The sequence below is a fragment of the Mesocricetus auratus genome, unplaced genomic scaffold (genome assembly GCF_017639785.1).
Source record: "Mesocricetus auratus isolate SY011 unplaced genomic scaffold, BCM_Maur_2.0 Super-Scaffold_15014, whole genome shotgun sequence".
Classification (NCBI taxonomy): domain Eukaryota; kingdom Metazoa; phylum Chordata; class Mammalia; order Rodentia; family Cricetidae; genus Mesocricetus; species Mesocricetus auratus.
This window is the reverse complement of record NW_024429186.1, coordinates 76,530,536-76,602,624: the sequence shown is the minus strand read 5'-3', so window position 1 is coordinate 76,602,624 and position 72,089 is coordinate 76,530,536.

The window sequence follows — 72,089 nt, the reverse complement described above, 5'->3', positions numbered from 1 at the left end:
GGGCTGGAAGTTTGCACAGTCCTTTTGGAGCCAGAAGTCAGTGTAGCCGGTAAATTTTGGCCATGGTGACTGTGTCCGGTTTTTATATTGGTCCTCAAGATTTGTAATTAATTAACCATTAACCCTACAGATTTGGAAAAGATATTCACTAACCCTACGTCTGATAGAGGGCTGGTCTCCAAAATTTATAAAGAACTCCAGAAGCAAGTCTCCAAAACACCAAAGGATCCAATTAAAAAGTGAGGGACTAAACTAAATAGACTGTTCCTAATAGAGGAGGATAAACTGGCTGCTGAGAGACACCTAAGAAAGTGCTCAACATCCTTAGCCATTAGGGAAATGCAAATCAAAACAACTCTGAGATATCATCTTACTCCTGTCAGAATGTCTAAAATCAAAAACACCAAGGACAGTTTATGCTGGAGAGGATGTGGAGAAAGGGGAACACTCCTCCACTGCTGGTGGGAGTGCCAATTTGTACAGCCACTTTGGAAATCAGTATGGAGATTCCTCAGGAAAATGGTAATCAGCCTACCACAAGATCCAGCAATTCCATGCTTAGGCATATACCCAAATGATGCCCAATCACACAACAAGGTGTCTGTTCTGCTATGCTAATAGCTAGATCCTGGAAACAACCTAGATGCCCCACAGCTGAAGAGTGGATAGAGAAAATGTGGTACATTTACACAATGGAGTATTACTCAGCAGAAAAAAACAATGGAATCCTGAGATTCACAGGCAAATGGATGGCACTAGAAGAAACCATCCTGAGTGAGGTGACTCAGTCACAAAAAGACAAACATGGAATGTATTCACTCATATATGGATTTTAGATGTGGATCAGGGGAGTGCCAGCATGCAATCCCAGTGCCAGTGAGTCTGGGAAACAGGGAGGTTCCCAAGAGATATGCATGATACCCCCAGAGAAGTGGAATGAGCCAAGATATCCTAAGCAGAATGGGAACATTGGTGGAGGGGAGAGGGAACCAGGAAAAAGAGAGTGGGATAAAAGGAGAGGAAAAGAAGGCGAGGGGGAACAGGAAGGTTGAGTGGAGGTAAGAATAGAGGACAGCAGGGTGAGAGATACCATAATAGATGGAGTCTTTACAGGCTCAAGGAGAGAGCTGACACTAGTGAGATCTCCAGAGATCTACGAGGATGACACCAACTGGCAAACTAAGCAATAGTAGAGAGACTACATTAAATGACTCTCCTTGATGATAAGGTTGATGACTACCTTATCTGCCATTCTAGAACCGTCATCCAGTGACTAATGGAAGCAGAGACAGATACCCACAGCTAAACACTGAACTGAACTCCTGGAACCCAGTGACAGAGATGGAGGAGTGATGAGCAAAGGGGTCAAGACCGTGCTGGTGAAATCCACAAAGACAGCTGACTGGATAAGGGAGAGCTCTTGAACCCCAGACTGATGGCTGAGAGACCAACAGGAGACTGATCCAGACTCCAAGAATGTAGTGTTAGTGAGGAAGCCACAGAAATCACTGGGGCCTTGAGTAGTAGATCAGTGTTTACTATGGCATATGAATGAACTTTGGGAGCCCATTCCACATAGAGGTATGCTAACTCAGCCTGGACACATGGGGAAGGGCCTAGGTCCTGCCCTGCATGAAATGACAGACTCTGGAGATCCCTGCAAGGAGGGCCTCACCCTCCCTGAGGATTTATTTGGGGATTGGGTGGGGGGATGGGAGGCTGGTGAAGTGACAAGGGAGGAGGGGTGAGAGAGGGAGCTGGGACTGACATTTGAAGCATTCATGTTTCTAATTTAAATAAAATCATATATTGAGGGAAAAAATTTCCTTCAGAGGGCTTCTTCAGCGTCATGAGCTATTTATTCTTCTAAAACATGTAACCTAGTTAAAAAATCAATAAAATCTGCTTCCACTAAGCTGGTGGCATTCCTGTTAATCAACCTTTCATCACTATGACAAAATAACTTGAAGGAAATAACTTAAAAGAAGAAACTGTTTCTTTCAGCTTGTGGCAGGGCCAATTTTGGAGAGATCATGGTGAAATGAAAAACCATGGTAGAAGGAACATGTGGCAGAGAAAGACATTAATTTCCAAGTAGATAAGAAGCATAAAAAGAAGGAAGGAAAGGAAGGAAGGAAATAAAGAAGGAAGGAAGGAAGGAAGGAAGGAAGGAAGGAAGGAAGGAAAGAAGAAAGGAATAGAAGCTTGAGACAAACCACACCCTTCAGGGAATTCCCCATACCAACTCCCAATGGCCTATCTCCTCAAACTAGAATGTATTTCATAGTATTTCCTCCATCTCCCAAGTTGTGAACCCATAAATAAGTAAGTTGAGAAGTCACAGGATTCAATCATGCACCAAGACCTCATCTCTGAGCATAGCTAAATGAAGTGTCAAATCTTCAACACAGTTTTGTGCAAAATGCTTCACATTCAAACTTAATTGTGCAGTAAGAAAGAAGCATAAAATCAAGATTAATACTATGAACACCAGAAAAACAACGCATGTATTTTAACTTGACCTATGTATGATTTATGGAATTACTTAGACATTTTTGTGCCTTCAATCCTCTGTATGTAAATAGGCATTAAAACAGCATCTCTCACATATGGTAGGTTATGGACTAAAAAATTGGAGTCTGCTAAGAACATAGAGTTTGCCATCAATATGTTCTATCTAAATATTAGCTAGAATAATTTTCCTCCTATTTTTAAAAAGGCAAATTCAATTGCTCTTAAAAATTGGTGATTAATTTGTTGGACAAAACTCAACCATCATCTGCTACAGATCTCCTGGCAAAAAATCTTCCAGAGACTACAACTAGAGTGTGGGATGTGGGACATTTATTAAGCATGCAGTTTTAAATGCCTTTTATGTAACAGGTGTTACAGTTTATGATTAAAAACAGCCAGGCTTTCCTCAAGGGCATCTCCATGATATTTGCAAACATGTGACAGGATAAATTGCATTGTAAAGTGATGATCAATAGAAATCATGTGTGTTAGTATGCCTAGGAGCTGGGAATGGGGTGAGATGTCAATCACATCTGCTCACTGGGTAAAAAGGGATTCTTACGGACTCGGCTATAAGTAAATTCTAGAAGCCTGGCTGGATGATCCAGCCTGTTTCAGAATGAATGCATCTTTGGTATCAACAGGCGTGAAGAAATGAACTTTGCCCTTTGAAAGCAGGCTGATTAAGGAGCTTTACTTTGCCAACAGTCTTAAGGCTTTAAGTGGACAACATCCAGAAAGCAGAGGTCAAAAGACCTCTGTGATTTTGTGGCCAGCAATAAATCTAGAGTCTCAGCTCTTTGTTGCTTCCCTGGAGCATAAGTGACTTACACTGCCTTACCTAACTTGTCTTTCACATTTCACCTGTCTTGACAGATAAAAGCAAATGACAGAAACACTATTCCCAAGATGTAAGATTGGAGAAGGCTCTTACAGAAATCTGTGAATGCCAAAATGCACTGAGATGGCAGAATCCCATCAATGAACACTTATCTAAAGAATAAATGGAACCGTAGGCAGTCATAATAGCACCTAGCTTTTTTTTTTCTGTATTTTTGGCTAATGTACAAATTCGTTTTCATTTGGTTGGCAGGTGCATCCCACTCAATCTCAAGGCGTGTGGCACAGAGAAAAGAAGCCAGTTAGCTCACAGAAGAGAGGAGGGATATCATCTCACAGTGCAAAACTTTTACTGAGGGAGAGCTAGAGAGGCTAGCCCTCATCTTTGGAACACTGATGTGTGTCAGAGTAGCAGAGAACACATAACACCTTAAAAAGAATGCTTCTCGACTTACTACTAAACTCTATGTAAAAACCAGGGTTTTAACTCATGAAAGAGCAAATAGGCCACCTCCAAATCCCTTATGTAATGGGGAGCAAGATGATTTAGCATGACCACATCCAAGATTCTTCTTGCTGGCTGTAAGTGAAATATAGTGTACCTTTCAACTTCTGGCAGAAGGATGTTTGATGCTTTCCCAAATTCACAAACTCTGAATCCATTCCTTCAAATGCAAGGAACCATTGAAAATGTCAATGATTCCTTCAGACTTTCTGCATGTCTAGATAATATGGGCCCACAGTTTATTTACACAGCTATTAAAATAAATCTCCTCTAAGCATGTTTCCTTCTAACATTACACTTCACATTACAAGTTAATTGCCTTTTCAGATTTTACTGAAGTTTTCTCTCTCACAATAAGAGCAAATTCTGGGCTATTTAGAACATTTGCTGAATCAGCTTCACAAATCACATTTTCTTGTTTCCACTACAGCTTACGTTGGAATTGACTACTGCAAATTTCTAAGCTAGCACACAATGTCATAACCCATACTTTATTTATGGAGAATGTGAGTTTCTAGGTAGGGCCACTACTAGTTTGAAGGGCTCTCCATGTGACTAACTAGATTTCTGCACAGTGATTTTTCTCCATAGAGAAACACAGTTGCGCAAGGCTCAACTGGAACTTCATAAACTGTAAATGCAAAAGAACACAAGGCCAGCAACACATGAGAATGCTGAGAGACCCCTTCACCCAGCAGCCCAATGATCCCATCTATCTTCGAATCATGTAATGCTCACACTCTCAGATAACGTAATAAGAGAGACCTATGCATCAATCTACCTTGTCCAGAGCATGCTTTGACTTATTGTATCCACCTCTGGTCTATTTGTTCAAATACAGAGCTTATCTGACTTTAATTAGTATGAGATTTGGCTCTATAGGATGAACATTTCCATACCTGAAAAGGTCTCCCAAGCCAACATACCACATTACATAACAAAATCTTTTTCTTTTTCCCTCTTTCAACTAGCAAACTTTAAACTGCAGATTTGAGTCCCCTCTGAAGAAGGCCTTTAGTGATGTATTTAAAGCATTTTTATGGTCCTCAAAATTTCAGAAAGCTCATTCCCGGAGGAGAAGCTCATTTCTCTGATCTCCTCCTGCAGCTCACTCTTTGCAGTTTTTCCTTCTACTGCCAGGACTTTGATCCTATCTCCAAACACAATTTTTTGTGGCTAGGTCAGAAGTCATCTCTTCAACTGCTTCTACAATTGTCCAGGTTCATGATGATCTTTGCGATTGTGTCTTCTGCTTCTCATGCTTGGCAACAATCTCTCTGTACTGATAATGTCTCCTTTCTATAGGTTAGCATCCTATTCTCTCCTAATACAGTTTAATCCATAATTCTACTTATCCTTTTGAGCTTTGGCAACTTAACTTGCTTGTGTATGACTTACATCATATAAACTAGTGTATTTTACAACTGACACAATCTATTTAGTTAGACCTCAAAGTAAAGTTTATAAGAACTAAGAGCCTATGGATTAATTATTGTTTAAAAAGTAGTTTGTATAACTTATAGTCTATGTTTTTTCTACAATTCCATGTACAATCATGATTGAGCTTCCAAATACACATGATACAATAGGTAACATTTTGCATTTTCAACTTACCCTCTTATTCATGCCCTACAAAAGAAGGCAAAGGCTTCCCTGCAGTATCAAAATATAGCAAAGAGAGAATGTAAATATTTTACTTACATGGGGAAAAATGATAACAATTTAAAATAGAAACATTTACTTTGAAAAATCTTTGAGAAAAAGTATTGACTTTATGTGATCCAAGATTTTGTAAGACATTTACCTTGCTGTTTGAAATAAAAGAGGGGATCTGGTTTCTTAAAAAAAATGCTTTATTTTATTTCATTGAAATGTGTTGTTATTAGCATATATTTACTTGATAATTCTTTTTAAATGGACTTAGGACCTGTGATGTAGACTAAATTACTGAGGTCATTCTCTGAAATATTTGATTTTGGAAGCAAACACAGGGTCTGGAGTTTGTGATGCAGCATGATGCTTGCCCAAGACTGTCAAAGAACATCTCTTCTTAGAAACTACAATCTGAAACGAAAAGGAATTTATAAGAAACTAAGACAGGAAATGAACACAAGAAGTCTTATTTCAGCTTGTCTGAATACTTGTGGCATTAACTGCTCAAGCAAAATAAACAAGTGATTAAGGTTTACCTGTCATTGGGGGAAAAAATCAACAACAGGAAATAGAAGGACCTAGAAAAATAAATAAAACAATTAAGTCCATAAAAGGGGAACTGGGTTTGGAGTGCTATGGGTACGATAGACACAGGCCTCTGGGAGATGACTACAATGGATCAGCTAAGTTTTATACCAGAATATAGGAAATGTATATGACTGGGGAGCCTCGGGACAACCCATAATTTGCATTAAGTGATATGCTCCTATTATAGGGCTTAAATTGTGGCAGCAGGGTCCTATAGCAAAGCTCCTAGTACAACTCTTAGTTACCATATTGAAGCAGGGGGAAGGGCTTCCAGCAGGAAACTGTGCCAACGGTCACCCTAGAGATGAATCAGGCATCCAGGCTTAGAGAAAACTTTCAGATAAGGTCAGTCCTCCAGGCCCAGGGACATTCTCCAGATAAGGGCAGGTAGAGAGCAGGAAGTCTCACTGGGGAGGGAGCCCCCATGTCTTTGATCTTTAGAAAATGGTGCCAGGCCATGATAGACTGCAATCGCTAACCAGCAAGGCCACCCAACGCACTAAAATGCATAAACATAGAATAAGTCATTATATCCTGCAAGCAAAGTGTGTGACATTTGGCACTATGGTATCACCATCAATTTATAGTGGAAAAGTAAAACAAAGAATTTTCTAAACTTAGAGCAAGAACGAAAAACAGATTTCCATTGTGTCGGGGCATAAAAGGTGTATTTGGGGACTGGAGAAGTTGTCAGGTGGTTATAGGACTTGATGCTCTGGCAGAGGTTGTGGGTTTGAGTCTAAGCACCCCCATGATATCACCTGATTGTGTAACACCAGCTCCAAGGGACTTGGTGCCCCATTCTGGCCTCTGCTTTTGTTATTTATTTTTTTATTTTTAAATTTAAATTAGAAACAAGGCTGCTTCACATGTCAATCCCAGGTCCCTCTCCCATTCCCTCCCCTCCTCCCATGCTCTCCCACCAACCCCTCGAATATCCCCTCATTTCCCCAGGGAGGGTGAGGCCCTACGTGGGGTGTCCATAGTCTGTCATTTCATCCAGGGTAGGTCCTAGACCCTCCCCCAAGAGTTCAGGATGAGAGTGCATCTCTCATTATTGGATGGGAGTCCTAAGTCCATTTGTTTCCCCAGGATAAATACTGATCTACTACCCAAGGCCCAATAGATTGCCTCGGCCTCCTCACTGATGCCCACATTCAGGGGATCTTGATCAGTCCCATGCTGGATTCCCAGCCATCAGTCAGGGATTCCAGAGGTAACCCTTGTCAGGTCAGCTCTTTCTGGGTGTTAAACCAGCCCAGTCTTAACCCCTTCGCTCATCAATCCTCCCTCTCTATCACTGGGTTCCTTGAGTTCAGCTCAGCGTTTAGCTGTGGGTGTCTGCCTCTGCTTCCATCAGGCATTGAATGAAGGTTTTGTTTCCCAGACTCTCTGGCAGTAAGAGTGTAGACTGGCACTCCCCAGATCTATGTCTAAAATACATAAATGAGAGAGTACATATCATGTTTCTCTTTTTGTGACTGGGTTACCTCACTCAGGATGGTTTATTCTATTGCCTTCCATTTGCCTGCAAATTTCAGGATTCCTTTTTTTCTGCTGAATAGTACTCCATGTGTAAATGTACCACATTTTCTCTACCCATTCTTCATTTGAAGGGCATCTAGGTTGCTTCCAAGTTCTGGCTATTACAAATAATGCTGCTATGAACATAGTGGAACAGATGTCCTTGTTGTATGAATGTGCATCTTGTGGATATATGCCTAAGAGTGGAATTGCTGGATCTTGTGGTAGGATTATTCCCATTTTCCTGAGGAATCTCCATACTGATTTCCAAAGTGGCTGGACAAGTTGGCACTTCCACCAACAGTGTAGGAGTGTTCCCCTTTCTCCACAACCTCTCCAGCATAAACTGTCATTGGTGTTTTTTTTTTTAATTTTAGCCATTCTGACAGGAGTAAGATGGTATCTCAGAGTTGCATTTCCCTGATGGCTAGGGATGTTGAGCGCTTTCTCAAGTGCCTCTCAGCCATTTTAGATTCCTCTATTGAGAATTCTCTATGTAGTTCTACAGCCCACTTTTTAATTGGATCTTTTGGTGTTTTAGAGACTTGCTTCTTGAGTTCTTTGTAAATTTTGGAGATCAGTCCTCTATCAGATATGGGGTTACTGAATATCTTTTCCCATTCTGTGTGCTGCCTTTTTGTCTTGCTGACTGTGTCCTTTGCCTTACAGAAGCTTCTCAGTTTCAGGAGGTCCCATGTATTGATTGTTGACATCACTGTCTGTGCTACTGGTGTTATGTTCAGGAAGTTGTCTCCTGTACCAATTTGTTCAAGGATACCACCCACTTTCTCTTCTAAGAGGTTTAGTGTACCTGGATTTATGTTGAGGTCTTTGATCCATTTGGACTTAAGTTTTGTGCATGGTGATAGACATGGATGGATCTGCATTCTTCCACATGCCAGCATCCAGTTATGCCAGCACCATTTGTTGAAGATGTTTCTTTTTTCCATTGCATATTTTTAGCTTCTTTGTCGAAGATCAGATGTTCATACATGTGTGAGTTAATATCAGGGTGTTCAGTTCGATTCCATTGGTCTACCTGTCTGTTTTTGTGCCAATACCAAGCTGTTTTCAGGACTACAGCTCTATAATAGAGCTTGAAGTCAGGGATGGTGATGCCTCCAGATGTTACTTTGTTGAATAAGATTGTTTTGGCTATCCTGGGTCTTTTGTTTTTCCGTACAAAATTGATTATTGTTCTTTCAACGTTTGTGAAGAATTTTGCTGGTATTTTAATGGGGAGTATGTTGAATCTGTAGATTGCTTTTGGTAGGATTGCCATTTTTACTACATTGATCCTACCTATCCAAGAGCATGAGAGATCTTTCCATTTTCTGGTGTCTTCTATAATTTCCTTGTTTAAAGACTCAAAGTTCTTGAAATACAGGTCTTTCACTTGTTTAGTTAGCATTACCCCAAGGTATTTTATGTTGTTTGTGGCAATTATAAAGGGTGATGTTTCTCTGATTTCTTTCTCAGCCCTTTTATTGTCTGTATATAGTAGGGCTACTGATTTTCTTGAGTTTATCTTGTATCCTGCCACTTTGCTGAAAGTATGTATCAGCTGTAAGAGTTTCCTGGTAAAGTTTTTTGGATAACTTATGTAAACTATCATATCATCTGCAAATAGTGAAAGTTTGACCTTTTCCTTTCCAATTTGTATCCCCTTGATCTCCTTTTGTTGTCGTATGGCTCTAGCTAGAACTTCAAGTACAATATTGAAAAGGTATGGAGAGAGTGGACAGCCTTGTCTTGTTCCTGATTTTAGCGGAATCGCATTGAGTTTCTGTCCATTTATTTTGATGCTGGCTGTTGGTTTGATGTATATAATTTTTATTATGTTTAGGTATATTCCTGTTATCCTAGATCTCTCCAAGACCTTTATCATGAAGGGGTGTTGGATTTTGTCAAAAGCTTTGTCTGAATCTAGTGAGACTAGGCTCTGCTTTTTATAGATACTGGGCATGCATATGTTCAGACAGGCATATATGCAGACAAAATACAAATACACAAAACTTTTTTTTTCAAAGGGTGTTTTCATCAACGTGGTATCTAATCCTTAGAACAGTGTCTCTCAACCTGTGGGTCACAAGCCCTTTGGCAAGTCTCTATATCCAAAAATACTTTCAGTATGATACATCACAGAAGCAAAATTACAGTTATGAAATAGAAGTGAAAATAATTTACCACTGGGTGGGTGTCACTACAATATGAGGACTTGTATTAAGGGCTGCAGCATTATGAGGTTTGAGAACCACTACCTTAGAATGTAAAAGTAACAGCAAAAATAACTTGATGGGTTTTTTTTAATGAGGAAATAAAGTTGGGCAAGTAAAGAAACAAAGTTAAGTGGATCCCCAAGTCTTCAGATCTATGTGTAGTCTTCACTCTTTTTCAAGGAAACTTCTTCTTAAAACACATACCAATTCAGAAAACTACAGCCAATAAAAATGCAGGATTCTGGAGCCCAGTCCCAACAGACAAGTTCCCAGGACACTCTGGCACCTGATGCTCAGGCAGCATTACAGAAGCGGGAAGAGAAAAATTGTAGGAGCCAGAAGTTTGGGACTTTACTGTGAGACTGTGTCTCCTAGTAATATCACATGCCAAACCCAGAAAGTCTCACCAACATGACCACCTAAATATGAGCTGAGCAAAGATGACACCAATGAACATGTCAACACTGACAGCAAAAAGCCCACAAGGCTTCACCCCCTACACAAAGGATTATAGGTAACTGAGTAAAGTCGGAAACAGGAGAGGTGATCCCCCCCAAGGATGAAAACATCAATGGTTGGGCAGCACCAAATGGTCAGTCCTGAAAACATACATACAAATAACATTATAATGACTCAACACATTATATTTAAAAGTACAAAAATGTATATATGTATACATAGTCATAAAATAATTGCTCAACAAAAAGGGTATGAATTTGAAGAGGTCTGGGTGAGAAGAATATATTTGAAGGGAGGGGAAAATATTGTGGTTCAGTTATAATCTCAAAAATAAACAAAAAAATTATGATGGATTCTTTTGAAAAGAAAGAAACCAAGTTGGGTTGGTCTAAAGGAGGAGGTTGAATATGCTCAAAATACAATATATAAAATTCTCAAAGAAATCATAAAATTAATTTTAAATGAAGAAGAAGAGAGGAAAATAAGGCCAATACAGAGGGAAATGGAATACAAAAAGATAAAATAAAATATGAAGTTGACATCTTTTCAGTGATAAATGTTGAATCTAGAGTTTCAAGTCTCATGATATTACATATGCTAGATAGAAAATCCTAGGTTAAAGATATAAGCATAACAGGAAGAAGATAAGTATAACAAAAACTTCAAAAATATTCCAAGAATAACATCTAATTTACTTTTTAAAGCTAAATTGGCATTAGATTTGTCATCTGAAAACAACAAAAAATGCATAGTTTGTTATTAAAATGCTTTAAACCTTGTATAGACAGAATAGAATTTAAATAGGCAATGAAAAATACAGATCTTTTCGGAGGTGCATGATGTACATGTAAGTATTCCCTTTAAAAACATGTTTCTAGAACTAGTTAATGAAACATTTGAGAAAGGCAATTGATGTTTTGGTCTAGGTTCCCTAAGAAGACCTTGGGGCAAATATGGAAACATGGACTTTTAGAGGTGCTCTTTTCTCAGGTGCACAATAAAAGGGGAGCAAAGTGGAGAAACAGGGAAGGCAAAAGGGGGAAAGACAAGACAGAGAAACAACCACCAGAAGATGCCTTTCAAAATTCATCCTTGCTTGGGATGAAGGCCAACTGACTGTTGTCTCACGTAAATGACTGTACAGAAAGTCAAGTCCTGGGTCTGGAGAGATGACACAGTGATTAAGAGCACTACAGCTCCTGAAGAAAATCCAGGTTTGGTTTTCAGCACCCATTGGCAGATTCACAACTGCCTCTAACTCCAGTCGCAAAGCTTCTGCTGGTTCTTGTGCGCGCACAGCATACAGGAAGTCATGTGCACACACAAGCACAAAGATAAAAAACAGTGTGAGAGAAAGTGAAGCAAGCGTTTATCCACAGACTCCAGATTTCCACTGGGCTTGGGAGTTACCACCCTTAAACTCCCTGACTTTCAAGCTTGAAAAGAGTCGTTATGTCTCTACATTACTAAGAAAGAGGCAATGAAATTTGAGATGAGACATTAAGAAAGTCAGAAGCTGCCTATAGAATGCTCACAAGTTTCCAACTAAAATCAAGCCTTTCCATGGTTTTTACTAATATATGTAGACAGAGATAGACTGACTTTTATTAGAGTTATATTGCTGTAGACATTCATAGTAGTCTTTTATTCAAAAAAATAAAAAGAACAGTTTGATCATTTAGCAAAACAAGCAGTAGGTTTTATGGTCTCCCAGTCGTGGGGTTTTGGTTAGGTTTATAGTACAAGGCATGAAATCCCTCCTGTGGAACAAGATTTATATCCAATTGCAAAGCTCTTGGTTACCCCCACAACCATCATGCCACTGTGGTACCAGTGTGCACATCTTGATCTCAGGAATGTGAAGTACAAGAAGATTTGAAGGGAGGTAGTGGTGGCTGGATATCATCAAAGCATACATAAACGTAAGGAGTTTCCAAAGACTTTTATAAAAAGTGTTATTTTCTAAAGGATATGGCAATATTCTGCATCAGTGGAATATATTTGAAAGATGGCACTGTAGAAGAACATTTAGCAAACAATTCTGTACCTTTATCAGAAACCATGGCACTTACTTAAGAAACCACTAAGTTAAGCCTCTCTTCTTGACTTCTTAAATCCCACATTAGTAACGGAGGGATAGCATATATGCTCTTACCTGAGTTAAATAATCATGGTGGGCTTCACATTCACAGATAAGGCTAAATCAGAGGTTCTGTTAATGCAGCTTCCACACACAGCCCCACATGTTCCCATCACTACATTTTTTTTGAATAGCCTCTTATTTACGACATCTTCATATTTCTCAAACCCCGAAAAGGCTCGTTTGTGATCTTTGTTCTGAGCGTTTTCCATGTTGTCTGAGAGCTCTCAGCTATCTAAACATCTGGAAATAAAACATTGCAATCAACAGTCACATTTTCATGACTGGGAGTCTGCTAGCTAGCTCCTGAACATATTTGCTGTTGCCTTTCTCCTAGGTATGTGGAGAAACTGTACCATCTGGACCTAAGGAAACAGAACTGAAAGCAGCATCTGAACACCCTCAGCAGAGTTCCTTAAGGCATCCCGATGTCCTACTTCATCCAGGCATCTCTTTTACCTTTCTAGATGCTGAATGCTTTTTGTTGTTGCTGTTGTTTTGATTGCGTATTTTGGAATTGCTATTGACACAAACCTGGTACAAATGTCCTTTCAAGATATTCAACTTTAAATAAACTACAGTTGTAAACATAAACCTGCATTTTTAAAGAATGCTTCTTTTTTATATCTAGTTCTGCTTTTGTTTGAATTTACAGAATTTAGGAATTGCATCCTTTCTTCTTCAGTGTCACCAGAAAATAATCTAATTTATATAGGTTTATGCCTGTGCATCTCTAATTTGGGCTTCTATCCTACAAAAATACATAGCAGCAAACTTGCTTTTTTTACTTGTTTTGTATGTGTGTGACCATAAGTGCATGTGTGTGTGTGTCTCTGCCAGAGGTCAACATGAGGTGTCTTCTTCAATGGTTTTCCTAGCTATTGAAAGACGCTTTTTCATTAAACCCAGAGCCAGACATCAAGCCGTAGACATCCAGTTGTGTTTGTTCCTAGTTCTGGGCTGTAGTGCTTGACTCTTCACTGTATGGTCTGGCCTGATATGTGGGTGCTGAGATCAAGCTCAGGTCCTCTTAATTGCATGGGAAGCATTTTGCCAGTTATGCCATCTCCCCATCCTTAATTCCTTTATTTTTAAAGTCACTGTGCCCTGAAGGTTTGCCAGGACAACACACAGAAGACATTTTATTTAATTCCTTTAAGTAATTAATTAGAAAAATCTCTAGAGTGTTGACTAGGCTTTTATGGGAATTGTTTAAGTGTAAACCAAGCTTTCTGCTTAGAAATTTGGGTCAGTAAATGAAATTGGAAATTGTTGATTCCAGTTTTTCAAATTGAGCTAAATGAATCTCTAGCAATGTGAAAAGCATTTTTATGGATGGATTTGGTTGAAATGAGAGTGGAGACCATAAATAACTGAGTTAAGAGGGTGCCTATGCATTGGATCCTTAGCAGAGAAGTTTGACTCTTGTCTCTCTTTTATATTAAAATTCTTCTTAATGACTTGATTTGAGTAAACTTTTCAAGACTAAAAAGTTACTTAAGTCTCAGGCCTATGCCAGGCCTTGTGACACACACCTTTTTTGTCAGCACTAGGGAGACGGAGCCTTTAGAGTTCAAGACCAGTCATTAGAGCAAACCCATGACAGACAGGGAGGGCACAGTGCTCAATGACAACTTTAAGACACAGATCTATTGTAAGTAGTCTGGATCGTGAAGAGTAGGCTTGGTTTAAGGTTAATGGGACAGCACTTCCCTAGATGCTGGCAGAGAGAATTCGAGGCACACTTGTTCTCTGTGTCTGAGATCTATGGCTCAACAACTTTAGACATGCCATAATTTTGTCCTTGGGCACCTGTGGGTGTCTCAGTTGAGATCTCTTTGCACAATAGCACTGACCAACTGTCTGCTCTCACAGAGATCCAGCTACCTCTGCCTCCCAAGTGCTGGGATTAATTGAGTGTGCCACCAACGTCCTGCTCTAAGATGTTTTTATATTGCTCTACATATTAAAATTCTATTTATCTCTTCCCCCATAATTTTACTTTCTATTACTGTGCCTTGATTACTCTAGATATGTCATAAGTGGAGTAATGAATTGCTTGTCCCTTCATTCAGCATGATAACTTCTAGACTACAGATATCCTTCTATCTAGGTTGAATAATATTTCACTTTAGTTTTATATCCTTCTATTTCCCCCACTTATTTGTGTTCTGCTTCCATTTCTTGGATATGATAAATAATGCTACAATAACCATTGCTGTGCAAACATTCCTCTAATACGCTATTCCCCACAGTATGAGTGCAGGATCTTAACAGAATTTTACCTTTGGAATTACTAGAAACTTGACTCTGTTTTCAATAGATACTGCACTGGTTTGCATTCCCACTATCATTTAGTTCTGTTTTCTTTACATCCTTGTTTCACTTTCTACTTTAGTACTAACAATAAAACCCATTGTTTTACTCGTGATCACAGTAATACACAGTGAATACAGACTTGCAATATTTCGTGATCTGCAACTTCTAAAACATGTGTTTTCACTTCCCATATCGATTTTCGTTATCCCCTGTATTATTTAGGGTGATGACTCCACTGAGAGTGACATTTCTCTTTCTTCTGATATTGCTGCAAGTAAGTGTTTTGTTCTGATGAAATTCAATTAGGAGGATCAAACAGATTCAATATATTTTATCCAAGACAACTGACAGCATTAGTAGCATTAGATACAGCTAGGAAGTATGGGAATTCAAACCAAGAATATGTATCTAACCTTGTCAATACGCATTTAAGTATCTTTTTTACCCAGAAAAAGGTAAAAAGCTTTCAGCAAGAGTGAACACTATTCTTTATCTTTTCATTTGGCACATGGGGTCATTTTTATGAACAGTTTGGACTTCAGGAGAAGCCACTACTGTATGCTGTCATTTGACATATCATTGTATGATTTGAATTCTCTTATGTTCATTCATGTCACATACCAAAGCCACAACACTTTGAGCTCCAACTAGTTTCTTAAATCCTATCACCTCAGATACTGGCCTGAGCTTGCCTTGCTGAGCACCACCAAGCCTTTGATTTTCTCTCAGAATTCCCATAGTGATTTTCAAAGAGATGTACACCCACATAGGGTCACCTTATGGTCCATTTAGCTCCTTTCTAAAATAAATGGAAAGTTCAAGAGACAGTACATATTCAAATAGTGGGTCATTTGCTTCTAGTTCTATTGTTGCAGGGACCACAGTCTGTAATCTGTCTCTTCCATGAATATTTTACTATAAGCTGGATGTAGACTAACTGATTTTTGTTCCAAATTTTGACGCTTGCTTCTGGACCTGCTCTGTGATCCAGGCCAGTGAAGAGGCACCCTTAGGCAACTATTCAAAACCAATGCTTATTTAGCCATAGTATTATGAAATGCCTGAGGAAGCTCTATAATTAGTTCCAAATGTCCTTTGGAGGGATGCTGATATATGTATATCTACACACATGTACACATACATATGCACCTGTATACATATGACATATTATTTCATCTTGTGACAGAGCATTTGGGGTCATTTCTCAAATGTTTGAAATATTTTTCTGAAATTACCAATGATGATGGGTACTTCAGGTGTTGATACAGTAAGAATTAAGGCACTTCCTTATTTAGATTGTTCTTTCAGATGACCACTTCAGAGCTCATTACCATCTATCAGAGAGCAGCATCTGATAATGTTATAGTCCAAGATGATGACAAGGTCACCACTAAGTAGCACAGTCTTAGACGTTGTGAAGATTCTCTCCCCGTACTTTTAATGCTGTTATTAGACAATAGAACCGTGTACCCCCAAAGGTGTTTGTGTGTGTGTGTGTGTGTGTGTGTGTGTGTGTGTGTGTATTCTGTTTGTAATATAAAACTTTTCTCTGTCTGAGCATGTTCTCCCAAACTCTCATGTTGAAACCAATGCAGTAAGATCTTTGTCAGGTAATGGCACCATTGCCAGCCTGATGAAAGGAAGATCCCTTGTGGCTTGCAATATTTGGGGACAGAGCACTTACTCCTCCTGCTAATAAAGAGATTCAGCAGTCAAAGGCTATCTTCAGAACAGAGAACAAACTCTTAAGAGAAGACAGACCTACAGAACTTTCCAATATAAATGTTCAGTCTCAAGAACCACAAGAAGTACATTTCTTTTGCTTTGTAAGTCTCCCAACATAAAATTGTTTTGTTATAGTAGCAGGAATAGGCTAAAACAGATGGCATCACCTCATCAAATAGCAAATATGAACCTGTGTGTGCATGATGAAAGGACAACCTGATCCATGTACTCTTATATTCATTCTCTCTCTTCTTCTGTGTTCAATCCTAACATCCCAAGGTTTTATGAAATCACTGCTTTTCTATTTGAATGACTATAAGACAATATCTAAAGTTTTCTTTTATCTGAGAATGTTTTGTTTCCCTTTAATTTCTGAAGGTTAATTTTTCTGAATATGTAGTTCAGAGTGATAGCTTTCTTTCACATGAAATATAATGTACCACTAGCTCTGGCCTTCATGGTAACAGGTGGAAAGAAAGTCCTTGAAATACTGTGCCCCTAGGGCTAATGTGCTATCTCCCTCTGGCTGTTTTCAAAAGCTAATTATGAGTGTCTTTACATGTATTGGTTCCAGTCTGTGCTTGCTGGGACACTTGACTCTTTGGATCTGAAGGTTTACGTTTCTTCCCCTGATAAGGAAATTTCTATTCATTATTTCTTTGAGAACTCACTCAGTCTCACTGTCTTTCTCTTGTTCTGGGGTTTAGGCGACATGAATATTATATTCTTATCCATGCATATGTTTATCTGATATTATGTTCATTTTTCCACAGTCTCTTCCCTTCTTCTTGTTCAAAGTAGGCAAACTTTTCTGATTACTTCACTGACTGTAGCCTCTCATTTCTAATCTGATATTGAGATAACTCAGTACATTTTAAATTCTGTCATTAAATTTTTTAGGTTTCCATCCCAATTTCTCTCACCGGTTCTTTTGTACACATTCCATTCCCTTCAAACTTTTATTCCTTCTTGAAAAGCAGAATTAGTTTCACAAAATCCAGAATGAGTATGTATTCCACACTTCTCAGAGAAGAGGACTTGTCCTAAAGTGATTACTATAGCAAAAACATAAAAATTACTCTGATGAATTGGAACCCCCAGGGTCCCACATTGAAAGTGAGAAAATATCACTGTAAGGAAACCATTTCACCAATGTCACAGAGGTTGGTAAGAAGAGAAAAGTGATGCTTATCAAGGTCTTTATAAATAAATAAATTAAGCCATGGAAAAGATACTCTCACATAAGAGTGCATGCTATAAAAAATAGTTGGCAAGCAATGTAGCAGGGCTGATTTCAAGTGGGATGGTCAAAGTAGCATTTAAAGAAGGTGATGCTGGAGCTGAGATATGAATGGTGAGATAGAGTTGGTCATTTGCAAAGCTTAGAGAAGAACCTTCCAGGCAGATAACCGTGCCTTAGCTTATCTCAATGTATTTCTTCCATGTAAAGTCAACATCAGGAACCATGTCTACTGACTGATGTGACTAATTTGGGACTGTAATAAATATTTCTAATTAAAGAATCACGAGGTGGGAATTTTGAGTGTAAAAATGTCTTGAAGAACATTTTAAGGTGCAACCTGGTATAAACAGTGAATGAAGCCAAATAGGTAAGAAGACTGAAGGAACCCAGAAGACTGAAGGCCTCGTCATCAAAGAGCAATCATAAGTTTTGAGCAGTTAATAAAACTATAGAAATGGTTAAAAGATGACTACTCCGGTAAGTGAAAGTAACCCAAAAAGCTACAATAATAACCATCCTCAATGGTGGCCACCATACCTCTATGAAAATGAATATTGTTGAATGGTCACTAAATCGACAAAACTCCAACTAGTATGATAAGTCAAGTACTTTCTACATGCTGACTTGATCCTCACATAATCCTCTGAAATAAATATTGCTCCTTCCTTTACAACTGATAACTGATATGCAGAAAGCTAAGAGAATCCTCCAAAAAGTCACTGCTGTCAATGAGACATAGAGCACAGTAGAAGCATATATGGAGACATAGATTCCTGAGTCTTAAAAAGCATAAGTGGAAGCCGGGTAGTGGTGGTGCAAGCCTTTAATTCCAGCACTTGGGAGGCAGAGGCAGACAGATCTCTGTGAGTTCGAGGCCAGCCTGGTCTACAAGAGTTAGTTCCATGACAGCCTCCAAAGCCACAGAGAAAGCCTTTCTCAAAAAAAAAGTGGAAGTAGATGATATTTGAACTCATATATTCAATGTTTCCAATTTTGGCCAAGCATTTCTAAGGAATAATTGAATTCTTTATGAAAACTGCATATCAGTTATAGAAATGTACTTAGGAACTTTATTATTAATGAAAAGCAAGGCATAATAATGTCCCTGGGTCTCCATTTTGTTCCTATTACTTAAAGCACAGTCATGTATAGTACAGGATAGACATCACCTTCTCTCTGTAGGCAAAGATGACTTTGAAGTTTTTTCTGATTCTCCAGCCTTCACTCACTGAGGACTGGAATTACAGACATATAGCACTATGCCTGTTTTTATTTCTTGTGGAAGATTGAAGAAGCTGAGGCTGCCTGAATGCTAGCAAGCATTCTATCAACTGCTACAGCACTAACCAACAACTTCACTTTGATGTATATATTTTTATGCTGTTCCCACAAGATTCCTTATCTAGGCCCTGTGTTAGATGTTAGGATTTTCTCCTAGCATCTTTTCTTAACCTTCATTTTTCACCAAAATCTATGGAGAGTTTTCATGATTTCTCTTTATCTCAGTTTTGTTGAACTGTTGTGATTTTAAACACATTTGGCTTGTACTTTAATTATGTCGTTGTACTTTAAATAATGTGCTGAAGATGAAGTAAATATCCAAAAATGCTACTTGAAGAGCATTTTTGTTAGAATTAGCATTGTTTTAGGAAATCATTAAGCCAAGCCATATAAAGAACATAGTTGAAAACTATTGACTTAATTCGGGAGAAAGCATTTCTGTGGTCATCCAAATTGTTTCCCCATTTACCCCTACCAAAAACACTCATGCCGTTATTCTTTTCACCTCCACTTACTCCAAGCACAGACTTCACTTGAATGCTATGTCAAGAATATATTTCAAGCATTTTAAAATCTTTGATTTTTTATTCAAAGTCTGATCTTAGAACTGTCAACTATAAAAGGAGTTATAATTGTATGTCTTTCTCCTTGTAAAGTCACTCTCTAATGTGGCATGACCTAGCTGCATTTTCTTTAAGAAGATTAATATTTAGTTACTAATTTCTGATGACCTGCAAATACTATATTGATTGCATACTAAGCTGTTTAATCAGCTGTTCTAAGCCTAGCTCCTCTTGATCTTTATATTCTACAAGATGTTTGTCTGTAGAGAGTCAGCTATACAGAAAATTAGTATGCTCTGTTCTTCCTGTATTATGATGTAATTATTGTCAGACTACATTTAATGCTCTGTTGTTAACATACTTTGCATAATTTAAATTTTTATTATATAAAAATTTCCCCAATATATTCATTTGTGTTCTTTTTTAAAAACTCTATTCTATATTTTTATATAAATGCCTACCAAAAAGTAAATGGTACAGTATATTTTGAACCTGTCACTGGTATTCTTAATGACTAAGTACATTTAAATATGGAATAGATACGAGGTATAATACTTTCATGCCTACATCCCATATTTTATATTTTTAGTACTAAAATAATCTAGTTTCTATGACTGACTCTGAAGAATTTGTTGGACATTCTTCTTAGCAGAATCAATAACTGAAAATACTGTAGATGTTATTTTGTGACTTTTTCTTAAATTAAGAAATTAAATTACATTCCCAGATTATACATTGTTCACAAGAAAAATAGCATGTTTTCCAAATGGTCAGCTTAACCTGCATGGCTAGCAGTCCCTTAACCAAAACATCAAATCTTGTTTGGAAATGTATTCCTTTGCCTGGGCCCATTTATTCATGAACTTGAACAAAACTAAAATAGAAACCGGGACACATTAAGCTCCTCTGAGTCAGTTATTCCACATGCCCTTAACCTTAATTATATTGGTTTGCCCTTCTCCTGTGGCCGCTAAATATTATACTATGCAAAACTATTCCTGGGACTATTGACAAATACGTCAAACCTTGTGCTCATCAAAACTGATCTAAGCATCCTGCATCTTGGCATATGCAGGCAGATGTAGACCTTTACACTAGTTTCATGAAGTTCCATGGAGAATGACAATCTCAGAAACACCAGAATCTCAAATTAGAGCACGTATTTTGATGCACCCCACCTGTTTGAAGCTAGTTCTTCTGATCACAGGCTACTATGGGAGAAATGCCCTTCACGTGCAAAACAGAAGAAAGCACAGTAATCAGAACAGGAGAAATGTAATAGGAAGAATGATTGTGATGAGAGTATAGCTGTAAGAATGGAGAGGGAGCTCTGCCGGTTTACTGGGCTCCAAAGAAAGTAGACAGTGAAAGGAAAGGTTCAAAGGAGGTTTCCAAGGCCCTAGAAGGTTGCATCTTGCTGATGAAGATACAGTTGCACCTCCCTAGATCACCCAGGTCATAACTAGTCAGTGATGGCTGAGAAGAAAGGAAATAAAGTGTCAAGAAGCTCAAAGTCCTCATTTGGGTGAGCAAGCCGGAGTGGGGGTGAGAAAACATGGTGTCCATATTGACAGGATCACAGGAAGGAGAGACCTTCCAATCCCACAGATGACCTGGGGCAGGTACACAGCATCAGCAGGCTCCTTCCTGTTTCCCTGGTGGCACTCTGCTCCCACTACTGACCTGATTTTAACTCTGCTCATCGTAGTGAGGGGGGAAATACTTCAAATAAAATCTATTAGCATCTATTCTCCAAGTCCAAGTAACGATGGGTGAGGTTAGAACGTAGAACCAGTAGCATGCATTTGCATCAGTTAGAATGGATGGAACTGATGATATGAATTATAAGGAACTAAATCACAGGTACAGAGCAGCCTTCTTTTTAAGATTATCTCTCTAGAACATAAACATGTTCTTCAGATACCTCTTGGTTAGTGTGTCCTTCACTCCTTATTCTATGCTTCCTTTGTGATTTAAACTCATTCATGAGCAACGTGGCCTCCCAGACTACTTTCTGTATGAGACATTTATCAGTTTTTAAGGTTTCAAGTTAAAAAAGCAAATCTGTTTAATAAAATATATTGTTGTGCGGGGGGCATGACTCACAAGCAGAGGACATATGATCCCTAGTACGACAGTGAGACAAAACCAAATGAAGCACCTATGGAAATGACTCAAAAGATAAAGTGCTTGCTGCACAAGCATGGGGACCAAAGTGAAGACCCTGAGCACCCACATAAAATCTGGGCACTGGAATGTGCATCTGCAACTCAAGCACTGGAGGAGCAGGAATGAGACAGGCGTGTTGGCCAGCCAGTGTGGCCAGTGAGAGATCCTCAACTCAAAATGGAAGGAAGGCTTCCACACATACACAAAGGAGTGAGCACAAACCACCCCCATACCTTGTGTGTATCTATGCATACCCTACACATATACACACATGCACACACACATACACACACACACACACACACACACACAACAGAAAAGTACAAAACAGTCCAAGACCAGAAAGTGGGTGTAAACCCTCCTAAGACCTCCCTGTGACTGTGTGACCCAGGGCAGGCCAGCCTTGAGGTCTTTCAATGGTTAAATGACACCAAAGTTCATTGTTTTGCATCACAAATTAGTTATTACTGATCCCCTACTCTAATTGTTATTTCAATTGAAAATGAGAAGTAGGTTATCAAAGAGCTTCTAGAAGATTCTCTTAAGTAGGGGCCACACTTGCAAAGATCTCCATTGCAAGTCATCACCACGGCCTGAACGACAGGATGATTAATAGCATCTCCATCACCATTTGGGAAAGTCAGGAGGGTGTGTGTGTGTGTGTGTGTGTGTGTGTGTGTGTGTGTCAGAGAGATTATTTATGTGTGAGAGAGTGTGTGTATGTGTGTGAAAGAGAGAGATTGTGTGTGTGAGATTGTGTGTGTTTGTGTACATGTGTGTGTGTGCATGTGTATTCACATGTGCTGTAGCCTGATGTGTGTAGGCCTCCAAATATTTATACAATGATATCCTACCCATCAAGTTGGCAAGATTCATCAAGTCGGCAGGATTGGAATCGAGATCTTTGGGAGATAATTATGTCATTGCAGTAGGTCACTCATGAATGGCGGTCACATCCTTGTGAAAGAGACTCACCCAACATGAAAGGACAGAGGGAGTAGGTTCCACGTTTGAGAGAGAGGGCCTCACTAGATAACTTCTTCCATGTCTATCTTGAACTTCCCAGGCTTCACACTTGTAAGAAATGAATTTCTGTTGCTTAGGAGTTCCTTAGTTTGTGATATTTGGTCACAGTAGCCTGAGTAGACTAAGACATTCATCTATCTGTCTATCATATATCTATCAGATAAACTCTTTTCAATAAAAGAAAAACACATATCCACTTTTGTACTTTGTCCCTTCTGTGTATGCTCTAACTTCATTCACAAGATCCTTTTCCCACCCCATTAAACATTTTGCTGTTATTTTCACTGGATCTCTTTCAGATTTTCTTCATAAATTCTCTTTTCAGTGTGCCAACATCAAATTGGATTTAATGTAAGCCAAAATAAACCATTTCTCTCTGTAAAAAACATAAACCTAAGAAAATTTATAATGGAAGAATTGTCTCCTTGTTCTTTGTTTAAATCATCTTTATGTGTTACTGGAGACCATAGCAGCTGTGAGTAAAAGAAGTACTACTACTCAAACCAACTTAAAAAGGAAAGGGAAGTTCATTAGTCATATATGTGAAAACCTTCCAGTTACTGATAGGTTTTTGAACTCACATGTGCCATCCATCCTGTTTTGCTCCCCAGTCACCTATCTTCCCACACATTCTTTTCTATACATTTCTTAGTTATGTGGCTGTGTGTTGTTGGTGTTGTTGTTTTTTTTACTCAAAAGAACAACTAATGTATAGATAAATGTTCTTTGTAATTTTTGTATATTAGATGTGCAATTTATAATATTTAAGTTGGGATTGGAAAACATTCTCTCTCTCTCTCTCTCTCTCTCTCTCTCTCTCTCTCTCTCTCTCTCTCTCTCTCTCTCTCTCTCTCTCGCCATCCCTTGTATGAGTCCTTGCATCAGTATGTGTAAATCAAGGTCCACTCATGGGGCACCTGTCAATATCTGGAGACATTTTTAATTGACATGACTGTGTTTATAATAATAATATCATCCAAAATCAAAGGCCAGGGGCTCTACTAAATATCATAAAATACACAGAACAACCCACAGCAATGAATTTCCAGCTCTACATGTAGGTTTCACCAGAGCTTGAAGCTCTGTTCCACATGATTAAGTTTTTTTCACTCTCCATATAGTCATTTGACTCAACATAGTGTCCCAGACAACCAGTACCAGTAGGGACTGTACTTGGCATTTAGGATGAAATCTGGTTTCTCTGTAGAGATTCTTGGGAAAAACAGCAATTATATTAGGCTTCACTCCTTTGATTACAACAGATGGAGGCCCAATTCCATCCCATAACCAGCCGGACAGGACGTAACTGCAGTGAAATAGAAATGTTGCTAGGCTCTCTTGTGTGGAATGTGGTGGGCACAGTCTTCAGTCCATGTCACTGGAATGGGATGGATGGGCTGTTTTACCTGCATAGATTAGAAAATGCACAATGCTGTGTTTATTTCATATAGTGTTATTAGGTGGATATGGGGTGTTCAGCATGTGTAGTAACCTCACTGAGGTGGACACCTGTTTCCAAAGCTCCCTGGAGATAGTCGTGAGTCAGGCTTCCCTTGAGTGTTCTGCCCACTCAATGACTATCAATGATGATTAAAAGTTGTATATGTAACACAACCAAATCTCTGCCAAGTCTTCTTTGCAGCTTCCTTAAGATAGTTAAGGAAAAAGCACACATTTTATAATACTGGCAAGCTTGATAGGCTAATGATACTTTGTTTATTTTGTGTTTTTCTAATGAAGGAAAGCTTGGAAATGAAAAAATCCAATCCACAGAAGAATCAATAGGTTAATCACCAATTAAGATGATCAAGCAAAGATGTATGCAAGGTCTAGTTAATGAGATACTGTTAATTGTTTAATGCATGTATTAAAGCAATATAGGGGAGGAAATATTTTCCCACTGTGTTATGCTGTTCTCTCATCAAATATGTATTGGATGAAGACTACGTTTCCAATAATCTGTTGTTACTGGAGATGTAGAATGGATGTATTTCTGAAGTACTTTGTGAACTCATTATGGTAGATCCATGTGTTGTTCAAACTTTCTCTAACAGGAAACATTTGTTCCAGTAATTTTAGCCAAGAATTTTAGCCACTGAAGGTCTAGACCTCAGTTTCTCACCAGTACTGTCTCAGACCTGCTTTTTTGTAGTCATAGCCTCTAGGAGAGACGATCCAATGACTGATAGACATAAGAAATTGATGGATGGCCTGGCACCTGCCGCAATTGGTATTGCATGGTTATTCCCATTATCCATGGTGGATATGTCCCAAGTAGGTGCCTGAAACTCCTGATAGCACCCCAGTCTCTCTCCACATATATATGCAAATATATGTATGTATACTTACATACACACCCATATATATCCATATATATGGAGATATATATATTCCTTATTTTACTTTTGGTGCATCCTTTGCATTACTACTCATACAATTTAGTATTATTATTAGATAAAGTAAGTTTTATTAACTATCACCTTGACAATAAGAAAGCCAATCTGATAACAAGGGTGAATACTATGTAACTAGTAAGTATGTAGCATATATAGTGCAGTCGCCCAGTAAAAGAGAGTGGGGTGATAGCACTATTCATCATATTAGTACAACATCATGAAAGGTGGGCATGGTAGTTCCCACTTTAACCCCAGTACTAAGAAAGTCGAGATAGGTAGATCTCTGGGAGTTCTGGGACAACCTGGTCTACATAGTTTGCTCCAGGGCCATAGAAAGAGACCCTATCTCATAAAACAAAACAAGCAAAACCAGTATGAGAAAACCTACATGATGGCACATGTGTGAAATCTCCAGCATTCAGGAGAATAGTCGGGAAGATCATGCACTCAAGGTCAGTAGAAAGCACATAGTGTAACCCTATCTCAGAAACAAACAGCCAAGCTGCTTCTACAACCAGGGGGTGAGCACTAGGGTAAACAGCCACAGCTGATTCTGCAGAAGATTCAGCAGTGGGCTTGGGGGCTATGGTTGTGGCAGAGGTTTTGGCTGCATCTAGGCTGAGGTAAAGTTGCAGACCAGGAGTGAATCCCCATCACCAAACTGGGATTCCTGGTCAAGGGCATGAAGATTAAGTACCTGTTCTCCCTGCCCATTAAGGAATCCGAGATTATTGACTTGTTCCTGGATGCATCCCTAAAGAATGAGATTCTAAAGATCATGCCATTGCAAAAGTAGAGACTCAGGCCGGCTAGTAGACCAGATTCAAGGCTTGTGTCGCTATTGGGGACTACAACAGTCATGTTGGTTTTGGCAATGTACACCACAGACGTAGCTACTGGCATCTGAGGGGCCATAACCTTCACCGAACTTTCCATCATCTCTGTGATGAGACGCTACTGAGGGACTAATATTGTCAAGCCTCACATTGGTCCATGCAAAGTGACAGGCCTCTGTGGCTCTGTGCTGGATCACACCATCCCTGTCCCCAGAGGCACTGGCATCCTTTCTTCTCCTGTCTCAAAGAAGCTACTGATAATGGCCATTATTGATGATGGCTACACATCAGCTAGGTGCTGTGCTGGGCAACTTCATCCAAGCCACCTTTGATATCATTTCCAAGACTTACAGCTACTTGAACCTAGACCTCTGGAAAGAGAGTATGCTCAGCAAGTCTCCTATTAGGAATTCACTGACCATCTTGTGAAAAGCCACACGATAGTGAGAGGACCCAGCCTCCAGCTGTGAATTAAATCTGTTTTTAAAATTAGAAACAAACACAAACATTTGATGTAAAACTTACCAGGGGTGTGTGTGTGTGTGTGTGTGTGTGAAATTTCTAGTTAGTATTTCCATACAGCAGCTAACTACAGGTAGCAAAACCATGTTGTGGAGTGGTTCTATTTTCAGAATGCTATCTTCTAGAGTTTATTCACTCTATCTACCTATAATCTCTCTATCATAAGTCTATCTATTACAAATTTATCTATTATCTATCATCTATCAATTAGCTATTTAACATCTATCAATATATCTATCATTTTTCTAACATCTATCTATAATCTGTGTTTACCATCTATTTATTCACCTATCCATCCATCCATGCATCCATCTGCCCATCCATCTATTGGTTTTCTGAGACAGAGACTCATTCTGTGGCACCAGCTGTAATCAACATTTCATGGTAGAAGAAGGGTTTAGTAGTAAATGTTCATTCATGTGTTACAAGGTTCAATCTTGCTAGTTCTCAATGGGGAAAAAGCACATAAGAACACACTTTTCCTACTTATACTGTTTTACCAATAAAATGGACAGAATTTGAAAAACAGTACTCTGCAAAAATGCACTGACCTCAGAGTAGATTTTAATGAGCTCTTAGTGGCAACATTAAAAACATTTTGTCATCATTGTGCCAAGTTAAGGATGGGAAACATATTGAAGCAAGTCCTTTCCTAGGCTCCCACTCTCTGAACCTATGTGCTATGTTACAAGGAACACATTGTTCTTAAGAATTATCCATAGTAGAAAATGCTAGAACCTGCTGACCATGGGTAAAATAGGCAAACAATGACAGCATGCTGGGAAAGATTATATAGCAGTAAAAAGGAGCTTGCTTCAGCCGCACCAGCAATATGGCTGAACTTTAGATACATTATGTTGAGTGAAAAGGAAGCAGAACACATTATATGTTATTTTTCTAAAGCTTCAAAACAAGCAAAAGTAAACAACATATTGTTTAAGAACACATGCATATGTAGTAAAACTGTTTTTAAAAAATAAGAAAAGAAAGCAAGAGAATAATAAGTACAAAAACAGTATGGTGCTAACTTTTCACAGAAAAACACAGGGATTTGATGGCAGAGGCAAAAAGGTAGGCCTTCAGGGAATGGCAACTCAGGTCTAAATACCTATATTCAGATATTAGGGCAGGGAGATGGCTCCAAGTTCAGGGCTGTCAGGTCATGAACTGAGTTTCCTTCCAGTCTGAACAATATTGAGATGATGTCTCAAGAAGCCATTTCCATGAGTCATTTTCTTCAGAGGTGTAGCCACTGGGAAACTGCTCATATTCTAGTAAATAATCTTCCACCCATACTCACACAAGTAACTGTAACTACAGTCAGTGAGACACAAAACTACAAAAACAAAATGAAAATATCTTGGGGATTTGGGAAATACTTGGGGGAGTTAGGGTACCAACTGGATGAAAGGGATGAGAGAGGCTGAGGAAGAGGGTGGGAAATGAGAAGACTATATGAGCATGCGTAAAATTTTCAGAGTAAAGAAGAAAATTTACAAGAATCTACTCTCAAGAAAAAAAAACAAATGAAAAATACTAAAAACAAAACAAAATTTAAAAAAACAGGTGAAATGTCAGTGTTGATCAGTTTTAGCTCTGGAGTTATTTCTTTATGATTGTGCTTCATGTATTTAATACGTTCTGTATCTATTTCTATGAAAACTAACACTACATAACTTGCTTCAAAAGAGAATTGCCTGTGTAATTTGGACATTAATTCCAACAAGCCTACAAAATATATTAAGACATTGGGGAGATGAGAACTATGAGTAGCATTTAATGATGTTACAGGATTATTAATAATTTCTTTGGTGTGTATATATTTATGGCCATGGTATTTTGAAGCTCTCTTTTGTAAAAAAAACAAAAATGACTGGATGTAGGCTTAACATAATCCAAAGGTTAAAAAATGATGGATCTCTGGTGATCAAAACCCTGCCTCTACTGATCATTTAAATAGCAGTAGTAGTAGAAGAAGAAGAAGAAGAAGAAGAAGAAGGAGAAGGAGAAGGAGAAGGAGAAGGAGAAGGAGAAGGAGAAGGAGAAGGAGAAGGAGAAGGAGAAGGAGAAGGAGAAGGAGAAGGAGAAGGAGAAGGAGAAGGAGAAGGAGAAGGAGAAGAAGAAGAAGAAGAAGAAGAAGAAGAAGAAGAAGAAGAAGAAGAAGAAGAAGAAGAAGAAGAAGAAGAAGAAGAAAGAAGAAGAGAAGAGGAAGAGGAAGAAGAAGAAAGAGGAATTCATTTATTCTCAAACAAAATTTTTATTTTAAATGTCTTTAAACTCTTCCATTGAGTGATTTCCTCTGTTTTTGGGAAGTGTATTCTAGGGGAGGAGCTCACAAGCCTGAACTCCTAGCAAAGGAGTCATTGACAGTTGATGGTTTCCAGAGGAGGGACCATCAGCTTTAAGTATGAGGTCCTGTGCCAGTGAGTCTTGGAAACAGAATCTTCATTCAGTGGCTGCTGGAAGAAGAAGCAGACACCCACAGCTAAGCACTGAGCTGAACTCAAGAAAGCCAGTAACAAAGAGGGAGGACTGATGACCAAAGGGATTAAGACTGGGCTGCTTTAACCCCCAGAAACAGCTGACCTGACAAGGGTTAGCTCTTGAATCCCAGGATGATGCCTGGGAATCCAGCATGGGACTGATCAAGACCCCCTGAATGTGGGTGTCAGTGAGGAGGCCTAGGTAATCTATTGAGCCTTGGGCAGTAGATCAGTATTTATCCCAAGTATACACATGGACTTTGGACTCCCATCCAACAATTTGAGATGCACTCTCACCCTGAACTCTTGGGGGAGGGTCTAGGCCCTGCCCTGGATGAAATGACAGACTGTGGACACCCCCATGAAGGGCCTCACCCTCCCTGGGGAAATGAGGGGATATTGGGGGGGATTGGGAGAGGGCACGGGAGGAGGGGAGGTAAAGGGAGAGGGACCTGGAATTGACTTGTGAAGCAACCTTGTTTCTAATCTAAATTTAAATTTAAAAATAAAAAAAGTATGATCCTCGTAGGCTGATCATGCTCTACTGAATGTCCCCACATCCATGAATACACAGCCAGCAGAAATTAGACTCTAGGTGGGTAGGGGAGGAAAGGAATTGGGTCATGAAAGTAAATCTGAAGGCGTTAATAGGAGAAGTTCAGATGAGTGTGACCAAAAGATATTGTACAGATGAATGAAATATTCAAGGAATTAACAGAAATATTTTAAGATGCCTCCTTTACAGAAAACACAAAATTCTCTTTCCCTTTTGACTTTCCTATTTATTAATAATTTCATCTGCTTTTCACCAGTTCTACATAAAATTGCTAAAATGATGTATTTTATGTCAACATTTAATAAATCAGTCAAGCCTAACCTGCTAAATGTCTTTTATCAAAAATTTATTTTGTTTACCTCAACTTCTTTCTTTCTTCCTTTTTGCTTTCTTTAGTCTATTCCTCATAAATTTCCATGAATTCATAACCTCCTCCTTTTAGAAACCCTCTCTTTCCTTGGTATTGATAGTCTAATGCCCACTTAGAGTCCCTCAACTCTCCTGCCTGGCCAACTTTTCTTCTCTAATATTCTTTCCCCCCCACACACACTCTTTCCCTCAATCTCTCACCACCCTTAGTTTGAATTTCCTGGACTCTTTATTTCTCTTCCATCTCTTCAGAGAATCACTCTGCCCCATTTCAATATTTTTATTTGATCCCCAATTACTCTAAGAATCTCTATCTCCAATCTTAATATTCTAATCACTCCTTTTCTCTCTACTCCATGCCTTATTCAGTGTTCTATTTCTGTGAAGCAATACCATGACCACTGTAACTCTTTTGAAAGAAACCATTGAGTTGGGGTTGGTGTACAATTCAAGAGATTTAGTCCATTATCATCGTGACAGGGAGCATAGTGGCAAGTTTCTTACATGCTGGTGTCTCCTACTAGGTGACTAGTATTGCTGTACATCCAGCTGCTCAAGGCAAACTCTAGCATTAATGTCTTTTATGTGTGTGTTCATATATGTACATGTGTACATGTACACATGCATACATGTGTGTGGAGGCCAGAGACCAGCCTCAGATACCATCCCTCCAGCTCCACAGCATACCATGAATTTGTCATCATGGGTACCTGAATTCACATGTACATATTTCCATGAAGACATATCCCAGTGAATATAACTAAAATTTTTTTAATTGTTTTGCCTTGTTTTGTTTCTTTTTTAGACAGGATCCCCCTCTACGACCTTGGTTGTCCTGGAACTCATTATGTAGATCACACTGACCTTGAACTAGGAAACTGTGAGCTCTGCTTGATTCTGCCTTCTGATACTTGAGAGAAAAGATGTTAGCATGAATCTTTTTTAATGTAGACTAGGTCATATTGTTTCCCCTTTTAAGAACTTTCTGAGCAGTCAGCCATCATCACACCTAGTTTGTAACCCAAGACTGTCACTAGAGAGGTTCAGCTCTCAGTAAATATTCACCACTCAAGATGGTTTCAAGAACCGTGGAGAGCAAGGTTTAAAAATGGGGCAGACTAAAACCTCATGCAATAGCCAACTCTCCTCAAAGCATCAGGCAATTTATACTGTGAGAGTTAAGAAGAGTCAGCTGAGGAAGGTGCTCAGTCACAAGGACGAGCCTCATTGTTGTTCCACAGAGGCCTATGCACAGCAGCTGAAGTAAACCTACTCCTACCCACCACACCTAGGAGGAGCACAAAAACACATTGCAAGCCAAGTCTCCATTTTGAAGACACTGAGGTCACAAGACCCTGGTCTTGTTTTCTTTGAGTCTATTCACAAGCACCCAGAATTCTCACACAACTCCATTCTTAGGCTGTGTCCCAACAAATAGATACCAGCTGCACTTCAGCCAGTGTCTTGTAACTATACGATGGAGTGTTTGCAAATTTATCCAGTTACTGCAGTGACCTGTATTGTGTGCCCCCAAATACACACCTAGCTAGTGTAATTCTTTCATGTCTGCCTCAACCTAATCCTCAGCTAAGAGTGGCTGTCTTTCCCAACAAAAAAACAGCACCTGGAATCTAATTTTAATTGTGCACATGACATTTATTCTGCTGCGAGTGTTTCTTTTTACTGAATGTTTTTCTTATATTCCCTTTCCAGTTTAATGCCAAAAATTACCTTGCTCGTTATGTTCTTTTCTGTAGTTTATTGCCTAGGACAGTGTATGAAGGAAAATGTTGCTCAATAAATGTGTAGAAAATGACTGGTCACTTTACTGTGCATTATGGCAATTGTGATATTTCTTATATCATTGTGCACTACTGAATACAGCAATTTGGATGTCATAATTTGCCCACGACTCTAATTAGTCATGCCTTGTTGACGGACTACTAAATTGTAGTCCAGTCCATAGGAACCATTATGTAATGCATGAGACACTACTGTCATTGTCACAGATGGTGTGATGGGCGTGTGTCTGTAGACAGCCAAGTCTTAGACTAGCCAATTGCCTCAGCTGTGAAAATGTTTGCGAAAGGAGATGCTTTCACATATAATGTCCATGTAAGAAGGAAACAAAGGTAGACACTGGTGAGAACTGGAGCAGAAAGTCCACACAAGGCAGAAGCAGGAGGGCAAGGTAAACACTGCAGGCATACACTGCACAGACTGAAGATCTGAGTGACAGAAAGAGAAGAACAAGACCCACGGTGGCCCACAACTCTTACAGATAAAGGCCCCTGTCCCACTGTGGAGTCACAATAGAGTACATCTCAAATTTCTCATTTTCCTATCCATTTACTCATAATCACTTCCTCACAACTAGGGTACGTTTGACTGGGTTTCCTTTTCATGCTAAAATGAATCTAACTACACAGATCATTTCTCTAAGTTCTCTGTTTGTGGCCTGTCATGTCAGACAAATAATTGTTTTAACCATGCTATATTTCAAGTAATGTCCTAGGTTTTAAAGTAGTGTATATACATACATATGTGCAGATAGTCACACATACACATAAGCAAAAAGTAAGTGAATCTTAAGTAGGAAAAGGAGGCTTGGAGAGGTGGCTCCGTGGTTAGGAGCACTCGCTGGTCTTCCTGGTGACCCAAGTTCAATTCTAAGCACCTATATCTGAAGATGATTGACAACCACCTGTAAGTCCACCCTCAGTGGATCTGACACCTTCTTCTGGGCTCCACAGCACCTGCACACGCACACCCACACCCCCCCCCCACACACAGAGGGAACCATAATTCAAAGTGAATCTTTATAAACAAAAGGAAAAGAAGCAGTAGTATCTGCCTTATCTGAGGTAGAATTTACACTTTACACTCAAGAGAGAAGAACAAGTTAATTAAAAAGTTAATAGACAGGTTCAAACCTCATTTCACCAATTGAGAGAAAAAGCATTCTGATTAAAAATATGGAGCAAGATTTGAACCCTCTGACCATTCATTGTCTAGAGCTGATCCTTACTTCATTTTGCTATTTTACTGCTTTCATGTAAATCTAGAAAAATCAAGCAAAAAAAAAAAACCTTCACCACTTTGAATAACTACCGCTTTAGGGGACAGAAAGATCTGGTGTATCACTTTAGAGTTTAGTGCCTACAGTCAGTAGCACTCTATGCTACATTTCAAAGATGCAGTTATGAGCACATGCTGCTCTTCCAAGGGACCTATGTTCAGTTCCCAGTGCCCACATGGCAGCTCACAACTGCCTGTAACTACAGAACCAGGAGGAGTGACTTCATCTTTTGTCTTCTTTGACCATCAGACATGAAAGTAGCATACAGGTAGATATGCAAACAAAACACCCGCACACATTTAAAAAAATAAATGAAAGAATCTAGAAGAAAAATTCTCTAAGGTTTTTGACATAAAGAAATGAAAAGCTGCTTGAGACAATAAATATTTTAGACTGCTTTAAACATTGTACAATATGTTCTTACAGTCAGCATTATACAGTGCCCTCTGTATACACAATTTCTACATGTCTGTGCACCAGTTACTATTAAAAATTAATTTAGCTGGCTGTGTAGTCTATTTCCAGCACTTTGGAAATAAAGACACCAGAAATAAGAGCCTAAGTTAGGTTTGTGTTACATAGAGAGCTAAAGGTCAGCCTACGCTGTGTGAAAGACCCTGTGTTAAAACCCACTTCTCAAAAAAAAAACTGTATGTTATGAGTTATTAAACTGTAGGATCATTAGTAGTATTTACCAAGAGAATATGGAAACCATGTTTTCAGGGATAGGGCTCTTACCGAGTAGTAGAGTGTTTTGCTGTCATGTACTAAGCCCTGGGTTTGATTCCCGGCACAGCATACATCTACTCTTCTATTAAGTATTAGCTCCTAGCATTTCAGATAGTGATATCATTTTTTCTGTGCCTATCTATACATGAGTCATTGCTAACTTCGGTGAACTCTGATTTTATTGCCAGCTGTGTTTCATATGCTTTCATTTCCTCAAAATGAAAGAAGAAGTATAAACTGGAAGGTTGTTTAATACATGTAGTTTTATGCAATCTAAATATACTTTATATATTTAAAAGCATATTTGTTTTTGGTTTAACCCCTCATAAAAATGCTCCTTTAAGAGAAATCCCCATGGAGAGATCGAAGGGCATGATATATCTATTTTAGTAAATAGATTGTGGTTAGAGAAAAATGGCATCTACTGTACCATAAATTTTTCAGGGAGGATTAAAGGGCACCTTTTAAACATCCTCGCCTCATCCCTCTGTCTTCCTCATGCCTTTGCCCAACCCTATAAGGTCAGGAAAGATAAATACATGGAAAAAGAAATCAGAAGGACCTGGGTCACATCACACACAAAACTTAACACACAGGCAAATGACTGCCCAGGAGCCACACTACATCAGGAATTTGAAGTCAGCCTATTTCTAGACTTATTTTAAAAATTAGATTGATGATTTCCTGACCTGTTGATCTACTTTGTAAGTAGTGGTAGACTTATTTTTGCTTTTTCTACATTTCTCTTTCTTTGATTTTTCATACCCCCATCTGGTGATTTTATAATTACCCATAAAACATTTTGAAATTCAATAGTTATCAAAAAAAAAAAAAAAAGACTGTCGTTGCACTCAGAAACAAAGCTTTGGACCGGTGAGATATCTCAGAGCTCAAAGGCACTTCCAGCTAAGTCTGATGACCTGGGTTTGATTTCAAGGACTCACCCCTGAAAAATAAAACTACAAAATTAAAAAAAAAAAACGGAAGGAATGCCTCAGTAATATCTCAGGGGTTAAGAAAGAATGTGAAATTCTTCCAGTTACTTTTTTCTAAAAGTAAAGACAACATCCTTGAACATGAGTATCAATACACAAAGCATATTTAAGTGATCAAATCTGGAACAAACTTCACAATTTTTCTTGTAAAAACTTACAGAGGAAAAGTTATCTAGAAACTTTCCTAGCAAAGGTGCTATGGAAAACTGAGGTTGATGTCATACAAGAACTCTCACCACCCTGGAAGACCCTGCCAAGATGACTTCAAAAGCACCGTGAAGTCTGTCTGTCCTCAGGCAGGTCCACATCCATACTGCAGAAATTGCTCTAGAAACTCAAAAAGCTTTCGTTTCTTGTCTTCAGTTTTTGAGACAGACCATCCCCACGAAGCCCAGGGTTACCTTGAACTCACAATGCTCCACCCTGAGCCTAAGGGGATTCCAAGGTGAGAGGTATGTAGCACCACACCCATCCCTTTCCTCCCCGTCCTGGGAGCTGCATTCAGGATTGTGCTGCTACACCTAAATGCGAAAGAATTGCTTTGCCTTATAATTGAACTTATATTCCTTTCAATTGTGTATTTTTTTTAGTTGATCTCTGTTTAAATTTCGTTTCCTGTGGCTGTGATGAAATATTCTGACAAAAGCAGGTTTCAGGAGAAAGGACTTAATGGCTCATAATTTCTGGTTACAGTTAATCATGGCAGGGAAATTATGGCCACCAGGTACGGAGAGTACGAAGGGAAGGAAGAAGATCACAGTCGATGTCTGTGCTCAGTTCTGCTATCGTTTGCATCCAGGCCATCATTCAGCATACAAAGCAGTTAGTTCCACCCAGGATTAAGATGCTCTTCCCACATCAGTCAGCATAATCAAGGTAATCCTCCACAGACACACCCAAAGGTCCAATCCCATGTGAGTCTAGGTCCTGCCAAGGCAGACATTCACTCAAGTTAAGTATCACAAACTTGCTGCAATGTTAGTTTTAGGATATCCAAGGAACTCCCTCCAATTTTGTCTTGTCCTTTTAATTGCCTTTAAAAATATTAAATTTTAGCAAAACATAACGACTTCATGCAAAACACAAAACTGTCAGATTCCTGAGATTTTTTATGCCATGGACCTTTTGGGATATTCTATGACAGAATAAAATTTCAGAAAAATGCACAAAGCAAGATACGTGTGTTTATAAAGGAAACTAATTATACTAAAATTGGAGTTCTGATGACATTTTCCATGATAAGCTCTATTAACTCATTAGGTGTCACCATCTACCATTTTGGAATGGACCATAAACCGTCAGTTGTGATTACCCTAAGAAGCATGACTTCCGGTTCTGATCTTTACTGCTGATAAATTACAGGAAGTGCTTTTTACATTGCCACCAACATTCGCAATGAGAAGAAACACTAACTTTATGTTGGAAGCTAAGGAGAATAAAGCATCACTTTTCTCCACTGGAGTTCACAAATCCCTAGAAACTGATTGGGGACCCTGGGTTTGATGTACCTCAGTTCCAGAAATTCTAATGTAGAATTTCATACTTAACAAAAATGCTGTCTTCACAACATCTTTTATTAGCTTTCCATCATCTTGCAACCATCTGGGACAAATACATTTAAAGGAGAATCTGGCTCACAGTTTGGAGGGTACAATCTGTAGTTGATTAGCCATTTTTGCAGAATACATCCTGACAAGATTCTCCTAACTTCATGGTAGCTGGAAATCAAAGAGAAGAGGGCAAGGACTCAATATTCCCTTCAATGCATACCCATCAGTCTGGCTGCCCCTCACTAGCCCTTCCTCACAATGACCCTGCCACCCCCCTTTACATCACAAAGCCCTCAGCAGATGGACCTTTGGGAGGGACCACTGAATCCCACCCAAAACAAACATGCAATTTGGAGCACTACCCACCTATTCATTTAGTTTTGGGGATTTCTTTCGTAGGGAATGCAGCTTTGATTTCTTCTAGTTCTAGTAATATACTTAATTCATATGAAATAATCTCTAAACATTAGTAGCTTAGAACCACCCTCTCTCTCTTCATTTTGCATGACATGACCAGACACGGCTTCCCTACCGTCGAAAGCTGAATGTAAACAACTTTTCACTGGAGGAAGTTCTATGGCTTCCCTGGTCTGTCTGTGCCATAGGATTTCACTTTTATAAACAGCGCTGAAACCTCACCTGTACCACTGCACATATGCATAAGACCTTGTTTGTAGAAATGATGACTTAGGCTCTCCAGTTTGTGTGTGCTGATGAGCTGCTTTGAAGATAGAAATAAGAAAGCTGAAATGCTAAGAGTTTAAGTCATTTAGAACTAAATTACAATTATTATGCAGTTAAATCTCAATGTGATTTTCTGAGACTCAGCTCAGGGACTCTTATGCTCAGTCATATTATACAAAAGATTTTCTAAAATATTTCTCCAGTATAAACATTTTAATGAAACTGCATTTTTCTTTTCTGGAAAATTATTGCTTTTTATCATCTATTTGGTATAAAAAAAAAGCTAGTTTATTGTGATTTCCATTTTCTCATTTTAAAAAGTCATAATGATCCACAAAGACTCTAATCTGATCTTGCATTATGTATAACTTGTATGCTATGACCCTTTTTAAATGATATGCCACACTTTTAACATTTGTAAGTGTTTAGAGGAGTTCAAGATACAAGACTCTTTTCCAGTACTGACCTCTCATTGCCCATTCTTTGAATATGCAATACAGGTAAATTATACCATGTTGAAAATTGAAAACCCAACATTAAAAAGAGGAATGACTTAAAATCATTTAAGAGCAGAGAAAAATATCTGAACAGTAGCGGCACACTCTTTCAATCCCAATAATTCCAAAGGCAGAGATGTGTGGATCTCTGAATTCAGGGCAAATTGGGTCTACAGTGTGAGTTCCAGGATAGCCAGAACTACATAGTGAGACCATATCTAGAAAACAGGAAAAGAAAAATAATAAAATATTAAATTCATAATGAACATTTCAAAGATAGCCTGTTGCTTCACATAGTCAGACAGAACCTATTTTGAGTTTCTACTACTTTCTTGTGATAATATCCATCATTTGAACACTGCTTTAATAGATAGTGTTTGACACTTGTGTGAATTTTTAGTATGGAGACATGAACAAATGACTACTCATCTCTAGACAGGGAACCAATTACAGACAACAGTATGGGAAGTACTGTTGAGCAAAGTCCAATTAGTAAACCAATAGGTATTATTGGGGTTACTTACAGGAATATGTATGAGGGATAACTTACAAGAACAGAAATGGCCACTCGGGAGTTGCATCACCAAAGCCTGCCCTAGGATGAGTGACCTCTCAGGAAAGCTGGAAACCTGGAGCATACTGCACAACCTAAAGAAAGCTCAGCAGGTTGACAAATGTCCTTTCCCAGGGACTCGGTTGACCTGAGCCTCTTGCAGGCAGCTCATCTGGCTTTTGTTTCTTCTGGGCAGTTGAACTGGCCTCTGCTCCTTTGTGGCTGCTTCTCCTGAGCCGCTCCTGAGCAGCTCAGTATGTCTGAGAGTCCACTTTGCAGCTTGCCTTGTCAGAGAGTCATTGCAGCTCAACTTGTCTCAGAGTCTTCTTTGCCACTTGCCTTGTCTGAATACGCCTTCAAGCAGTCTCTATTGCTTACATGTTCTTGAGGAAGGAGGTTCCTAATGAATCTGTCAGTTTCAGGGACTTCCTGAAGCTATTTTGTTTACTCTCTATTGCAATGAGCTTTCCTAGGAGATGGAGTGCTTCACTTCCTCTTTCATCTTTCTGTAAACATCTTCTGTTAAAATACCCTGTTCTTTCAGCTCCCTTTTCCAATCTTTGTCTTTAGAAACTTTCTTTAGTTTTTTTTTTTTTGTGTGTGTGTGTGTGTGTGTGTGTGTGTGTGTGTGTGTGTGTGTGTGTAATAGAGGATTTTAATCTCAAAGGAAACTGTTCCACAGCAATGATGAGGGAATGTGATAGATGATTAGTAGTATAAAAAATGGAGTATGAAATTATGTGTATCATTTAAAAACTTAAAACAGTTTACTGACTTGTTCATTTAGCAGTAACTTTAGCATACCCATTATGCGATTCTTCTTGAAGCTGAGAATATAGCATTTTCTCATCCTCTAAGAATCTACGTTCCAGCACAGAAACAGATTAAAAATAAGCGGCAAATGCATACATAATAGTGAGGGTTGAAATGTGCCATGAAGGTCACCATGAATAAAAGAGGGAGAAGGAATAAAGGGAAGTAAATAAAGGTGCTACCATTATGGATTACACTGGTCAGTTTTCACCAATTTGACACAAATTAGAGTAGAGGGGACCTCAACTGAAGAATTGCCTCAGGCAGACTGGGGCAAATGTGTCTGTCGGGCATTCTCTGGACTAGTGATTTACACTGAAGGACCCAGCCCTGCGTGGGCAGTACTAGCCCTGGACAGGTAGTGCTGGGATGTATAGTAAAGCAAGCTGAGCAAACCATGGGGAGCGAGCCATGCACAACATACCAATAAGCAGCATTGCTCCACAGTCTACTTCAGTTCCTGCTTCTGCATTCCTGCCTGAAGTTCCTACCCTGACTTCCCTCAGTCAGTGATTATGACCTGGGAATCATAAGATGAAATAAATCTTTTTTTTTTCATCTAGTTGGTTTTAGACACTGTTTTATGACATCAGAAAGCAAACTAGGACAAGATTCTTCTGAAAAAAAGTAGTGCCTATATAGTGATTTTTAAAGAAGAGCCTTTGATTCTGCCTGTGGAGGGTGTGAAGACTGTAGCAACAACATAAAAAACCCTGGAGATAAAAACACACTTACATGAAGAAGTATGGAGACCATTTCTCCTCGGCTACATGAAAGGACATGAAATGGAAAAGGAGGTCAGAAATGGATGCCTTTGCTAAGTATGGCTAGTTTAGTGAGACTATGTTCAGCACTTTTAGAGGTTGTTAGCTTGAATTAAATGACTTTTTTCCACAGGTGCATACTTGCCTGTGTTAGGAAAGCACTCAAGAAAATAACTTTTATGAGACAAGGTGTATCTGCCTACTGTATACAAATTGAAGTCCATAGTTGATAGGTCTCATTATTCTCGGGTTCATGTGAGTCAGCACTCAGGACTGAAGTGTGTGTCAAAGCAAAGTTTCTATAGCTTGGATCAGAGAGTCTCTCCCAGTTTCACATATTACAAACTTGGTTGCCATCCTATATCAATAATGGGATTCTTTTACAAGGCCATGCCTCACGGAAGGGGTTTTGTTAGTAGTGTGTGTCCTTGAAGGATATGTTGGGAACAGGTGTTTTCATTTCATTTACTCCCTAACATTCATGATGTGAGCCGCTTCCTGTACCACACTCACCCACTCTGGGCCCAGAAGTTGTGGAGCTGGATGACCCTGGTCACAAACCTCTGAAATCATCATCCAAAATAAATCTCTCTTCCTTGTAAATTCATTTACCCCAAATATTTATGACAGGGATACATTGTTTCTAACATAAAAGCCACTTGTGCCAAGGACAGGAAGTACAAAAGAGGGAGAGAAGGAGACCAGGATCCCAGTTCCCCATCCAATGTGTGCTTCTAGTATCCAGAAGGTCTCTCCCTAGAATTCTTAAAGTTACAACTACCTCCCTCCAAGTAACGAGACAGACTGGATATATGCCTTCAGTAAAACATAGGATAAGGTCTACTAAAAGTGGATGATGGACTGGAGCTATGGATAGTTCAGAGGTTAAAGCACTTACTCTTCTTGCAAAGGACCAGGATCCCAGCATCAACATGGCAGTTCACAAATGTCTGTATCTCAGTTTCAGGGAATCTGAGTCTTTTCCGAGACATCAGGCATACTGCATTAGTACTTAATATGGCCACACTCTGTTGCTTCAGAGGACCTACCTCTAGGTATAGCTGCATTCTGTGTTATTGAGAATAAGCAGCTCCACACATGAATCATGAAGGGACCACTATCAGTTCTCCATGGTAGGAAAAGATGGCCACCAAATGCTTACCTGACAATGTGCATCTTCCTCCAGCCCAGTGCTCAGCCAAACCAACCAGATTGTAAAAGCATTGCAAAGATCTTCTAAGAGGAACTCAAGCATTGCCTACAACTTTACATAAAAGTTAAGACTTATCCAGGCATGGTGTGCCAAGCTTTTTATTCTAGCACATGGGAGGCAGAGACAGGTGGGTGGATTTCTGAATTTGAGGCCAGCCTTGCCTATAGAGCTTGTTCTAGAACAACCAGGCCTGCACAGAGAAATCCTATGACAGAAACAAAAAACTTAGAAAAACTGTCCAATATAACAAGTGCATCTACTTTCAAATTCTGTAAGATCAGCAACTACATTATAAATTTGGATGGGGTAACTTTTTTGTTCTAGAAAATATATACATTTTAAGATTGGTGGAGGTCAATAAGATACCACTTGGTATAATGTCTAACAATCTGAGTTAGATCACTGTGATTCACATGATGGAAAAACAGAACCAAGTTCTACAATGTGTCTTATGCACCTACACATGCACATGTACATATAACTGCAAGTACATATACACAAAATAGATAGATGATGTAGATAGACAGAGAGACAGACAAAACAGACAGACAGGTAGATAAGTCGATGGATGACAGATGGATAGTTAGATATAGATACATAGATGATAGATATAGATAGATGATAGATAGATATAGACAGATGATAAATATTTAGATAGATAGATATAGACAGACATAGAAAAGACTTATAGTGATACTTCACAGAAAATGGGGAAGAAAGCATGTCAGGTCAAGAGGATGGAAAGATGTGTAGGTAAATAAGTCTATGATCATGACATGGTTTTTGTACTTATAAACAAGATCTGTACAAGACTACATTTTAAAATAGGTGTGGAAGAAGGATTTGTGGTCCCTAAGCGTTTATTGAAAGTTGTGGGGGTACCATTGAGGGCCTCACCCTCCCTGGGGAAATGAGGGGATAATGGGGGGTTGGGGGAGGGCTCGGGAGGAGGGGAGGGAAAGGGAGAGGGACCTGGAACTGACTTGTGAAGCAACCTTGTTTCTAATCTAAATTTAAACAAAAATTTTAAAAAATGCAAAAAAAAAAGATTGTTGGTGTAAAGTGGTCATTTTCTTCAATTTTCTTCAGTGCTGTAGCCATTGGGTAAGTTTCCCTTGCTTCAGAAACTAATTTTCAGTCCATACATATAAAAACAACCCTACTTAAACTCATTGAGTCTCTCTGTCTCTGTCTCTGTTTCTCTCTCTCTCTCTCTCTCTCTCTCTCTCTCACACACACACACACACACACACACACCACAGAAGAGAGAGACAAAGATTGCTAGTGATACAAAAACAAAGATCAAATATAAATATTGTCATATTTTGAATCATACATAAACTTTGATGAGCTTACATAAGCTATCGGTGCTTACAAATGTCTTTAGTGGTCTCAGTTCATTGGTAAAGATAGAGATCACTGTAGGGGGAAAGTGTTGAAACTTTTTCTCTAAAGAAAGCACCAAAAGCTTAAAGAATATATTTGCTTCATACTGTAGAGGAAAATTATTTTACAAGTAAGTCCATCTTAGCCTACCTATTTTCATTGGAAAATTGCACGAATCAGGAAAACGTAAGACTTAAGTTGCCTTTCAGTTAATAAAAATTAAAATTAATTCAGGAAGTGGTATTTATGAAACTGACTCATGCCCTGAGGGGCAAAATTTTAGTACAACATACTTCAATTGAATTATTTCTTTACACCAATATTTATGCTTCCTAAATATGGAAATATCTTTACTCTTTTTATAAAGTACTTTTAGAATTTCATCTCAAAAATAAATACATTGACTCTGTACTAAACAAAAGGCAGATTACTTATTATTGTTTTGCAGCAGATTTATATCAGTGTTTTGGGGGGACCAGAAGAGTTTATAGGTGTCTACAGCTGGCTGATTCTTTAGAACACAAAGGTGGAAGAGGGACACATTCACGGGCTTGCTGGTGATGATGTATGCTTAGATCAATAATATAACGCAAGAATATTAAGCAATTTTACTTCATAATAGGTTGTGGAAAGTGACCACACTTTGCATTTCCTGACTTTGTGGTGGTTTGGGGCTTTCAGAGGCTCCATCAACATAAAGAAAATGAGAGTCTAGTGATCTTGCTTTTGCATCACTGTAAAAATACTTGGAAAATGTGATGAGCAGGAGGAAGCAGACAGATCTATAGGGCAGTTCAACTTTCAACCCAAACTCCACCCATAAACGTGCATGCTATTTCAAACTTCTAAGTAGTTCAGGCCACACTCTCAAGCCCTTTGATGTGTTGAGTTTCTTACTGTTAATGATGTGGTGCTTCCTTTGAGCAGAGGGAATGTTCTTTGAATCAGGTTAGTTAAGCTAACTCCACTGAGGATCATTGTTTTACTGACAATCATCACTTACTGTCATTGAACTAGCTTTATTTATTGAGTGAAATGATGCTCAGAATTAAGATTCTTAGGGTTTCAGCTTACCATTCTGAAAAAAAGAAAACCCTGAGCTGATACAGTCAGAATGCAACTGATAATTTAATATGTTAATAAGGCCTGACATCATGATATAATATGTATTGTATCCGAGGTCAAACTGGTCTTCATACCAAATTCCAGGCCACTCAAGGATATACACAAGGCTCTGGATCAAAATGTGAATTAATATATGTTATACAATTTGCATTTAAAGGTGGAAAATTAAATAAGGTAATAGTAAAATAAAATGAAATGCATGACATTTAATGTTAAGACAGTCAACATGTTGACTTTTACTATAAGACAAAGAAAAGTAGTACTTGATCTCCATCTTACTAACAAAAGGAATCCCATAATCCACCAGAATAGGAATAATAGACGTGCGTGAAATGTGTGTGCAGAGCATGAAACAGAAAGACAAAAGATGTTACCACAAGACCCTTGTGATGATTATGTTATAAAATCCTGTGTCTGAGAATATACTGGAGTCGCAGCCTTTGGTGCATAAACAAACAAACAAACAAATAAATTTCTCCTCTTCATATTATTTATTTATTGCCTGATTAATCTAGAGACTTACTAGCAATGTTACCAAAAAACCATCTATCCAAATTTGATATAAGAACAGATGATGAGCACCAATGAAATTCAAGATGATTTTAGGTCATCCTTACTCAGATTTGGCTTCGGCATCAGCTTCGAGGGCTATATAACCAAGGAAACACACAGTTCTTTTATTTCCCTGTGCTGTGTGTTATTATGATGATGTGATCATTCTTATATGCATTACACAAGTCAACTTTGGAATCTATTGAAATTTAATATGGCCCATGCAGAACTTTACACATGACCTTTGGTCTACACAGAACACAAGCAATGAAAGCATCTATTTCAATCTGTTTTAATTTTATTTCATAATTTCATCTCAGATGCTTTAAATGCCTGATGTACAAAAATCCTACATTATTTTGATTACTATGTTGGCAGTTTTACAAAAATGTTTGTTTTTAATTACCAAAAACAACCAATCCATATTAAAAATTAAATGGCTGCATTAAAAAAAGGAAAGACAAAACTCTGGCTACTTATTAAGCTAGAGTTAGCCATAAAAACATTTTTGGCTCCCCTACAGCAAGAGAAAGATTTATCTAAGCTACTCTATTAAAAAATCCATTTGGGCTGTCAACAAGTATGTCAAATATCAACCGAATATGATTTAAAGATTTGAAGCCATAACGGAGAAATATTCCTTAGATTCTTGTAGAATCTGCATAGTTTCAAAGAACTGGGGAGAATGCCAAGCTGGCGCTAGCACTGAGGAAGATGGACAGCTGTTGGGTAAGAGAGCCGAGGACACAACTTGTCTTCATCAGTCATCAGTGCCTGCTTCCTAGCCCAGCGCCAGTGTGACCTCTGCATCCAGTTCTGATGCTTCTGAGTACACATTCCTGCTCAGGGGCTGCCCGTTCACCTTTACAATTACACGTTTACTAGGCCCATTTCAAGTGGGTTTGGGACTATAATTACATTCCCTTTTCCCCGAAGGGCCACTTTACATCCATCAAATGCATGGGCATTGATCATTTACCACAGTTTTTAAGGATGAAAAGTGACAATAACTCCATTGTTGTCCTTGGGGAGCTCATAACATAGCAATCATCTGGTAAAACCATTAAGGGGAGACTGCACGATGAATTTTTCAATTTTATTTGGTTCCTAAACTCCTCTAAATAGTTTACTTAATCTTCACAATCTTTTTTTCCCATAGGTCAAAATGATTGGTATCATAAACACATAGCAACATGGTATGCCCTGGTTTTCAATATACTACTGTGTATGCTAAATAAATAGCTATAATATAAGACAGGAGAACAGATTTTCTAACAATTGACATTCTTTAAATTCTGAGTGAACCATTAGGTTCACTTTATTCCCTTTTAACTGTTCTCTGATGTCTTTTTCGTAATTGTATTTATATTATGCTTGCCTCAGGAACAAACCATACCAATGAAATTTACTAAATAAAAGTGAAAATATTTATTTATTTAGTGAAAATATTGTGGGAGATAATTTATTCATACAGCTGATAAACTGGTATTATCCAAAAACACACAGAGATCCCAAGCAACTCAATAGCAAAATAAATGATCAAATAAGTAACCCAAGTAAAAATAGGTCAATGACCCTAAAAGTATGTATGAAATGGAAACACACAAATGTGCAGCAGGCATCTCAGAAAGACTCAGCATCAAGGGAGATGCAAACTGAAGTTACAATGAGCTGTTGCCTAGTGGGTGCCTCACAGGTGTCTCAATAGCTAGAACAATGCGTGGTAAATGTTGGTGAACCTGTGGTGAAAGTCAACCTTTACTGCTTAGAACATAAAAAAGTGTCATTGTTCCTCAGGAAAAAAATACAAGTAGATAAGATCTAGCAGTCCCCCCATAAAGTAGATAGTGAAAGGAAGTGAAATTGATATTTTAGAAGACACCTATGTTCCTATGTTTATTTCATTACATTAGGCAAGATACAGATCAACCTCCACAACCACCATGGATAAAGGCGAAAATGTGCTATGCACATGTAGTGGAACGCTATTCATTCTTAAGGAAGAAAAAAATGTTGCCTTTTCTATAGAATGTATGAACCTAGCAGACACATAGCAAAATGAGATCAACCAGGCATAGAACTTCAAATACCACATGGTTTCGTTTACTAGTAGAACTTACAGAAGTTAAACTCTGCAGCAAAGAATACAGTAGCTAACAAGAAACACATGTAGAAGTGGAGTAGAATGGATGGAGAGAGACTGCTCAAAGGTCCAAAGATTTCAGTTAGAGAAAAGGATAAATGTTTGAAACTAATGGGGCAACGTGGTGACTATACTCACTCATATGTATGTTAAAAAGACTAAGAGAGGAGTGGAGGGTGCCACTCAATGGGAAAGCACTTGCCTGTTTGGGGATATAGCTCTGAATTAAGAACATATTTACATATATAAGCCTTTGGACCAGTCCTCAATGACAAAGCAGTTAGGGGAACAAAACACACATAACACAAACAGTATAATCCCACTCTCAGAGGATTAAAGGCAAGCAAGACTCAATACTGTGTTCGGTCTTCTGGGTGGGAGTAAGATGCTGGGGATTCTGAGTGTTGGTAACTAGGGATAAAGACCAAGCTTCAGCAAAGCTAAAAGAGAAAATGAGTATCATTCATCAAAGAGTTGTTGAGATTTCCCGAAACCTGCTAAGACATAGAAAAGGAAAACTTAATTTTTCCATACAAATGTTGTCATCACAAATTCTAGAGTGACTTGGAATTAAGAATGTGAATTCCTTAGAAAGCCTAGAGAGAATGGAGAAAAACTACTGGGGATGTATAACATCTCTATTAAATAAAATGTCTCAAGGAAATACAGTCAGATGTGAAACTCAAAGACTCTCCAAGTAGAAAAGAGTCATCACCATCCATGGACATCACTAAATCGTGTCCTAGTGATGTGTGAGGAAGGCATGAGAGTCAGTCATACCATTTTCCAAGGAACAACAGTAGGCTTCCCCCTCACTCCAACTTCTCAATCCTATTCTAAACTTTATTTGGGAAGAAATTCTGCTATGGACCTATTTGATCCTAGGTTCTCCTGTGTGTACTGAACTTACCTGTTTTGAGCTGCACCTGCAGTCTGTATGACTCCATTTGAAAATGCCTTTCTAAATATTAATCTGTACAGTCAAGTGTGGTGGCATCACCCATGCCTTTAATCCCAGCACTCAGGAGGCAGAGGCAGATGGATCTCTGTAAGTATGAGGCCAGCCTGATCTATAAAGAGGGTGCCAGAATAGCCACATCTGAAGGGGAAGTCCTGTGTATATGTCAATAAAGCCCTGTTGGACAATCGGGAAACAAGATAGGTGGGACTAGAAGTCAAGGAGGATTCTGGGAACGAGGCAGAGTCAGCCATGATGTAGCTGCCATAGGAGTAAGAGGTCCGGACCATTTTCTACAGTAAGAGAAATACTTAGATTAACAATTATGGGTTAAATACTTAAGTCAGAGATAGCCAGTAAGAAACAAGCAAATGGCCAACAGCTTCATAATTATACAGCGTCTTGTGTGTTATTTGGGGGTTCAGACAGTGCAGCAGGGCCCAAGCGGCTGGTGGGGAAAACTATACAACTGTTACACAGAAAAACTCTGACTTGGAGAAACAATTAATCTTTAATTGTCAATTTTGATACTTATTCTCCTTGTAGACAAAGTTCTTGTTTTTGTGTCAAAGAGAAGCATTCAGAGAAATTCAGATGTTTCCTTATGACGAACTTCCAACAATGTCAGACTGGAGTTAGCCCCAGGTAAAAGCTACATAGAGAGCAAGGAGATCAAGTCCCCTGGGATTTGTCTACCTTGGTTATAGGGCCTGTATTTTTGCCTTTATCCTGCCACTAATGTATAGTTGGATTAGGTAATGCAGCATTCTTCTGGTTGCTTAGTCATATTTCTCTCCCAAGTGCCTGAATATATACTCAGTTAAAAATGCAGGAGGGTGGAAGTAACCGTAGATTTGAAACCCACAGCTGTGGTAATTTATCCTCCCAGGAAAGATACACTAGTTTGGAAGCTATTACGGATGGAAAACTCTGAGGGGAGGGAGCATTTGAGCCTGAATAACTCTGACCAAGTAATAACTTCATAAACACGAATTCCAGGTGAAAAAGATTTATGAGTCAGAGAGGAATGGGGAAAAATGGGTATTCTGAAGGTTGAATCATATTTTCCATGCATAGCTAAATGCTGAGGAGGCCCACGTAAAATCGGTGATTCTGGATCTCTTTCCATTCCTCTGCTGTGCCTTTGTTAGACACTGCCTCTTATTCATTTTCTGGGGTCTCAAATCTCTCTCAGGGTCTGATCCCCCTGTCTTTTTCTCTGTTCTCATTATGACCTGGCAGTTGAGGTGAGTCATTCGTTCCCAAGCCATCCCAACCATGATACTGGGTCCTGCCCTATGGATACACTGTCTAATAATTGTAAAGATACATGGAGATTAGGATTGGAAAATGTAATACAACCCCTGCACCCCAAACTCCTTCTGTATTTACATCCTTTCAACATACCCACAAATAATGTGCTCTAACACAGACCTAATGCCTCCTGGGACTGGAAATCTCATAATTATTTTAAAGACTTCCTCTTTCTGTTGAGTATAAACTGACTCTTGGAAGTCCCCTTCTTTTCTTCATATTTCATTTGGCTTGTAGGAATAAGAAATGCAATGCCTCTTCATACTCTATCAGTCTAAATGTCAAAAAAGGTATCTACCATAGCTCCTTTGCTGTGGTTTACAGATTTATCAAGCCTTGTTTTTATCAAACATGCATTCTTTTATGACATAATTTGAGTGCAGAATTACAGTAGACTGTAAGTAATAGTCATATTCTCTCACTCTATGTGTTTATGTATTTGGAGCTTGTTCCAACAACAGGGGGCTATAGTTCAGTGGTGCACAAAACTGTTTTGATTCTGGGTTGGTCTTGTGGCTTGTTTTGACCAGGGGGACACATCAGAGGTGATTTTTCTAGATGTTTTAAGCATAAGCATGTAATTACATTGTCACTCTCTTGAAACATAAGAAACTGAAACCAGCCTTACTATGGTGAAGACAACTCAACTGTCAGTCATCGCTAATCTCCAAACACATGGAGGAGGCGTTCAGTCCCAGATTGATTAGCTAATGACAGTTACTTGAATAAATCAAAACAAGACCGGCAGAACAGCTCAGCTGACCAAAGCCCAAACTGAGGATCTCACAGGATGGTGACTGTTGGGAGAGCAAAGAGAGTAAGAGAGAATAGAGAGAAGAATGTGACCAGAATGCATTATATGCATGCATGAAATTGTCAAATAATAAATTATAAAAGTAATTCATGCTTCTGCATAAAAAAAAAACTTTCTACTACATACATATTGGCTTGTGAGGTACCAGCTTCACAGTGATAAATTACCCAATTGCTTTCTCTCTGCCTTTCCCTTAATCTCTTCCTCTCTGACTTCCACTCTCAGCTCCTATCAACTTTCCTGCTTATTATTAGGTAGGATTAGTCAGGTAAGCATCACCAATTAGTGTAAGAGAGTCCTTTTTTAAAGGCATACTGCCTTACAGCCAGGATACTGGAAAACTGAAATTATATTTGAAGAAAAAATATAAAAAGCAGAAACAACCTCCTAAGTGTGTCTTTCTGATCCGTGTCACCAATCTCAACATGTGGGATATTGAGAAGTAAGACTCGGGTGTTTGAGGTCATGTTCAACTTCATCCTCAGCGAGTACAGTGCAAGCCTGGTATTTAACGAGACTTTGTGATGAGATTCCTTTGACTTCCCATCTGTCTTTTACATCTTTGTACTTTATTTTTGTTTGGCTTTATGAGCCACTGGGTTTAACCAGGGCCACTTGTGTGGTCGTGATGTGGGTGAAGCGACCTATGAATCATGAGTAACTCAACAAAAGATATGTCACTGAAGACAATCACTGAAGCAGCCCAAGATTACCATGATCTCTCAAGAGTCCCATGGGCCTCTACCCCAATGCATAACAGAATGTTTACTGGCTCAGTCTCCTACAGGCCTTATGGAGGCCACATGAGTTGTTCTGATTTCATGGGTACCGTGGATATGTCATGCCCATAAGACTGTCTCCTGGCCTTCCTCCTTATTATCCAGCTTTGCCTCTTCCATGATATTCTGTAAGCCTTTGAGGCGGTGATATAGGCATCCCCTTGAAACTGAGCATTCAGCAGTCACTTGTACTTGACTTGAGAACCAGCCACATGTTTCTATATTAACCACTACTCACTGCTAAGAGTGTCTTCTTTGATGAAAGCTGAGGACTTCACTAACCTGGACATATAAACTGATTAGAATCATGCATTCCTTAACAGAAGTTTCCTCTAGCTTATGGTCAGTTTTCTAACAGAAGAGACCCAGAAGGGCTTGATGACCCTAATTTCAGTCCGTACCCCTCTTGGGCTCCTGTTTGGATGTGTTTGCCTGCATTCTGAGCTTTTCCTGCCTTTTGTGCAGATGGAACTCCTAGATCCTCTTTATGGAGACTCTGCTAAGATGGTGAGAGTGCTGAGGAACTGGGGTCTGGCTGGAGAAAGACTACACCTATATGTGTGCTGCACACGATAGTCCTACTTTCTCTTGACAGTCTTTCATCTCAATTTCTCTGGTAACCGATGTCTCTGAGTTCTCAGTCTCCCCAATGTCTTGTAGCCTGAAGAGTTAGTTGGGCCAGTTCTCCTACATGCCCTCTTTTAAATGACTTCGTACTCTGCGTCTGCCAGAGATCTGAATTGTGTGGGTGCTGCTGCCCACCCTCCATGCAGGCACAGAAACCTGTTGTGTATGTTGCTCTCCTTCTGGTCTCGACAGCCTTCCTTGTGGCTTTCCACCTATTAAAATTAGTATTTTATTGGGAAGATCAAGGAGGATAAAGGTGGGCACATGCATGGTTTTGAAAAACTTGTTTTTATTTTAAAAAATTTAATGTGCTATTTAGACTCAATATTGTCTAATTCCTTAGTTTAAATTCCAAAGAATGATGTCAAAGATAATACTGAAAATTAAAGAAGAGGAAGAAGAATAAGAAATCTCAGAGGAGATACAGATAAGTTGCCAAATCGGGAAGACTATAGACACCTTAAAACTGTGCCTTCCGAGCTTGGTGGTAACTTTATTCTAAAACTGGAGCACTTCTGAACCAAATCACCACTACATACATCGAGATACTGATTCTTTCTGCTGTCACTCTGCTTTGGATAAAGGTCACAGGCCCCATAGAGCTAGCCTCTATGTTTATAAAGGTGTTACAGCTCTGTGTGTGTGTGTGTGTGTGTGTGTGTGTGTGTGTGTGTGTGTGTGTGTGACTATAGCTGCTTTGAATTTACAATCAGCAACCAATAATCACACCAGAGCTGAATACTTTCAAAAGTATGTATTACCTGACACTTTACAGAAACTCATGTTGATCCTGATTGTGCTTATACCTCAATAATTGAAATGTAACTTTGTTACTAAATAAGAAATAAATCAAAGTAGAGAACCAAAAGTAAGGAGAAATGAGTGGAAAATTTTAGTATACTGAGCTAAGAAGGTTTTTTTAAAATTTATGTTAAGTATAAAAGGTGAATGAGAACAACATATGTAGGGTGGATTATATTTGAAATACATTAAACCAAGTTTCTCTTGCAACAAAACTCTTTGTGCCATTGTTTAATTACATAAAGGAGCGTTGTATCTTGGAATTTGATATAATTTCTTCACCATAACCCCAGTAGACACAGCAGTAAATATGAAACCAGACACCTGGGTTTGTTTCCAGTCTGTGTAGTTTACAAACACCAAAACCTTGAACAAAACCTAGATCCTCTGGATTTCAGCTTTCTTATCCAGGGAGGCAGTGGAATAAACTGCATAGCGTTGCACAATGATCCTATAAGGTTACAAAACAGCAGGTAATAGCATCTCTCCTTGTGTGTGAAGGGATCCAGTGTTCTACTTACTTTAATATTTAAAAGAAAAGCATCAACCATTAAACTGAGGAATACTGAGACTGTGCATGCGTTATGTGCCTATTCTTTATTTGGATTGCCTTAGAAAAATCATTTATGCAATTCCATGCTCCAGTTTCCTTTTTACTAAAGCAGCAATAATAGTGTTTGTGTCTTTAGTGCATCAAGATATACTATTCTTTTGGCAAAGCTATTTGGAATGATTTGGACCAAAAAATGCATAAATACTAAATTCTTGCTTCAAAATAATTTTAAGTTATTACAATAATCCAAAAAAATACTTAACCCTGCCCTTTAGAATTCTTCACAGAAAATGCAAATTAAATGCTAAATTCTACATAGTCCTTACTCATGTGTGAAAAAATTAGATATTCTGCATCGTAGACAACTCTTCTGAAATAATGTCACCATGTAATATCACTGTTAGCTTTCCCAGCTGAGAAATGCTGTTTTCATGAATAGTGATAAGAAAGGAATTTGAATGGAATTTTACATTCTCATGCCTTGTTACATAAAATTGTCACCCAGGACTATAAATTTCATCCTTTTTATACTAAATATAAACTATCAGTTTCAAATGTAGAGTATAGATTTAAAGGCATTTCTTTCCATTTAATTTTTAAATGTCAGGTAAACACTGTTGAGTGAAAAGAACTTACAATATGATTAGCTAGCATTAGATATATTAAATAAAACCATGACCCATCTATTAATATATTAAAATCCTTGCTACTTGTGTAGTGCATAGCAATTGAGAATATTTGCCTTAATAATCCAACTTACAGTAACATTTTTAATATGATTTTTTAAAGGTCTGGACCTTTAAAAATGGGATAAAATCACTTCTTTTTAAATATTCATCCTTAACATTTGATATTTATGCTGTTAATTAAAGTGCTCAAAATTATGTTGATATTTCATCAGAAAATGTGATTACCAAAATATGAGCTATGCATGTTTGGAAGAGATATTAATTTTAAAAATTACTTTAAATAAACATACTACTAAATCAATTTTTAAAATGCATTTATCTGTATACAATGTAATGATCGGGAAAGTGTAGAGCTTTGGTTGAAGATCCTGTCATTGTTTGCTGAGTCGAAATTGATTATTTAATATTTATGAAGCATCTATGAAGTTCACGGGAACCCATAAAGCCTGATCTTTGTCTGAAGGAGTGTATGCTAACATAAGCAACCTTTAAAAGGGGCTTGCTAATGAAAGAGCAGAAAAAACAAATACCTTATCAAAATAGATTTCTGACAGCAGCTTTCTCCTTTAGACCTTGGTTTCTGTTGACATTCTATCAAAATAGACTATTGTTGTTCACTGTTTTCATGTGACAATTCAGAGGCATATCTTTAGTTTTCTTTCATAGTAATGGTGTATTTTAACTGCATCTTTTCAAACTGGGTTTCGAACATCATTTGTAAAGAATGTATGCGCTTGTCTCTTTGCTTACTGTGTTTTCTGAGACATTGTCTCATGTTCCCCAGGTTAGCTTCAAATTCACTGTACACTGTGAACGGCCTTGAACTCATGGGTCTCGTCCCAAACACAGGGACTACAGTCATACCTTACCACACACCAGCCATTTGTAAAGTATCCCCATGGGGTGTGTAGCTCTTGCTTCAAATTCCTATGAAACTCAATCTAGGTAGTTTTTGCAGTTATTCTGTTTGCCTCGTTCAAAAATGTGTAGCTATACATTTTATACATCCTATCAGAGTTTGTACTTTAATGCTTATGCAGTATTTCTTCTTTCATCAATCTATCCCTGCAGCCACCATGACATTTTACCTTAAGCAATGAATAAGTTGGTGAACAACTTAGAGAATGTCCCACCTGCTAATATAGTTACAACTGGGGCAAAGCACCTGGCAAGCTAGCTCCTTCCTTCTAAGTCCTGAAGTTTTTTCATTTTTGCACAATGGTGAAGACTCCCAGTAATGCACTGGATAGCCTATTCTCAGAAACAGCTTTGCACACCTTGCTTGACTTCAAGACAATGGACTCTGTGAAGATCCCACGAGGTTACTACCATCCCAGTTACTTCAGATAACTTCTTAGGACTTGGGTATAACTTTCAAGAATCGAAAGTAACTTCACATGTTTAGCCAAAATGTGATGGAAGGGTATGACTCACATACGGAAAAACAAAGAAGCCAGTGAAATGGAAGCCCAGACTTCGAGTGGAAAGTAACAAGAGATAAAGTCATATATGTAATTGGAAAGGGGAGGGATGTTGTGGTAAGTAGTTTTTATTATGGCTTTTGATGATGTCTACCTCCTGACCTTAGTATTTTAATTTAACACCCTCCTTTTTTCTAAAGGTTTATTTATTTATTTTGTATACAGTGTTATGCCTGTATGTATGCCTGCAGGCCAGAAAAGGGCACCAGATTTCATTACAGATGGTTATGAGCCACCATGTGGTTGCTGGGAATGGAACTCAGGACCTTTGGAAGAGCAGGCAATGCTCCTAAGTGCTGAGTCATCTCTTCAGCCCTCTAAACACCCACTCTTGAGTGGTGCTGACGGGTTGGACCCAGGAAAATGCTCTGAGAAAAGGTAACTTTTCAGATTAGTCTGTTAAAAAAAACTGGCTCATTTTTATTACCTTCCCTTTCTGACAAAAACCAGCTGCCACAATGTGAGCTGACCTACAGCGAAGTTCATGAAAAGAATTGAGTCCTCCAATCAATGACCAGCAGGCAATTGGAGACTTCTAACAACGACATTAGAAATATTGGTAAGGGCCGGGCGGTGGTGGCACACTCCTTTAATCCCAGAACTCGGGAGGCAGAGGCAGGCGTATCTCTGTGAGTTCGAGGCCAGGCTGGACTGACAGCCTCCAAAGCCACAGAGAAACCCTGTCTCGTAAAAACAAACAAATAAAAAAAAAGAAAGAAATATTGGAAAGGGCCTTCCAAGAGTGGGTTTTTCCTATCAGCGAACCCCCTAAGTCAGAGTAATGAGTTAGTGTGCACCCAGATCCTGATCCAGAAAAAAAAACTGTGTTGTACAATTGTTTCTTTTCTGAGATCATTGGGTTATAAGGTAAATTATTAGGAAACATATGGATACATGTCTTTCCATGTGTAATATCATATGATCACATAGTCCTTTGGACTTTGTATTGTGCTGTGGTGGTTTTCTATCATCTTTCTGGGTGAAATGTAAAACTACTGGATGATTTGGGGAATGGGAGTAAAGAGATTTTGAAATGATCTTGAGGCATGATATACACAACCTACAAAGCCCACATTCAACAGGCTGATGTAGGGAGGTCATGAGTTCTGATTAAACCTGGACTTTATAGAACCTGTATCAAAAGAGTGGGTGGGGATTGCTGTCGCCTCCATACTGCCACACTGGGCACACTTTCAGGGGCAGAAAGGCAAGAGTATTCAGAAACATTAAGAAGCCACTGCTGTAGTTTAAGTGAGAGTGATTTAGGCCTGAACTGAGGCAGAAGCTGTGGAAATGAGAAGTGGTTAGAATCTAATACATTTGCAGAAGGAGCCCAGAGCAGTTGATAATGGGATATAGTAAGACATGAGAATGAAGGAAGAACTCAAAAGTATTTCCAAAATATCAAAAGAGATGGCAGTCTCAGAGATGATGAAAGCTATGCCAGAAGTGGGTTGGGGGTAAAGATATAAAGTAGTTTGGTGTGAGGGCTGTTCCATTTAGTATCCATATTAGATATCCTTTGTGAGGTTCCAAGTGATTAGCTCAGTGTATGAGTCAAGCACTCAGGGCAGACGTCCAAGCAATAAATACAACTTTAGAAATACTCTGACTGTAGGCAGCACTTAAAGTCTTGAGTTGAGTCTGTGAGACCATTGAGAGCAACACTCCGAGAGAAAACATGTAAGCCCCAGACCAGGAGGCACCCTAAAGATTAGAGTTCGGGGTATCCTTAAGTTGGGCACTGAATAGGAATGGCTATAAATAAATAAGAAAGTAAGAAAAGTACATGTCCTAGAAACCAAGAGAAAAAATTATTCAGTATATTGTGTGGATCTATGTGCTCAGTCCAATACCGCTGAGAGGCTGTACAAAAGTAAGACCGAAAATGGAGCATTTACTTTATCAACATGGAAATTGTCTATGGTGATGATAGGAGCATCTTCTGGAGCACTAATGCGATCAAAGGAACAATGGGTAGATGGAAAAGCACTTAAAGTAGGTGTTGACAAATATTCAAGAGAGTTTTACTGTAAAGAAAAGAAGGGGGAGAAGAAGTATTAGCTTAAGGAATATATCAGGACAAGAAACGATTTTGTCTAAACTGGTAGAAAAAGGAGTTTACTTGAAGAGAGGGAGAAGGGGTTGTACAAGCAAGAGGTTGGGTCAGGATCATAACTATGAACCCACAGAAACAGCTAACCTGAGCTTGTGAGAGCTCACAGTCTCTGGAACAACAGCTAGGGAGCCTGCAAGGGATCGACCTAGGCCCTTCACATGTGGGTGACAGTTGTGTAGTTTGGTCTGTGTGTGGGACCCATGCCTGGTGCATGAGCTGACTCTTAGGAACCCATTCCCCATGCTGGGATGCCTTGCTCAACCTTGATGCTGGGGGAGGAGCTTGTCCTGCCCCAACTTGGTATGCAATGCTCTGTTGACTCTGATCAGAGTCCTGCCCCTTTCAGAACTGAGGAGGAGTGGATGTGGGGGAGAGGTAGGTGGCAGGTGGGGGAAGGGAATGGGAAGAGAGGAGGGAGGGGAAACTGTGGTTGGTATGTAAAAATGAAAAAGAAAGAAAAAAACAGGAGGTTTGCATGCTGAAATTCAAGAATAATTAAAGAATATAAATGGTCAGAAAATGAAGCAAAAGTTGAAAAATAGGAAGCAATTTCAAGAAAAAATAAATAACAAACACACAATACACATTTCAAGGAAGAAACTAGTCAGTCATAATTATTTTTTAAGCTAAAAGATCAGATTTTTTGAATTCTACCCATAGTGTGGAATGAAAAACAATTCAAGCAGAAGCACAACCTGATAAGAAAGGAATAAAGCTCTTTGTTCTTACATCACTCTCTCCGTCCTTCCCTCTTTCTTTCTCCCCCTCCCTTGCCTTCCTTCTTCTACCATCTCTTCATTGTAAAATCTATTAGTGAAACATTTTTAATAGTTGTTTAACAAATCGTATTAGTCTTCATTTTTCAGTTTGTGCAAATTACGTTGTTTTTCACTTTCTGTAATATTTTCCCAAAATTCTGTGACGCCACACAGTCTTTTTTTTCTTCCCTGTAGCTATAGGAATCTAGTGGCGGGAGATAAAAGCTGCAAGAAAGCTAGTGCACACTGAAAACTGACTTCCCGCATGTCCTACAAAGAATGAGATCGACTTGGGATGGTTCCAAAGATTGTGCAAGATTAACCCGATGTCCAGGTGATTATCATTATATAGCTGTGCATGAGTTTGGTGGGAATTCTGGATAGAGTTAGACTCATTGATACAGGTCTTTAAACTTAAGAGGCCACATTTAAGCAGACTGGATGTACTGCTAAGAACCAGACAACCAAGTGGACTGTTGAAAATGGCTCCCACTCCTCCAGACTCAGACAACACATGAAAACGTACATATTTTATGTGCTAGTTCATTGTTTCTTTGACTCATTTAACATATCCAGTGAATACCAAGGCATATTAACTAGTTGGGTCTTAGCTAAAATTAGAGAATTACTATGGGGCTTTACTTTGTATCTGGAGCCTAAATAAATAAGAACTATCTTTGCCAATAGAAGTCTATAATTCTTTGTGACACCATAAATGTGTACTCTTAATAAGTGGGGTTATCCCCTGAATGTGGGTGTCAGTGAGGAGGCCTAGGCAATCTATGGGGCCTTGGGGAGTAGATCAGTATTTATCCCTGGCATACAATTGGACTTTGGGTGCCCATCCCACAATGAGAGATGCTCTCTCAGCCTGGACTCTTGGGGGAGGGCCTAGGGCCTTCCTTGGATGCAATGACAGACTATGGACAACCCCCATAGAGGACCTCACCCTCCCTGGGGAAAGGAGTGGGAATTGGGGGAGGGGGTGGGAGTGTTGGTGGGAGGGCTTGGGAGGAGGGGAGGGAGAGGGAGAGGCACCTGGAATTGACATGTAAAGCAACCTTGTTTTTAATTTAAATTTAAAAATAAAAAAAGACATTAAGAAAGTGGGGTTCACTAGTGTTAAGTAGATGATTTGCAAATATTCACAACAAATTGCCCAATTCGTAGGTAACCCACATTCTTTTCATCGTCCATTCTTTTTATGCACAGTGCCAGACAACCCAGCATGAAGTAAAGTTACAAAGAGGGCAAGCAAGAAAGCAAACTTCCCATGATAAAATAATAGAATTCTTTTTTGCTTTACACTTTCAGAATTGAATATCATGAAGAGGAAAGAAAATGAGACAGTATTCAGCATATGTCAAATAGAGTTATATTGGTTTAAAAGGTGGGGACCTGCGCTAGGCATAAACACGAGGAAATAAGCCATATATAGGGTTTATAAGACATAAATTCTAAGTGTGAATTTGCACATCAGTGACAGGTGTGAGGGAGCAAAGCAACACTAATTGGCATCCTTTGTCTGAAGGTGCCATGCTGGAAACTTAGAATGTTAGAGCACCTGCCTTCAAAAAGAGTTTATGGAAACTACTTACCAGAACAAGAATTTACAACTGCTGTATGATGTGCTAAGTGCTGTGCTGGAGAAGCACGTGACAGTCTGGAAAAATTTAGGGAGGAAACCAGCTTATTCTAGGGTGTAAATCGAGAAAGCTTCTTCGAGATAACAGTATCTTGGTTCTACAAACGTCCCCCACAGGCTCTGCCATGCTGTGCTGTCAAGGCTGCTCACTGGCCAGCATCCTGAGGATTCTCCTCTCTCTGCCTCCCAATTGACTACAGGACCATGGGGATTATAGATGCTTACCACAACATCCAACCTTTACACATGGGTCCCAGAGGTCAAACTTGGATGGTCAGGCAAGCATCCACTTACCAGCTTGATAGATGTGCCTTTCATTGGAAGCCAACAATTTAAAGTTTAGTGTGAAAACTTCTTGAGGTCAGTGAGAAGAGGACTTTGTAGCAGACTAAGCTTATATGTCTACTCGTTTTACAATAATGGTGTTAACATAACCGAGCAGGCTCTTTGTTTCTCTCTAATTTAGAGTTAATAAGATTTTTAAAGCTACAAAAGAGTACACTTCAAGCAGAATACAAATGGGAAGGAAAGGAAAATCAGTGGCCAAGGTACACAGATGTTGTTTAGCAGTGTTGGGGCATAGGTGATTCTGAGTAGAGCTCAAATAAAAGCCATCTCCAATGGTCTGGGGAAAATAACCTGACAAATGCTATTAATTACTTAGTTTGAAATTAAAAATAACTTTGTCTAGTACTGTCACTGCACTTCTATAGAAGAAGAAAAATTTTACTCCAGGAAAGAAGACCGCTCATCAGAAATCAAATAAAAACTCCAGTTGAAAGTGAAAACACACTGTCATCATGTCTTCTTCAGCCATCATCTTTAAGAACAAACCCAATCACAATGGATAGCTACTATGTTTGAAAGGAAAAAAAAAAGAAACCATAACTAATGATAGATATCACCTCCTAATAGAACACATGGAAATATTTCATTTTATCTGAAGTTTTAGGGGTAAAATATCCATTAATATTTCATCGGCTCCAGGAAGTCTAGCTCAAACTTTCCTCCAACTTGCTATGGCCAACAATGATCTTAAATGACCTTCTGCCTTCATCTGGGGACTCATGGTCCTATAGCCACCATGTTGGGTTGAGATGGTGCAGAATAGAACAGCACTTGGCCAACTGAGCCATCTCCACCCTGATTATTATCTCTGTAAGCCCGTTTCTCCATATGGACAGAATTAGCATCTATAGCAGGTTCACTGAACTTTAAATATAACCCATCAACTTTTAAATATTTTCCATCATTACTTTTTATCAAGGAGCATATGTTACCTCTGTTTCCAGTGTTATAGGATATATGGTGTCTTGTCCATCTAAAACAATATAGCTGTTTTGGTCAAGAAGTAGTTGGAAAAAAATAAAGTTAAATCTGACTGTGATTATGTTTTATTACAGACTATTCCTTTACAATTAGTGCTTAGGATTCATGATCATGAATTTATTTTGAGATGTCAATTTTGAGACAGAGTGAAAAAAAGTGTTCAAGGCAATGATAATGTCCCACTTTAAAGTTCTTATGTTTTTGCTTAAATGGTTATAATAACACATGCTGTGGAAGTTTTCTATATTTATTTTGGAATTACTGCTATGTGCATATGTATTATTCTTGGTAGGATGGGCATCTTCATATCTAGGGCATCCCACTATGATGGCTGATTATGTTCCAGCTGGTCTTTCTCTACTTAGGAATGAAATTTTTTACTGGAGTAAATTTAATCAGGCAATCTTGTTAAATGTGGCACTGGGCCCAATCAGTTGAAACTTTTGAAAAGAGGAAGAAAAGAGGAAAGACAAAAGCTACACTTTTTAGTATCGTGGATTTCTCCCGGGTAAATTCTGAAGTCAGATCATCTTTGGTTCCTCCTCTGGTTGTGTCCTACACAGACACTGCGATTATTCAATCTTTCTGCTTTAGGTTCTCACTAAATAGGAAAATAATATCAATAAATGAATCTTAGTGTGCTGTATGGGGGAGATAATGAATGCATGCTTGTCCAGCATCAGATAAATGGGAAGTGGGCAGTCAATGTTTCTCTTATTGTTACTGTTATGACTCACAACCAGGGCCAAAGTATGATCTATAGACTACCAGCTTCCTTACAACACAAGATAATTTATTAAACTGTAGCTTACTGGGTATTAATAATAATTATTACCTTAAATTCTCTAAGGTTGAATCTCAGACACCTGTAGTTTTAATAAGAACCCCAGCTGATTCTTATTGGTATAAAAATCCCATGGCCCAAATACCCACATTTCACTTTCAAAATACTGTTTCATAGTCTCACAGCATTAGGAAGTTTCTTTCTGATATCTGCATCATGTTTCATTATTGAGATTATGTTTCCCCAAGTAAAATGGACCACATTCCAGGAGTCTATGTATAACTGTTCACCCTGGTCCATGTGAGCTCAGTCACTGGCAGAAGGGTCTCCATCCTCAAAGCTCCTAATTCCTCCCTTACCCTGCCCAGAAGCAGTGGCTCCACTCCAATACATTCCTTACGGACTCTTCAGAATCTTGAAGCAGTCATTCTTGCATGAAAAAAGGCCCCCCCACCCCTCAACCTCCCACGCCCTCACCCCTCCAACCCTGCTTTCAGCACTGTCTTCATCCAGTCTCTGGCACAGGATATCCCATTAAAATAAAAAATAAAATCTTCCCTCCCACTTTAAATGAGTAGATTTGCTCCACTTCCGTGCCTTCTCTGCAGTCAAGAAATGCTCAACAGAGAAGCATGTCAGTGTTGCCAGACTTCTGTGGACTGATCATTTAAGATTAAAATCTCCAGATGTGTACATCGTTGAGCACCTTGGAAGGAGGCGGCCTTTGCAACAGATCCTAGTGGACATGATTGCAACAGAACGACATTTGAGAGCATCTCCAACTCCCATATTTTTGAGACAGTCATCATTTGTAACCTGGACCATGCTATAATTGAGATTCTCCTGCCTCGGTTTCCTCAGTACTGCCATTATAGTCCATACTGAGTGAGATCTAATTTATGTGTGTTTTATTAATCTGGGGACCAAACTAACCAGGTAGTAACTACCTATTTGTTAATCTGGGTACCAAACTAACTGCTTTATATTACCTGATGTGATACTGAAACAAACAAAAATGGACTGAACTCATGTTGCCACCTTTATCTGTCTTTTACTATATTTTGTCTACATTTTACAGAGATAATTTGACCAAGTCCATCATTTTTGTTTTTAGAATGAAATCCTAAGTCACAAGGTCATGTACACAGAAGCATGTCAAAGATAAATGACCTGAGACCAGTGATCAACATAACAGAGGAATTTCCCCCAACTCCTTGTTGTTCTTGAGACAACTATTTTTGATATGTAAAATAAAAATAGTATCTAAAATACTTACTTCTAAAGATAAAATTTTATATATGCATATATATTCCTTATTAGTTTACATGCAACCTATAGGAAAATAAGCAAAACCAATCATATAGACATTTTCTATTGACATACTATGAAACTTAAAAAACAGGTTCTATTGTAACTGCATACATAAAAAGCTGTCTACATCATTGCTTATAAGATCACCCCTTACATCTCATAGCACCATTAGTGTGAGAAAATCAAAGAATTTCATTCCTACACTACATAGGTTAAACTGACATTTAATAGTATCAGTGTATTTCAGCTTTATTTTTTATTGGCACTAAATAGAAGAATGAAAAGGTATGTATTCAATCACCAGTGATGACAACAACTAAAACCTGGAAATACTTGCTTTCATGTTTAATACTTACCTTGGTTGACTCTAGTACATGGTACCCAAGATGACTAGTTCCATAAACCCCACCCTAAATAAAACATATGTTTGTCTGTGTAAATATATTAAAGCATGTTTTATATATGTAAGGTTATCTCTCTGTTAAAATAGTATCAGTTATACAAAAAAGCATTTAATATTTTATGAAAGTATGCCTCCTTGAGAGACTGCCTTTCTCTAAAGAAAACTGTATATAAAAATAATTTAATAGTCCATGAGATAAAGTCTCATTTCAAATGTTTCCTACTTAAGCACAATGCCTATTAAAATCTGTAATACATATTTTGGAAGAACTTATAAGCAACACAGAAATAGTCAAGTCCTTAAATTTCTTCCAAATCCCTTTTTGTGAAACATAGAATAATGTTAAAACCCTTGATTTAATTAGGAGAATTTAAAGCTTTCTTAATTTTTAACAGTTTCATATTTGTCATCATGATTAATAACCACTATGGAACTTTTGTACTTAAGATCTTGAGGCTGAAACCTCAAGTTAGAGAATGATTTAAAGTTTATTCTTTGGTTGAAACTGGGAAAGATGATGGGTGGGACATGGTGGAAAGTGCCTTTAATCTCAGCACTCGAGAAGCTAAAGGCAGGTGGATCTCTGTGAGGGGAAGTCACAATGGCCTACATAGAAAGTTCTAAGCCAGCCGGGCTTATATAGTGATACCCTGTCTTAAAAACGAAATAAATCCCAACCCACAACTCCAGCAGAAGCCCCCTGCTCTACAGAGGCCATTCTGGTACCTGCAACCCAAAATAAGACCCCACCCACTAACACTCCTTAGAGCCCACCCAATTTTTCCCAAAAGCCACACATTCCCTAGTCTCCATATCGTGGCTCACAACTGCAGTAGAAATTCCCTTGCTCTACTGGAGGTCACGCCAATATCCAGAACCAACCCTCAGAAATCCGTGATTTCTCGGAGCCCTCTAAGCTTTCCCCAACAGTACTCCCTCTGTCTTCTTCATATCCCAGACCACAACTCTGGCAGAAACCCCCTGCTCTACTGGGGGTCACACCAGTACCTGAAACCTCAACAGCCACACTGATATCATGAACCCCAGAGATTCCTCAGGAAAATGGGAATTAATATACCACTAGACCCAGCAATTCCACTCTTAGGCATATATCCAAATGAGGCAAATTCAAACAACAAGGGCATCTGCTCCACTATGTTCATAGCAGCATTGTTTGTAATAGCCAGAACCTAGAAGCAACCTAGATGCCCCTCAACTGAAGAGTGGATAGAGAAAATGTGGTACATTTACACAATGGAGTATTACTCAGCAGAAAAAAACAATGGAATCTTGAAATTCGCAGGGCAATGGATAGCACTGGAAGAAACCATCCTGAGTGAGGTAACCCAGTCGCAAAAAGACAAACATGGTATGTACTCACTCATATATGGATTTTAGATATGGATCAGGATAGTGCCAGTCTGCACTTCCACAGATAGTCTGGGAAACAGGAAAGAACCTAAAAGATATGCATATATGCATAGTACCCAAGAGAAGAGGATGGAGACAAGATCCTCTGAATGGATGGGGAACACGGCGAGGGGTGGGGGGGAGTGGGACCCGGGAAGAATAGAGGGGGTAAAGAGGAAGGGAGTAGGTCATGGGGGAACAGGAAGTTGAGGGGGTGGGGGTAGAATAGGGGGAAGAGGGAATCATAGGATCGAATACAGATCAGGCACCAGAGCGACCTCGAGTGATCTAAAGGTATAACATCAATTGGCAAGCTAAGCAATAGTGGAGAGACCACCTCGAATGCCCATTCCTGATAATGAACTTGATGTCTATAACCATCCGGGAGCCTTCATCCTGTGACTGATGGAAGCAGAGGCAAACACACAACTAATCACTGAACTGAACCCAAGGAACCCAGTGACAGAGAGAGAGGAGTGATGAGCAAATTGGCAAAGAATGGGCTGGCAAAACCAGCAGAGACAGCTGATCTGAACAGGGGAGTGCTCTTGGACCCCAGACCACAGTGGGGAGGCCAGCATGGGACTGATCTGGACTCCCCAAATGTGAGTGTCAGCGAGAAGGCCTGGGCAACCTATGGGGCCCTGAGCTGTGGATCAGTGTCTATCCCTGGTATACAAACTGTCTTCATGTGCCTATAGCACAAAGAGAGATGCTCTCTCAGCCTGGACTCTTAGGGGAGTGCCTTGACCCTACCAAGAGTAAAATGACAGACTCTAGATATCCCCTATGTGGAAGGATTTGGCGATAGGGTGGGAGGGAGGGGGGGAAGGGGAGTGCAGGAAGAGGGGAGGGAGAGGGAACTGGGATTGACATGTAAAACAAGCTATTTAAAATTAAAATAAAAATGATAAAAAAAAAGAATGACAGGAAAAGAAGAAGAAAATTACCAGGTCAAAGACCCAGAAAATATTTCAATAAAATCATAGAAGTAAATTTTCCTAACTTGAGAACTTATATCTCACTTCTCAATGGAGACATTAAAAACCAGAAGAGCCTGAACAGATGTCTTGCAAACTTTCAAAGACCGCACTTGTCAGCCCAGACCACTATATGCAGGAAAATTTTAAATCACTATAGATGAAGAAAACAAGATAGTCTATGACAAAATAAAAATTAAATTTAGACAATATCTGTCAACAAACCTAGCCCTACAGAAGGTACAAAAGGAAACCTCTATTCCCAAGGATGCTAACTAAACCAATGAAACACAGGAAACACATAATCTTACCTCAGCAAAACCAAAAAGAAAGGAAACACACTCATGCACACATACACACACACACACACACACACATATATACACACACACAGTGCCATCAACATCAGCAGCAAGAAAATAAAACAAATTGGCAGTCATTGGTCATTGATATCTTGCAATATCAATGGACTCAATTCCCAATAAAAACACACAGACTAACACAAATAAAGTGATAACAGGATCTTTCTTTCTGCTGCATCCAAGAAACACACTTCAATATTAAAAGCAGCATTATATCAGAGTAAAGGGGTTGGAAAAACATTTTCTAAGCAAATGTACCCTAGAAGCAAGCTGGTGTAACCATTCTAATATCTAATAAAACAGACTTCCAGCCAAAATTAATAGGAGATGGGGAAGGATATTTCATGCTCATCAAAGGAAGTCCACCAAGATGACTTCTCAAACAGAAAAATCTATTTCCCAAATGTAAGGGCACCCACTTTTGTAAAACAAACATTAATAAATCTTAAATCACACATTGAACGCCAAATATTAATAGTGGGATTCTTCAGTGCTACATTCTCACCAATAAAAAAAAAGCCATCCAGACAAAAGCTAAAGAGAGAAATAATGGAGCTGTGGTGGTTCAAAAGAAAATGGCCCCCAAAGAGAATGACAATATTAGGAGGTGTGATCTTGTTGGAGGAAGTATGTGACTGTGGGGCCAGGCTTTGGGGTCTCATTTTCTCAGGCTTCCTTCAGTGCGATAGTCTGTCAACTTCCTATTGACTGCAAAATGTAGCATTCTCAGCTCCAGCACCATGTCTGCATGTAGGCTACCATGCTCCCCTTGGTGATCATAATGGGCTTAACTCTGAAACTGTAAACGAGCCACACTCAGTTACCTGATTTCTTTGTAGGAGTTGCCGTGGTCATTTCTTCACAGCAATAGTTAACCCTAACAAAGATGGGAGTTAACGAATGTTATGACTCAAATGAACCTAACAGATATCTACAGAAATTTTCATGCAAACACAAAAGAATATATCAGCACCTCATTGAACTTACTTGAAAACTGACCACACATTAGGTCACAAAAAAAGTCTTAAGAGATATAAGAAAATTGAAATAATCTCCTGCATCCAATCAACCATTGTTGATTAAAGCTGGATTTCAACAACAGAAAACCTACAAAAACATGTAAACTGAGCAATTCCTTATTACTGAATGACTAATGAGTCAAGAAAGAAAGAAAGGAAGGAAGAAAGAAAGAAAGAAAGAAAAAGAAATTAAGATTTCCCAGAGTCAATGAAAATGGATGCACAACATATCCAAACTTATGAATGCAGTGCTAAGAGGAAAGTTCATAGCACTAACTGCCTTCATGAAGAAATGAGAGATATAGTATATCAGCAACTTAACAGCTCACATGAAAATTCTAGAAAAAAAAAGAAGTAAGCACACCCAAGAGGGGCAGATGGCAAAAAATAATCAAATTGAGAACTGAAATCAATAAAATAGAAACAGAACAATGCAAAGAATCAATGAAACAAAGGGTTGGTTCTTTGAAAAACTCAACAAGATAGGCAAACCCTTATCCAAACTATCCAAAAGGAAGACAGACAATATCCAAGTTAACAAAATTAGAAAGAAAAATGGGGACATAACAACATACAACAAGGAAATCCAAGGTCCTACTTCAAAAACCTCCACAAATTTGGAAAATCTGAAAGCTATGGACAATTTCTTGATAAATACCAGTTATCAATGTTAAATCCAGATCAGATAAATATTTTTTGTTAAGAGAAGCTTTTTCTTTGCTAGCCGCTTTGGTTTATCCCCCGCCAGTCGCCTGGGCTCTGCCGCGCCAGCCTGGTTCTAGATCCGCATCAGTCCCAAATAAACACACAGGAGGCTATATTCATTATGAAGCTGTTGGCCTTGCTTGTCTCTTACTGGCTAGCTCTGCTTTAAGTAATTACCCCATAATTGATAATCTAAGTATGTCTCTTACCGGAGAAGTTTCCGGGCTCCTACCTGGCGTTACATGTCGACTCTCCGTGTTTTCTCCTTCCCAGAATCCTCCTGGATTCCTAGCCCCACCTATCTAGATTCCTATTGGCCAGACAGTGCTTTATTAGCATAAGACTTCCCCAACAATTTTTAATTGGTTTTTTGAGACAAGGATTCTCTGTGTAGCTTTGGAACCTGTCCTGGCACTCTCTCTGTACACCATGCTAGCTTTGAACTCATAGAAAGCCACCTGCCTCTGACTCCAAATGGTGGGATTAAAGGGTGTGCCACCACCACCCTGACAGATAAGTGATTTAAATAAACCTGTAACCACTAAGGAATTAGAAGCAATCATTAAATCCTTCCCCCAACCAAAAGAAGCCCAGGGTCAGACAGTTTTAGTGCAGTTCTATCATGCTTTCATTTTTTGTTGTTGTTTTTAGAAATGCTTTATTGTGAGATTAGTTTACATTCTTTATTGATTTATTTTTTTACATTCCAATCCAAGTTCACTCTCCCTCCTTTCCTCCCACTCCCTCCACTTCCCCCTCCTCCCATCTGCTCCACGCAGAGGATAAGGCCTCCAATAGGAGGTCTGCTAAGTCTGTCCCATCATCTAGTTGAGGGAGGACCAAGGCACCTATCCACCCCCACACCCCTGTGTCTAGGCTGGACAAGGTGTCCCTCCATATAGAATGGGCTCCACTAAGTTGGTTTGTGCATTAGTGTTAGATCTTGGACCAACTGCCAGTGCACCAATACTTTTCAGATTATCCCACAGGATAGAAACATAAGTGACATTGCCAAATTCATGTTATGAGGCCACAGTTACCCTGATAACCAAACCACACAAAGACTCAACAAAGAAAGAGAATTACAGACCAATTTCACTCATGAACATTGATGCAAAATATTAATAAAATTCTTGCAAACCAAGTCCAAAAATAAATAGAAAAGATCATCCACTGTAATTAATAGGCTTCATTCTAGGGATAAAGGATGGTTCAACATACAAAATTTTTCAATGTAATCCACCATATAAACAAGCTAAAAGAAGAAAAACCACATGATCATCTCATTAGATGCTAAAAAAAAACCTTAAACAAAATGTGATACTCCTTTATGATAAAATCTTAGATAGATCAGGGATACAGAAAACATGCATAAACATAAGAAAGGCAATATACAGCAAGCTGATAGCCAATATCAAATTAACTGGAGAGAAACTCGAAGTAAGTCCACTAAAATCAGGAACAAGTCTGTACACTCTCTCAATATCTATTCAATATAGTGCTTGAAGTTCTAGCTAGAGCAATAAAACAACTAAAGAAAGAAAAAAAGAAATCAAAGTACCATTACTCAAAAATTCTACCAGGGAACTCCTACAACTGATAAATACCTTTATTGAAGTGACTGGATAAAAGATTAACTAACAAAAAAAATCAGTAGCCCTCCTATATGCAAATGACAAATGGATTGAGAAAGAAATCAGGGAAAGAACACCCTTCACAATAACCACAATAATATAAAATACCTTAAGGTAACTCTAACCAAGCAAGAGAAATTCTTGTATGACAAGAACTTCAAATCTTTGAAGGAAGAAATTGAATATGGTAACAGAAGATGGAAAGATCTCCTATACTCATGGATCAGTAAGATTATCACAGTAAAAATGGCCTTCTTACCAAAAGCTACAGAGTCAGTGCAACGCCAATTAAAATCCAAACACAAACCTTTACAAACCTTGAAACAACAGTACTGAACTTCACATGGGAAAAAAACAGGATAGCTGAAATAATCCTGAACAATAAAACAACTTCTGAAAATATCATCATCCATGATTTCAAGCTGAACTACAGAGTTATAATAAATAGTGCATGGTACTGAAAAAAATAGGTAGGTTGAAAAATGAAATTGAATCAAAGATCCAGATATAAATCCACAGAACTGAGAACACTCAAATTTTGATAAGGAATCCAGAATTACACAATGAAGAAAAAAAAGTAACTTCAACAAATGATGCTACTCTATCTGGATGTTGGCATGTAGAAGAATGCAAATAGATCCATATCTATTACCCTCTGCAAAGCTCAACTCCAGTGGATCAAAGACCTCAACATAAAACCAGCTACATTGAACCTGATAGCAGATATAGTGGGGAACAGCCTTGAATTCATTGACACAGGATACAACTTCCTGAACACAACACCAATAGCATAGGCACTAAGAACAAAAATCAATAAATGGGACTTTATGAAACTGAAAAGCTTCTGTAAGGCAAAGGACACTGTCAAAAGGACAAAACAGCAGCCTACAGAATGGGAAATGATTTTCACGAATTCCACACCTAACAGAAGGCTAATTTCCAAAACACATAAGGGACTCAAGAAACTAGATATTAACAAACTAAACAATCGAATAAAAAAACTGGGTACAGATCTAAACATAGAATTCCCCATAGAGGAATCTCAAATGGTGGAGAAATATTTAAAGAAATGTTCAACATCCTTACCTACCAGGGAAGTGCAAATCAAAAATACTCTAAGATCCCAACCTACACCTGCAGAATGGCTAAGGTCAAAAACACAAGTGACAGGTCATGCTGGGTGAGTGTGAAGCAAGGGTTCACTCCTGCATTGTCGTGGGAGTACAAACTTACACAGCCACTTTGGGGATCAATTTGCTGGTGTCTTAAAAAACTGGGAATCAATCTACCTCAAGTTTCAGTTACACCACCTGGGAATGTATCCAAAGGCTGTTCCACCATACCATGAGGACACTTGCATAACTATATTCATAGCAGCATTACTTGTAATAGGCGGAAACTGGAAACAACCTAGATGTCCCTCAACCGAAGAACTGAAAAAGAAAGTATGATACATTGATACAATGAAGTATTACTCAGTTGGTATAAAAATAACATCATGAAATTTGCAGACAAATAAATGGAACTAGAAAAAAATATCATCCTGAAGTGAGTTAACCCAGAAACACACACATGGTATGTACTCACTCATAAGTGGTTATTGGCTGTAATGGAAAACCACATTACAAACCACAGAGGAAATATAACACTTTTTGTGTGTGGACCTGGTGCTTGCAGGGATGGGTACAGTAGGGATCTGGTCCACAGGAGTGGTGGGATGAGTGAGAATACTGAGAGACACAAATGGAATTGGGGAACATTTTGTGTGTGAGGTAGATATCTCGTGCAATGGAAATTCCCAGCAATCTATGAGGGTGGCCATAGCTAAGACTCCTGGTAGTGAGGGACACACAGTCTGAACTGGCCATCCCCTGTGACCAGACAAGACTTCCAGTAGAGGTACTGGAACACAAAAACGGCTACAAAACCTTTGATGTACAATTTGTTCTGCCAGCAAGATGTGCTTGTGGAGCCAAGGTGGAGAGGAAATGATTGGAGTAGCCAACCAATGACTGGTCTAGCCTGTGACCTATGTCAGGAAAGCAAGCCACCCCTGACACTGCCTGGAGAGCCATAGAGCAGAGGCTGGATAATCCAGAGACCTAGGATAGAACCAAACATGTCTGGTCAAAATAATAATAATAGATAAATAATCAAGGAAATGATTCTTAATGATTTTCTGCTATACTAGCAGACAGGAACCTAGCATAATCATCAAGGAGGTTCCATCCAGCAACTTACAGAAGCAGAGGCAAAGACCCAAAACTAAACGTAAGGAAGACATCAGGGAATCCTGTGAAAGAGGGGTGGGGGAGTATTGTCAGAGCCACAGGGGTCTAGGGCACGACAAGGAAACTCACAGCATCACCAATCTCAGAGAAGTTTACAGAGACTGAATCAACAACCAGGGAGCCTGCATGGGACTGACCCTCTGCATATATGTGACAGTTGTCTTTTTGTGGGACACCTAACAGGGGGAGACGGGGTGGTCCCTGACTCTTTTTGACGGTTTTCCTCCTACTGGGTTGCCTCATACAGTCCGAATATGAGGAGAGATGCCTATCATCTTACTGCATCATATGCCCTGACTGGTTGATAACCCTGGGAGGCCTGCCCTTTTCTGAAGGGAAATGGAAGAGGAGTGGATGGGGGTGCAGGGGAGGTGGGGAGGAGTGTCTGGGAGGAGGCAAGGGAGGAGAAACTGTGGTCTGGATGGAATAGATGAAAGAATAAATAAAAACTATTTAGTTTAGTCTTAAAGGGTAGACTGAAAGGGTTAAATTAGGATGGAGGATGGAGGATGGGTAGAAAAGGTAGTGAACATGGGGATGGATAAACAATGCTAAAGATCTTTTGAAAAAGTCATATGGTACTTTCTCCTACAGGAGCATCTAAAATATAGGATGTATACATATATAAAAAATCCAAGAATATATGACCATCACAGACTGTGTTTTATGGGATAAAAAGAGACAGAGGGCACAAAATTAGGTGGTTAGGGAAGTGGCATTTTATCTTGGAGGAGTGGGGAGGTGTAATTATGATAAAAACACAAAGTTCTTAAAAAAACAAAATAAATACGGATAAGAGAGAGAGAGAAGCTCAGCACCACCATAATCTTTTGCAATAAATAAACAAATAAATAAAATCCTGCACTCTTTCATTTGAATGTTACAAGAAAAACAATAACGAAAGGAAGTATAATAGGGAAAAACAATATTTTCTTTCACAAAGGAAAAAATAACCATGCAATTTTTATGTATCAGTGTGTATATGCTATCTGTGTGCATAATATATATATAATGAAATTAGAGGGGCTAAGAAAGGGGGTCAACACAAGAGGAGAGGGGGAAGAGGCATGATGAACAGTAGCAAAATAAAAGAAAATGTATGACATTGTCATAACGAAACTCATTATTTTATATGCTTAGCAAAAATATTAATTAAAAATGAGCTGTGTTAGTGTGACAACAGTTAAGGATTAAATAAGTTCTCTCTAAATTTCATTTCATATGTTTGATTGCTATTAAAAACTTTAACCCAGTTTTATAATGAATGTCATGACAAGCAGCCTTAACACTTTTTCTTCTCCTGCGACAGT